This window comes from Nomascus leucogenys, chromosome 9 (assembly GCF_006542625.1).
Source record: "Nomascus leucogenys isolate Asia chromosome 9, Asia_NLE_v1, whole genome shotgun sequence".
Lineage (NCBI taxonomy): Eukaryota > Metazoa > Chordata > Mammalia > Primates > Hylobatidae > Nomascus > Nomascus leucogenys.
Window position 1 is genome coordinate 12,648,235 of NC_044389.1, and position 70,545 is coordinate 12,718,779.

Genomic DNA, 70,545 nt, shown 5'->3' on the forward strand with positions numbered 1-70,545 from the left:
ACTTCATTCAAATCCCCTTTGCAGAGAATGACAACAGGAGCAAGCTTCCTGAAAGCCTCACTCACCATGGTAAAGACAGCCCTACGAGGCTTCCTCAGCTTTCAGTGGTGACTTTTGCTGTCTCTCCTGGAGTTTTAGCTGAGTTCTTGGCTTTTCCTTTCAAGTTACTGACCCAGTAGACTGGAGACAGAGTGGTTGATTTGTCAAAGAGGACAACCAGAGGGAGAATAGGGTTTTAGCAACAGAAAGATTTATGCTAAAACCATCCAAGCAGAGCTATTGTCTCTATTAGAATTCTGCGGTTTAGGGGAAAATCTTAGGAGACTTCTTTTGAGGTTTAAAAAAGGGAGTAGATTGTAATCGTATTAAATGCAGGAGGCAGGGAAATTATTTATTTGACTTTTGAGGTCCCTAGCAGCCCCAGTGCTCTATGAGTCCCCAGCTTCCTTTAAACTCAGAGCCTTGCTCACTGCTCTGGCAGTATTTAGAATGGAGACGTGCAACCCCCTCAAAGCCCTGGCACACAAAGACACTTGTCTCTCGGCCCAGGCTTTCTCTCTTTAATTTCCTGCCACTTTTTCTATCTGCAAAGTAGCAGGAGATATTTAAGATTTAAGTCCCTCCATTTCCCCAGTCTTCTTTCTCACAGCAATTCAGCAAAGCCCTCCCTCTCCAAAAGCAATCAACTACTTCAAGGTGTCTACGGTAGGTCTTTGGCTACCCTCTGCTTCCCACTGCTGCCCACAGCTGCCCTCCTGCCCCCCCCCCCCCCGCCCTGCTTAAAAAAAAAAAAATGTCCCAGAGGGAAGGACGCTTAAGAACGTTCCTGGGCCTGCAGAGTAAAGTTCAGGTTGGTGGTTAGGAGGTGAGCTGCAGACGCAGGCAGTCCTCACTCTGTCCCTAGTTCTGCCCCTAGTGGCGCCAGTAAGTATGACTGTTTTCCAATCCTGGAAAACATCGGCCCTCCATCCCCAACTTTCACCCCTTTATCTAAGCTGCTTCATAGAGGCTAATCTCACTGTGGCTTCGGGTTCGTAATCTGGGCTTCTCTCCCCGACCCGTGCTCCTCTTGTCCCCACAGAGTTCTCCATCAGCAGCTTCTGCACCGTGGTGGACGTCGTGAACTTCTCCAAGCTGCAGGTGCTGCGCCTGGACGGGAACGAGATCAAGCGCAGCGCCATGCCTGCCGACGCGCCCCTCTGCCTGCGCCTTGCCAGCCTCATCGAGATCTGAGCAGCCCTGGCACCGGGTACTGGGCGGAGAGCCCCCGTGGCATTTGGCTTGATGGTTTGGTTTGGCTTTTGCTGGAAGGTCCAGGATGGACCATGTGACAGAAGTCCACGGGCTCCCTCTGTAGTCTCCTTTCCTGTAGGTGGGGTTGGTGGGGGGGCGATCAGGGACAGGCAGCCTTCTGCTGAGGACATAGGCAGAAGTTCACTCTTTTCCAGGGACAGAAGTGGTGGTAGATGGAAGGATCCCTGGATGTTCCGACTCCATAAATCTCACAACTCTTAAGTTCTTCCCAATGATCTGAGGTCATGGAACTTCAAAAGTGGCATGGGCAATAGTATATAACCGTACTTTTCTAACAATCCCTGGCTGTCTGTGAGCAGCGCTTGACAGCTCTCCCTCTGTGCTGGGCTGGTCGTGCAGTTACTCTGGGCTCCCATTTGTTGCTTCTCAAAATATACCTCTTGCCCAGCTGCCTCTTCTGAAATCCACTTCACCCACTCCACTTTCCTCCACAGATGCCTCTTCTGTGCCTTAAACAGAGTCAGGAGACCCCAAGGCATGTGAGCATCTGCCCAGCAACCTGTGGAGACAACCCACACTGTGTCTGAGGGTGAAAGGACACCAGGAGTCACTTCTGTACCTCCCTAACCTCACCCCTGGAAAGCCACCAGATTGGAGGTCACCAGCATGATGATAATATTCATGACCTGATGTGGGAGGAGACAGCCAACCTCAGGCTTAGATCAATGTATAGGGCTATATTTTGGCAGCTGGGTAGCTCTTTGAAGGTGGATAAGACTTCAGAAGAGGAAAGGCCAGAATTTGCACATCAGCATCTGCAATGCGGTAAACACACCTCAAATTGGCTGAGTTGAAAAAGCAGCCCCAGTAGTTCCATTCTTGCCCAGCACTTTCTGCATTCCAAACAGCACCCTACCTGGGTTTTTATCCACAAAGGTTGAGGCCACATGGTTTTTAAAGTATGCGAAACATAGTTTGTCCTCTCCTTTTATCCAAGCAGGAAGATTCTATATCCTGATGGTAGAGACAGACTCCAGGCAGCCCTGGACTTGCTAGCCCAAAGAAGGAGGATGTGGTTAATCTGTATTACCTGGTTTGTCCTAAGGCCATAGTTAAGAAGTACCAGCTCTGGCTGGGGTCCATGAAGCCCAGGCCAGGCAGCCAAATCTTGCCTGTGCTGGGCATACAACCCTCTGCTTTCACATCTCTGAGCTATATCCTCATTAGTGAAGATGGCTTTTGCTTTGTAGTTCGGCTGGGGAGCACTTAATTCTTCCCATTTCAAAAGGTGATGTTGCCTGGGGCTTAACCCACCTGCCCTTTTGGGCACGGTTGGGACAAAGCCATCTGGGCAGTCAGGGGCAAGGACTGCTGGAGGAGAGTTAGCCCAAGTCTGGGCTCTGCCCAGATGCCATCACATCCCTGATACTGTGTATGCTTGGAAGCACCTTCCCTGAGAAGGGAAGAGGGGATCTTTGGACTATGTTCTTGGTTCCAGACCTGGAATCCACAAAAGCCAAACCAGCTCATTTCAACAAAGGAGCTCTGATGTGAGGGGCAAGGCTGCCCCCTGCCCCAGGGCTCTTCAGAAAGCATCTGCATGTGAACACCATCATGCCTTTATTAAGGATCCTTATTACAGGAAAAGCATGAGTGGTGGCTAACCTGACCAATAAAGTTATTTTATGATTGCATCTGCAAGAGTGGAGTCATTTAAAGCAGACTGCAGGAGGGTTACTTTAGGAGGACCTGGTGAGGTCGCAGGTCACATAGGCCTTGGACTGATGAGCCCTCTTTCCCATCTATTCTGTTCAGGCAGATGAAGCTAAGAGGAAAAAAAATGAAAAAAAAAAAAAACTCACTTGTATAAAAGCTCTAGTTAGCAAACTGTGTCCTGGAAGTTCTTCTTTAAGTCCAACTTCAATCCTCTCTACACATTCCCTTCCATATGGTCCCCAAGAGATATAGAGTAACTGGGGTTTTTTTCAACCCATTCCACCATCCTCTCTTGCCAAGCCGGTAATTCGGGATCTGGCTAGTCTTGGGTATTGTTGTCTTAACTGCTTCTGCCCTCTAGTGGCAACTGTGCAGATCTGAAGGCAGCCAAGCCTGCCAAAGCCCATTGGCCCTGGAAGAGGAAAACAAACCTTTACCCCCCATTTGTTTTCTCATTCATCCTCTGTTCATATCTTGAAAGCCTTTAAGTGCCAGATGTTGTGATAGGTGCTCAGCAAATGTCGCATAAGTTAGGAGGGCAGACTAGGCTTGTGCCTTCGGAACAATCCACTATTTTCTGATAGGGAAATAACAACTGATAGTTATTGGGCACTAAATTCTGTACCAAGCATATTGCAAATGTTACAACTCCATCTTAAGCCAAAGTAAACTAACTTGACTATAATTCTCTGACGTGAGAGTTAGGCAGGAATGCTAGTGTGTGAAACTACCAGAAAGAAATCATAGCTCTAACCACAGTCCTCTCTTCAAGGACAGCAGATGAGGCCCCTCTGCCTTGGATCTCCAGTACAGGAATATGCCATGTGGAGGAGACAGAGACGTGGCACATAGGGCAGGAATTATCTAACTATAAGGAGGAATCCTCTGCCTCTCCGTTTTTGCTTCTTTGCAGCTCCCATGAGCATCCCAACCAAGACAGAGCAGGGAGAGGAATGGGAACCAGCCCTGCTTCAAGGCTTCCCTTGTTTCTAAACCCAGTGCTTTGCAAGAAACAGAGTAGCAAGAATAGACTGTCCCTCAGGCTCAGTTGACTTTTTCTTTAAGCTGCCATTTGATCGGTCTTATCATGTGCTAAGGGCTTTACTTTTTTAGTATTCTTCACCATTCTCTACCACGGAGATTATTACTTTCACTATTTTACAGAGAAGGAAACTGGAAACAAAGATGCAGAGGTCACCCAGGAAGGATGCATCAAGGCCAGGATCTGACCCCGGCCGTCTGTCTCCCCAGCCTGTCAGTTTTGCAATATTATTTACACTGTGCTGTCCTGAGGATCCTTGTATTGTTGGATTATTAGGTGTATGCGGGAGGCTTGTGGGTCACTGGCTGTCATAAATGGAGAAAGATCATCTTACTTTTTTTGGAGATGGACCCAAATCCATTCTGCTAGCATTCACAGTTCCTTCATGAATTTCCAATTCAAAATTCACTTTTCATCAGTAAATGTTTAGTGAGTGCCACTGAGCAGGAACTGGGGATACTGCAGAGCACAAAAGCAAACAGCACCTGCCCTTGGGGGCTTGTAGTCTAGTGCAGTGACAGTCCTTGAACAACAGCAACAAAAATCACACTGCGGATCATGTAGTTACAGACTGAGGAAGAGCTGTGACGATGAGCACAGGTCTACACAAGGGTTATCAAGGAGCCTGGCCTAGATACTCTGAGATACAGAGGGAGAGCATAGTAATCCAGACGAAGAGATGGAAGGGCAGGTCCAGGCAAAGATAGCAGCATGCATACACACCCTAATGCACAAGGAAGCTTCTGAGGCTCTAGATAGCGAAAATGGCTGCAGCACAGAGAGAAAGGGAAAGAGTTTCAATTGATCACGCTGAAGCAGTAGGCAGGGGTCAAAGGCAGTAAGTAGCCTTTGTTCTCTTATTTCAGACCCAAGTACAAAGAAACTTAATTACTACCGTCCCAAACCCCATGTCCCAGGGCCTGCCCTACATGCAGGCTCACAGTTCTGCCTTCTAGCCACTAGTGGGCAGCATCTCACCTCGCACCACCAGCCTTTTCTGAAACCTTTAAATCGCAGCCCACTTTTTCCCAACTTCCTTTTGTTTTTGTTTTGAGAAGGAATCTCGCTCTGTCACCCAGGCTGGAGTGCAGTGCCACAATCTCGGCTCACTGCAACCTCCGCCTCCCGGGTTCAGGCGATTCTCCTGCCTCAGCCTCCTGAGTAGCTGGGATTACAGGCGCACGCCACCAAGCCCGGCTAATTGTTATATTTTTAGTACAGACAGTGTTTCACCACGTTGGTCAGGCTGGTCTCGAACTCCTGACCTCGTAATCCACCCTCCTGGACCTCCTAAAGTGCTGGAATTACAGGCGCGATCCACCACTCCCGGCCTTTTTTTTTTTTTTTTTTTTTTGAAACAGGGTCTCACTCTCACCCAGGCTGGAGTGCAGTGGAGTGATCTCAGGTCACTGCAACCTCCACCTCCTGGGTTCAAACAACCCTCCTGCCTCAGCCTCCCAAGTAGCTGGGACTGCAGGCATGTACCACCATACCTAACTTTTGACCTTTTTGTAGAGATGGGGTTTCATCATGTTGCCCAAGCTGGTCTCCAACTCCTGGACGTAAGCGATCTGCCCGCCTAGGCCACATGCCTATGCTTACAAAGCCTTTGTAAAGGATTACAAAGGAAACCAATTCCATTGAAGTACAGTTACCAAAATATAAAACATATACATTTTTGATATAATAATATATGTTTCTTTATTAATTCGATAAATAACAAGATTTAGCAACAGGTCTAATTAATTACAGTCATTTCAAAGTATTGATGCATGTAAATGGCATATCAAACTATTTTAACAACTGTAATGTGATATAAAACTATCTTGGCCTGACGCGGTGGCTGGCCGGGCACGGTGGCTCATGCCTGTAATCCCAGCACTTTGGGAGGGCGAAGTGGGCGGATCATGAGGTCAGGAAATCAAGAACATCCTGGCTAACACGGTGGAACCCCGTCTCTACTAAAAAATACAAAAAATTAGCTGGGCGTGGTGGTGGGTGCCTGTAGGCCCAGCTACTCGGGAGGCTGAGGCAGGAGAACAGCGTGAACCCGGGAGGCAGAGCTTGCAGTGAGCGGACTGCACTCCAGCCTGGGCAACAGAGCAAGACTCCATCTCAAAAAAATAAAAAAATCTGTGGGCCGGGTGCTCTGGCTCACACCTGTAATTCCAACACTTTGTGAGGCTCAGGCGGATGGATCACTTGGGGTCAGGAGTTCAAGACCAGCCTGGCCAACATGGTAAAACCCTGTCTCCACTAAAAATACAAAGATTAGCTGGGCATGGTGGTGCATGCTTGTAGTCCCAGCTACTCAGGAGGCTGAGGCAGGAGAATTGCTTGAACATAGGAGGCGGAGGCTGCAGTGAGCCAAGATAGAGCCACTGTACTCCAGCCTGGGCAACAGCGAGACTGCATCTCAAAAAATAAAAAATAAATAAAAATATCTGTGATTTCAGCTGGTGACAAAGCCTCAGGTACTGCTAATAATGCTATGGTTTGTTACCTTCATAATTGAAAGGAATGCTACATTTCTGTTAGATGTATGAAAAACGAAGATAGGATTTCTCATTTCTCTCTAAGTCAAGCCAAGGAAAGACAGGCAGAAACATGGATTGTAGAAGGAAGGCAAGAAAAATAGGCAAATCATCGTCTTTTCTCTCTATGAACATAGCTCAATCACTCAACAAATTTTTACTGAATGCAAACCTTGAGCTAGATAATGTGTCGGTAGTTGCTGCATATAGTATGTGAAAGTTGAATGTAAAGTTCTCAAGGTCCTTGCCATGGCATTTGATAGAAATAATAATAACTAACATTCGTTTTGCCTTAACAACTTAAAAGACACCTAGTTCATCCAAGAACCCATGAGGTAGTTTGCTATAAGTGCCAATTAAGGCATAGGGACAAAATGTTCATTTTTTTTTCTAAGGGTGGGGAATGATAAGGGGCGGGGTAGCCAGGAATGCTGCAGAACAACCCCAGGCTCCCTCTCACTGGGGGCCTGCAATGTACTTCTTTGTTAGCTTTGTTTGCTAGCTCAGCCATTTATTCTACTAAGCACTCAGATGCAGGGTCCACAGTTGACGTATATCATCAGGAGACTCAGTATCCTGTGTAGACCTCAAACTCTCCCAGAAATTCTTCTGCCTCAGACAGATGGGAGCTAGTAGACATGACTCCTGTTGCCAGCTGAGCCTCTGGGTACCTAGGCTATCAAGTTGTGCCCAGACGGAGCAAACACATTGCTCAATCTTGTGGCAGCCCAAGTTTCCACAGTAGGAAACTTTTCGGGAAACTAGGCCATGCTCATGTGTGCTGCATGAAATGGCACGATAAACTGGACCTAATCCTTTCCTGGACCGTGTGGTCCAGGGAGCAGAAGAAGGGGGAAATGAGTCCAGAAAGACTGGAATGGACAAAAGGACCAAGCAGACCATGCCCAGCCATGCTGGGCCCCAAAAGAAACTGCAAACACTAAAGATAAATGAGATGTTTCCATCTATGTGTCCAGATTGTGAGCTACACGTAGGGGAGAAAGAACAAAATTACATTTGACCCAGTTTAAGAAATAAAAACAGGAAATGGGTCAGAGTTCCAAGAGGCAATAAGAAGACCTACCTACATAAGCAAGAGCATTGGAAATCAGAGGGGTCAGCCTTGAACTTCCTTACAACCCACCAGAAATAGAGAATCAGCAGCTTTGTCCTTGTATTCTACCCCAATAATCCCCACATTTTCTCCACAAGTGTTCATCAGAGCCATGAGTCTTGGCAAAATAGGACTCCGGAGGCAGGCAGGGACAATAACAGAAGCATGCCATCAGTGCCAGGCTTAGCTGGCAGTCCCAGAGGTAGATCTGAGTCAGATACCAAGACCAACAATGGCAGTTTGCACAAGAAGGTGTGGGGAAAGCTATTCCAAGGAAGGAGCCAGAAAACTCAAGTCCCAAAGTAGAAACAGATATATACAATCAAGGTATACACACGGTCAAGGTGTCAGGGGCATAAGCTGTTCCAAGCCCTGTAGCAAGGGTAAGCCAGGAGCAGAGGGGATGCCCTTATGGCAGCAGGGGAGTGGACCCAGAACAGCCCTGAGGGCTTTGGCCCAGAGCAAATATCAGGTGGTGTTTCCTGGCCTGTCCTCCCCTAAGGGGACTCTCAGCCTATAGGCACCTTAAAATTATGAAAAGCATCTCTCATTGGCCTCACTTACCATGTTTTCTGAGCCAAAAATTATGACACATTTTAATAAATACCTATGTTTTCATAGGACCATAAAACAGACTTTTTTCCTTTTTTTTTTTGAGACGGAGTCTCGCTCTGTCGCTCCGCCCTCCCGGGGTCATGCCATTCTCCTTCCTCAGCCTCCTGAGTAGCTGGGACTACAGGCGCCCACCACTGCACCCAGCTAATTTTTCGTTTTCGTATTTTTAGTAGGGATGGGGTTTCACCGTGTTAGCCAGGATGGTCTCGATCTCCTGACCTCATGACCCGCTCACCTCAGCCTCCCAAAGTGCTGGGATTACAGGCGTGAGCCACCGCTCCCGGCCAAAACAGAATATTTTTAAACATTCATGTCCTAGAAGTCCAAGACATAATCATCAAGGACCATTTGGGGCCAGACCACCAGCTAGAGGCTGGGTTGTGTCAGTCCCAGTTCTTAGTTTGCAAACAACAGAAACTGAAGTTAGCTGATTTAAACCGAACGAGAGTTCATTCGTTTGTTCATTTAAAGGGGGATGGCATATCAGGTAGTTCTGGGAGGGCTCCAGACCAACCTTGAGGGCATGCAACCACAAATAACACCCAAGGACCCAAGTTCATGTCCGTAAAGACCCCCCACCCTGCCCCGGCACAGACTCAGGAGCTCCATTTATGAGAACCGCTGCTGTTCCTGCCTATGGCATCTGGAGACCACTGCCATCACTGCCCTACCCTCACCAGAGTGGGTTCCACAGGGCCTTTGCTTTATCATGTCATTAACTTTCAATTCTAAGTCAAACTGGCAGAACCAAGTCAGGTGCTAGTGCCCTACCAGCAAGTGAGACTGGGAGGTGAGTATCTGGCAATCTCATATTTAATAATAGGAGTCAGGCTCTGTCTCACATAGTGGGGAATTTCTCAAAATAAATAAAGGGCTCAGATGCTGAACAGCCAAAAAAATAGAAGATTTTCCTTTCAAGAAATCTGTGGAAGGGGTTTGTGAGGTGTATTCATCTTTTTTTTTCCCCCTTGATACAGGGTCTTGCTCTGTTACCCAGTCCGGAGTGCAGTGGTGCAATCGTGGCTCACTGCAGGTTTGACTTCCAGACTCAAGCAATCCTTCCACCTCAGCCTCCCAAGTAGCTAGGACCACGAGTGCCCGCCACCATACCCAGCTAATTTAGTTTTTAATTTTTGTAGAGACAGGGTCTTGCTATGTTGCCCGGGCTGGTCTTAAGCTCTTGAGCTCAAGCCATCTTCCTGCCTCAGCCCTTCAAAGTGCTGGGATTACAGACGTGAACCACCATGCCTGGCCTTGCATTCATCCATATACCAGCCGCCAAGACGGCTCTGTGGAAATGGATAAGAGAAACATCAACAGAGGTATAGAATGTCCTTATATAAATTAGGACTGTCACATACAAACACCTCCTTCTTAATCCAGAAACATTACATCCTGGTGAAAGCTAACACTGCTTCGAATCTGGTTTCAGATCCACAGAACCCATTTCCATTTGTTCCCTAGGGCTGCCGTAACTAAGTGCCCACTGAGTAGCTTAAACCAATTTTTAAGATGTATTTACTTTCTCATAGTTCCAGAGGCCAGAAGTCCCAAGTCAAGTGTTGGAAGAGTCATGCTTCTTCCAAAGGCTCTAGGAATCCTTCCTTGCCTCATTCAGCTTCCGGTGGCTCCTGGTGTGTCTTGGCTTGTGCTAGTATAACTCCAGTCTTCACCTGCCTGCGTCTTCACATGGCCATCTTCTCCCTGTCTCTGTGTCTTCTGCTTCTTATAAAGACACCAGTCATAGCCAGATGCGGTGGCTCACACCTGTAATCCCAGCACTTTGGGAGGCCCAGCCGGGCGGATCACCTGAGGTCAGGAGTTCGAGACCAGCCTGGCCAACATAGTGAAACCCTGTCTCTACTAAAAATACAAAATTAGCCAGCTGTCGTGGCAGGTGCCTGTAATCCCAGCTACTCGGGAGGCTGAAGCAGGAGAATTGCTTGAACCCAGGAGGTGGAGGTTGCAGTAAGCTGAGATTGTGCCATTGTACTCCAGCCTGGGCAACAAGAGTGAAACTCTGTCTCAAAAAAAAAAAAAAAAAAAAAGACACCAGTCATCAGATTTCAGGCCCACCCTAATTCATTAGGATCTCATCTTTTAAATTATTTTTATTTTTAATTATTATGGGCACGTAATATTTGTACATATTTATCTTACGATCTCATCTTGACCCTTAATTAATTATAACTGCAAAGACCTTGTTTCCAAATAAGTCATATTGTAAGGTTCCGGGTGGACATGGATCCTGGGGGGACACTATGCAACACACCGGACCATCTAATAGGGACTTCCGTAAGGCAGACAGAAGAGCTTCATCTAGGATGTCAGAGAGATGTTTCCAGGGCCTTGGGAGTGGAATACCAGCCAAGCACTAAGGCCCAGGCACCTGAGACCCAGGCCTTGGTGTATGATACCCTGACAACAGCAAAAACAGCCCAAGGAAGGCATCGTCTATTCACCAAACTAAACAACAGAGAAAAAGAAAAGGGGACAACCTTCTGGGTTGGTGTATACAGATGACAACTCACATTTATCCTTTCCTTTCCTTTTCTTTTCTTTTTCTTTCTTTTCTTTTCTAATAGAGATGGGGTCTTGCCATGCTGACCAGGCTGGTCTCGAACTCCTGGCCTCAAGCCATCCTCCCATCTTGACCTCCCAAGGTGCTGGGATTACAGGTGTGAGCCACCGTGCCCAGCTCACATTTATTCTTGAGTCTGTATCTTTCCTTACTTTGTTAATTATGAAACTTTTAAAAACCTACAATGGGCCGGGTGCAGTGGCTCATGCTATAATCCCAGCACTGTGGGAGGCCGAGGGGGGCGGATCATGAGGTCAGGAGTTTGAGACCAGCCTGTCCAATATGACGAAACCCCGTCTCTGCTAAAAAATACAAAAATTAGCCAGGTGTGGTGGAGCGTGCCTGTAGTCCCAGCTACTCAGGAGGCTAAGGCAGGAGAATCGCTTGAACCCCGGAGGCAGAGGTTGCAGTGAGCCAAGAACTCACCACTGCACTCCAGCCTGGGTGACAGAGTGAGACTCTGTCTCAAAAAAAAAAATTAATTAAAAACCTACAATGAAGCACAGAAAGCAATATAACAAAAACCAATGTATTTACCATCTATTTGTTTACCAGAGTTAACAAATGCTAACATTCTGTCATATTTGCTTTAGGTAAATTTTTAAGAAAAAAAAGAACATTGGAACTATATTTTAAGTCTCCTTTTACCTCTTCCCATTCATCTCCCTTCCCCTGCAGAGGTAAACGCTCTTCTGAGATTGGTGTATTTTTATACTTTTATTACATATTTATGTAGCCATAGAGAGTTGTTTGTTTCTTTAGATTCTACACGTGGCATCATACATTATGTATCACTCTGGTTTCTTCCCCGAACATTGTGTGTCTAAGATTTATCCATATTGATTCTCATAGTTCCAGTTCATTCATTCTAGCTCCTGTAAATTGACTTCTCTCTTCTCCTTTTGAAGGACATTTAGATAGTTTTCCAATATTTTATTGTTAAAAACATAATGCAGTGAACATCCTTTCACTTCTCTTTGGGCTTGCATTTGAGAGTGATTCTAGGATATATACCACGGCTTCTCAACAGTAGTAGTTTTTGGCATGTGGTGCTGAATAATTCTTTGCTGGCAGACTGGGGTGCTGCTTGTGCATTGTAGGATGTTTAGCAGCATCCCTGGACTCTATCCACTGGATGCCAGTAGCACCCACCCTCTACCTACACCCCAGTGGGAACAATCAGAAATGTCTTCAGAGTTGCCAAATGTTCTCTGGAAGGCAAAATCACCACAGTTAAGAACCACTGGCATATATGCCAAGAGGGAATTGCTGAGTCATGAAGTATGACCAATTTACCTTTACTCGATACTGTCAAACTGCTCTCCAAAGTGGTTGTACAAATGTTCACTCACACCATCGGTATACCAGGGCCCCGTGTCCCTACATCCTCCCAATGCCAAGTATTGCTTCAGACTTCAGAAATTGTGTCACACTGATAAGTGGGACTTGGTATTGCTTTTAATTTTAATTGGCATGTTGCATCTTTTGTTTTCAAAGATGGTAGCAATTACACTGATCTATTCCTTCCAGAAGTTATACTGAACCTTTGTTGGCAATCCTCAAAAAAAGGAAAGGAGCTGGCCGGGCGCGGTGGCTCATGCCTGTAATCCCAGCACTTTGGGAGGCCAAGGCAGGTGGATTACAAGGTCAGGAGATCAAGACCATCCTGGCCAACATGGTGAAACCCTGTCTCCATTAAAATACAAAAAATTAGCAGGGCGTGGTGGCACGTGCCTGTAGTCCCAGCTACTCGAGAGGCTGAGGCAGGGGAATCACTTGAACCTGGGAGGCAGAGGTTGCAGTAAGCCAAGATCACACTGCTGCACTCCAGCCTGGCGACAGAGAGACTCTATCTCAAAAAAAAAAAAAAAAAAAAAAGGAAAGGCGCAGAGTCTGCTGGCCCAGCACTGGGAATCCGGAGCTGGGAGCTGGGAGCTGGGAGCTGCCCACTGAGCATGCAGCAACAGAACTGGTCCTCTTGCCAACCCAGTCTAACACCCTCCACCAAGGAGGTGTGCTATGCTGTGGGAAAAGATGAGCTGCTTGCACTTTTTTTTTTTTTTTTGAGACAAAATCTCACTCTGTTGCCCAAGCTGGAGTGCAGTGGCACAATCACAGCTCAGTGCAGCTCAGCTAATTTTAAAATCTTTTTGTACAGACAAGTTTTCCCTATATTGCCCAAGCTTTTCTCGAACTCCTAGGTCTCAAGCAATCTTCTCACTTCAGCCTCCCAAAGTTCTGGGATTACAGGTGTGTGCCACTGCACCTGGCTACCTTGCATCTTTTCTTGGCTACCTGGCCTAAGGAGCAAATGCAGAGATTAGAGGGCTACACTAGCACTCTTCTTCCTCTTGTAGAAGGGGGAAGGGAGATGGCCCTTTTATCCCAGGGTGGGAGAGGCAGGGACAACAGCACCCCCAATGTCCCATCCAGGGTCCACTCCAGAGTGACAGCTACAGCTACAATGGCTGTATTGGCATTGTATTGTGAACAGTGGCAGTGGCAGGTGCAGGCGGGAAAGCATCAGGAACAGGTACGGTACTGTGTGACTGCAGGTGAAGGGCAGCATCGAGGGTGAAGAGGAGTGAAGGCCACAGTGAATGCACTATCATCCCAAGCCCAGGACTCAAGGCGTCAGGCCATGGCTCACGAACACTGAAGGCAGCAGCAAGGATGGTTTGTAACACTGCCAAGGACAGAAAGGGAGAGGTAAGGGGCCAGCACTTGTGCTGGTTGGGGTGAGGCACATCCGTTGATCGGCTCCACTGTCACATCACCAGATGATCCTTTCATTGCAGAACAGAACTGGATAGGTTGAGGAACCATTGTTATAAACCACAGTAGCCACACATCAATGTTTCATGTGTTAGTTGAGCAACCTAATTAGATTGTAAATTCTTTAAAGGTAGGGATCATATCATATGATTCCTGCTAATACTCCCCAACAGTTAACACAGAGCTGCATTCATAAGTTTGTAATGACACTTGTGGAATCATATTCTTTGGGGCCCAATGAAAAGAGTGGCATGAAATGGATTTAATAGCCCATTACACACCCACCCCTACCACACACACACCTTTTTTTTTTTTTTTTTTTTTTTGAGATGGAGTCTCACTCTGTCACCCAGGCTGGAGCACAAAGGCGCAATATCTGCTCACTGCAAGATCCGCCTCCTGGGTTCATGCCATTCTCCTGCCTCAGCCTCCCAAGTAGCTGGGACTACAGGTGCATGCTGCCACGCCCGGCCAACTTTTTGTATTTTTAGTAGAAATGGGGTTTCACCGTGTTAGCCAGGATGGTCTCGATCTCCTGACCTCGTGATCCGCCCGCCTCGGCCCCCAAAGTGCTGGGATTACAGGCGTGAGCCACCGTGCCCCGCGCCACATCTTTTTTTTTTTTTACCCAGAAAATATAAAGTGCTTTCACTTCTATGACATTTCTTTCTCTGACACATCTATACAGTAAGGAGACAGGTATGATACACCCTACCTTACAGACAGGGTAACTGGGACCTAGCACGTTTAATTGACTTGTCTCCCTAAAGGCACAGACTCAAGACTGAACCCCAGTCTTACTGGCTCCCCATTTAACTGTATCCCATCTTTGTGTGTTCCTTACCCTCCTCCCTGACCCCGCCGTCAGGCATCACTGAAATGCCCCAGAAGCATCACTGCTTTTGTTCTTAACAATGTGAAACATCAACCAAGCCCAGCAGGTGATAGAACTGGACAGCCGCCAGGGGTCTGTGAGCACTGAACAGCCAGTCTCCATGTTCACTGAAGATAATGTATATATCAGCATGTGGTATGTTTGGGGCAGGCGAGAGAATGCAGAAGGGGTGAATCTCCAGGTGACAAGAAAAGACTTCAGGAAAGGGATTTGGGGAAAACATACAAGCCCATCTAAGTGTTAATGTGCATATATGGAGAGAACATTTATGGAATGCTCTACCTAACAAAAGGAGAAAGTTAAATCCTATTAAAAAGGGAGTTGTAAGTCCTCGCGTGCTGCTGTTCTAAAAATTTTTGAGAGGTGGAAATTTGAAGAAAAGACCTTGAAGAAAAGAGAAAGCTAGTCTTGCCAAGAGATTTCTCCCTTAGTAAAAATCTAGGAGCTAAAAGCAGGACCCATCCCAGGGCCTTGAAACCATACCAAGTTTTATTCTGAGTCTTAAATTACTTTACTCATAGGACTTTAAATGTCCTTAGGATCTAGTGCTATCCCCAGCACCTAAACCAAGAATTGCGAGCTGAGGTAAAATTTGAGAAGGAAATGCTCATTCCTTTGTTGTTAATACCTAAAATAATATCATCATTTATTAGGCAATTATGTGCCAGGCATTTTGTCACAATAATGCTAGGAGATAGTGCCATTATTATCATTAGTATTTTTCGTAGGAGAAAATCGAGGCTCAGAGAGGTTAAGTAACTGCTCAAAGTAACACAGCCAGAAAGTGGCAGAGGCTAGAGTCGAATCGTGGTCACCTGTCTCTTGAGTCTAAATCTCGATGCTACTGTGCCGAATTCTTTGAGTTTGTAGGTGTGTGTGTGCTTCGCTGTCCTGGGACGGGGGAACAACGTCACTCGAGATAGGTTAAACGAAGTTTACAATGTACGTGCTGGGGAACTGAATGCTGTCTTTGAGGCTGAGGCTGGCGCCCGTGGCCACAGTACAATGGAGGGGGTGGTTAATCTGGTTTTAGAGGATGGGCGACTGGCGACGGCAGACAGAGCTCAAGTAACTGCGCGGGCGCAAGCACGCAGAGGCACGAGAAGAAAAGGAAGAGGGTCTGAGCCCGAACTTGGGGAAATCAATGCCCAAAGCCCGAGGGACTCTGGAGGGAGAACGAGAAAGGGCCAGAGGTTCACCCCGGAACCTCCAGTTGCTCAAGAAGCGCCGGGCGGGGCCCTGCAGTCTCTCAAGCTGCGAGGAGGACCTGAGAAGCGGCGAGGCCTTCGAGGTTTTAGGTACCTGAGCTCCGGCGGCAGGTGGCGAGAAGGCCCAAGCTCAGCGGCTGCCCCGCCTCCCCCTTCTCTGAAAGGCCCCATTCTCCACATCCGCCGGGGGAGCAACCGCGTTGGGAAGCCACCTAGCGCCCGGCCCCACCTTTTTTCTTTTTTTCTTAAGAGTTCTCGGCCAAACGCCGCGGCGTCAAGGAGGGCTTGGATTGGCCCGCTCCGCCCCCGAGCCAGCCAATCAGCGGCTTGTTGCCAAGGTGGGGCTTCCCCAGAGCGGGCGGGGGCTGCGGCGCGGCTGCTGTTTCCCAGCAAAGAAAGCCGACTTGTGAGGGCGTCTGGTGGCGCTTTCAGGTCCCAGTCAGCTGCTCGTGGGGATTGAGGGACGTGGGTGGGTGGCTGGGGGGTGAGCGGCCGAGGGCCCATATCCGGGAGGGAGGGAGCCAGTCACCTGCCTGCCTACGCACGCCCAGCCGGCGCTGTCTCCCTCCTCCCCGAAGCTTCCTTGCTGGACAGGTCTGACTCCAGGCAGCCCGTGTGGGATCGCCTTGGCCGCAACGGTCCCAGGTGGAAAGGCATCGCCGTTGTCCCCTTACCGTCACCACCAAGCATATTGAGGAAGAGGGACTTGCAAACGTGAGAAGGTGCAAAAATCACCCACCTAACTTCTGAGGCAGACCAGACCATAAACTGAAGACAGTGCTGTCTTGCAGTGTGTGCCGCAAAAGGGACCAGCTGACGTTGCAGGCCCGGAGGGGCTAATGAGAGAATGAAAAGGGCCCCGGGAAGCAGGAGACGTAAATTGCACACCTTCTCCCCATGTAACAGTAATGCCCAAATCGCCACAAAGCAAGGGTCTGGACGATAGGGTCTCACTTTTCCAACCATAGCCCAGTTACACAAGGGAGAAAGGGCGGAGGCAAATCTACCCCTCACACATTTTCCTTTGGCCTCATGCTCAATTCCCCAGTCCTGTTTCTCTCAGTTTCTATTGTGTAACCTAGATAAATGCCTCCTGTTCTAGTAATGGCCATAATAATATTTAATCACATTTGTTGTGTACTTTCTAAGAGCTGGGTACCCTTCTGAGCACCCCCACAAAAATCGAGCACCCCCACAAAAATCAATCCTCCCAACAATACCGACTAGGAACTACTTTTATCCTATTTAAGGATGAAAAAACAGGCAGTGAGAAGTTTGGTAACTTGCCTGTTGTCACAGAGCTAGCTGTACCTAGGCAGTCTGTTTCCACCTGGGAAACCCATCTGACTTTGCTCTAGAAGATGTGGACTTTCCTGCTATATTGCCAAAGGAAAAGGCTAGAATTGTTGCCTTTTGAAACACCACATGCCCCCCAAGAGCAGGAGTTTCAGTTAAGGTCCTTAGGACTCCCAAGACTTCTCCAGACTCCCAAGAGATTCCCCGTGTGGCTTCACCATATAAAATGAAAACAGATAAAATGCTGAATTTTATAGGTGAATTTCACCACTATGCAAAAAAAAAAAAAAAAATAAGCCAGAGAAAATCCTCCCATCTGTACAGTCCTGATCCAGCCTGGAGCACGCCTCAGAGCCGGAGAAAAGTGAAGTATTCATCCCCCAAACTTCACAGCTTTGTTGTATATTTTCAAAATGGATCTCGCTTAGGGCAGACACCAACTTTGAAGTTGGGGAATGGTGGGAAAGGGTACAGGAAGAAGAGGCTGAGAACCTGCCCCCAGCTGGTGTTGGGAAAGGCTATTTTCAGGGCGCTGCTTGGGTCGGGAGGGCAGTCCGCTGTTTCATTTCCCATTCCCCCATGTTCTTACTCCGTGAGCCCTGCCTCTGGTGCAGTCTCCCCTACCTCCCCCACCGCCATCCTCCACCACCCCCACTGCACCCTGCACCCGTTTCCCAGCTCCTGGGGCACACCATCTGCCTGTCCTCCCCCTTCCCAAGGGACTTAGCTCATCGAATTGAGACCTTTAAATAATTAAATGCCCCGAAGCCTCCCCACACTGATCCCCAGCCCCTGGCTGGGGTGTTTATTCAAAGACCAGGAGCTGGACTGGAGGGCTGCCAACCCTACCGCCTCTATTCAGTTCCTTTCTTTTCCTGCTCAGCTGCCGGGCGGTGGCTAATGGGTCTTTTCTCCGGCTTTGGCCCCTCCGCCTGCCAGGCCCAGTGCACAGAAAAAAAAAAAAAAAAAGGACAGAGCTGTAAGGAGGAAGCAGGACTTTGGATGTCAGCTCTTCCAGGCTAGGGGTTGGGAGGGAGGAGGACACCAGATAACACCTCACACTGGGAAAGGGGCAGGGAGGAGGGTGGAGAGAGAGAACGCAGAGGCTTGGCCTGCTCCTTATCCCAGTGCAGGAGCCAGAGCATCTCCCTCCGACTCTGGGGAGCTGTGTGACCAAAGGAGGAGGGGGAGAGGTTGTCAAGTGGGGAAGGGGTGTCAATCACATGAGTGGTTTGGGGCTTGGGCAGCATCCTCATGCAAATTAACCTGGTGAGTCACTGAAAGTTTGGTCCAGACACAAAGAAGCTGCTTCTCTCACCCGCAGCCTCCCTCCACTACAGCAGCCCCCCTCCGCAGCCAACCAAACAAAAGGCCCAAGCCCAGCGGTGCGTGAAGGAGTGAATGGGCGAGACCTTCCCTGGTGACGTCCCACCAGACAGATGGCAACAGTTGCCCCACACCAGTTGCAAGTCTCCTTTTCATCCTTCTCCCAAGTCATAAAGGAGAAAGACCCCAGTCCCTCTAGAGCCCATCGGCACCTCAGAGCCAATCCGAAGGCAGGATGGGGGCTAGAGGGTGGGCTGCCAGGGAGCGGGAGGTGAGAGGGGAACTGACGCTGCATGTTTGGCTGGAAAACAAAAGTTTGTTGAAAGCACGGGCACTACGGCCAGCCTGCCCATCTGTCCTCCTTTGGGGAAGCTCTGCCCCCACGCTCCTCCTGGGCTTCTGACCAGCTCTGCGCAGAGCCGGGGCCCCTGGGAAGGAAGACTTCAGTTTGGGGCAGCAGCACTAAGCCACAGTACTTTGGGACTTTGTACTTTGAGGCTTTCATCAGGCAAACATCCCTTGACCCGCATTGTTTTGCCTCTTCAGAAATGGGTTTAAATGGAAAATCCAAGGCCTCTGGGACAGGTGGGGAATAGTGGGATCTGGGTGCTCTGCAGTTAAATGATAAAGTTTGAGTTGTTCCAGAATGGGATTCTATTAAAATCATCCACACATTCCCGCAAATATTAAGAAGCTAGGAGTGGGCCAGGAGTCAGAAAACTCAGCTTCCAGTCTCAGCTCACCGTCTGCATGTTGTGTAATTTCTGGGCAAGTCATCTGGGTTGTTCGAGTTCTAGTTTCCTCTCTGTAAATTGGGGAGTTAAAAACCCCCACCGCCCTACCTCCTAGTGTGGTAGAGAGCAAGCTGATGCTCAGTCCAACACCAGCAGAAGCTGCACAAGGCTCTCCTCTCAAATTCCCCACACCCACATCTCCCAGGAAGTGGAGTGGGCACGGCACTTTAAACATAGTTCAAAGTACTTCACATCTATTATTTCATGAGGCAACTGAGAGTAGAAAGGTCTAAGGCTGTGCAGAGATCTTTTTTTAGAGAATAGGGGTGGAGGCTGAGCTAAGGCTAGTGCCCTCCCCGCAACCTCCTGAATCTCAGATTTTTGTCTCCCTTCTCCCTCTGCCTTCCATCAATTTAGCCTGACTTGGGAGGATTTAAGGGGAACTCTGGGTTAAGGTGCTAAGAGTTTATTTATTGAGGTCAATACACTCAGAATAGAAGGGAATCATCCCTCTGTCTTAATCAAAGGTTTAGTAAAGTTATGATTCTGAGGCCATAGGCATGTGTTCTTCTAGGCTAAATGCCACTGCTGTTCTTTCTGCAGAGGGCTAAGCTGGTGATGCTGGTGTCAGGGGAGATGGGAAGCACGGGGGAGCAAAGTGGCTACCCAGAGAACACAGGGAACAGTACTTGACGCTCTCGTAACTGGCCTCATGCCCTGCTCTTCTGCCCACCCACCTGACCTCCTGTTGTTTGTGTTGGCCAAAGTGCCAGTGCTCAGAAGTGATTGGAATGTCTTCTCCTGGGGATAAATAAGGTAGTAAAGACATGTTAGCTACAAAGGCATTTCTGAAAACATCTGTCTTTCCCAATCCTTGCTCAAGCTAACCTCACCCATCTCTGATCATTTCCATTTGTGTACCAAACATCCGAGCACTGATGTAGATCATTCTGTGTAATTCCATTAGTTTGCATTCAATCCCATGTAGTCAGTGTTTTAGGTACTTTGATATACAATTTTCTTGTCACCTCCTTTGGACTGGCAACACACTGTGGACCAATCCCTGTTTTTTCTCCTCTGCTCTCCTCTCTCCCTGTGCTTCTCAAAAGGACCTGTCTCTGCCAATAAGAGGGCACTTATTGCAGGACACTCATTACTTGCCTGCCAGACTGATGGCTGAAAACTCAAAACCATAAAAAATGGGTTTCAAGCTGCCAGTTGCAGCTGGCCCCATGCTAGACCCAGATAACAACCTCTGGACTCCAAGGCCAGCATGGATCCACATCAATCCCTCACATTCAAATAGCACCATAATCTCAACAAGTGCTTTTACATCCTGGCCCACCCCCTTGGATATCTTTGAATCTCATCCTAGGAAACAATCAGTGCTCCATTTTCTTTCCCCCAGGGAGGTGTCACAGGAGAAGCCTATTGGTCATGCAGTAATTATGACAGAGATTATTTTCCTTTTGTGAAAACAAGAGAAGCCACTGAGACCTAAGCCTCCACCCTGAGCAGGCTCCAGTAAGGAAGTGGGTCACAATGAACACAAGGCGTTCCTGTGTTTTGTACCAGGGCTGGGAAGTCAGCAGCTGAAATTCCTGATTAGGATGAAGCAACCCATCTGGCTGGCCAGTCTGTATTGAACTGGGATTTCTCCAATTGGAGCGAGACAAAGGGTAAAAGAGAGGCTTCCCGAAAGCATCTAGACTACCTAGTCTCCTCAGTCCCTCTTGCTTCAGCTTCATGCCCAGGTACTGTGTTAGATGCAGATGCTGTGTGAATGTTGGGCAACATCAGAGGTGATCTCTAGGACCTTATATTTAAATTGAAATATGACAAATGCACAAAAAAGAAACCCATGGAGGACACACAGTGGGAGGGAGCAGTGGTTTCTTGCTATAAGAACTCAGCAGGTTTTTAAAACATCGCTTAACATTAGGATGAATGGCAATGATTTCACAGAGGAGAGGTGATCTGAGCTTGGGCATAAGAGATGTGTAAGATTGGGATGCCAGACTGCTTATCTTATGTAGGCTATCTGCAAAGCGCACTGTGGCTTTGTGTAAAAGTTCCTGGAATCCAGAAGACAAGAGCACTAAGCGTGACAAGAAGAAACATAAGAAACCCTGGGTTGTTTGCTGTAATTTTTCTTGTTTATTCAGTCAGTCTTGGATTCAAGCCTGACTGCCAGTTACTAGCACTGTGCCCATAGGTAATTTTGCTTAACCTTCTAAGCCTGTTTCTTCATCTGTAGTCTAAGGGTAATAATGTCAATGCTATAGAACTGCTCTGAGGAGGCCAGGCATGGTGGTTCAAGCCTGTAATTCCAGAACTTTGGGAGGCCGAGGCAGGTGGATAGCGTGAACTCAGGAGTTTAAGACCAGCCTGGGCAACATGGTAAAATCCTGTCTCTATAAAGAATACAAAGATTAGCTGGGTGTGGTGGTGCACGCCTGTAGTCCCAGCTACTCCGGGGGCTGAGGCAAGAGGATTGCTTGAACCCGGGAATTTGAGGGTGCAGTGAGCCAAGATTGTGCCACGGTACTCCAGCCTAGGTGATAGAGTGAGACCCTGTCAAGGAAAGAGAAAAGAGAGGAGAGGAGAGGAGGGGAGAGGAGGGGAGAGGAGGGGAGAAGTGGGAGAAGAGGGGGGAAGTGGGAGAAGAGGGGAGAAGAAGAGAGAGGAGGGGAGGGCACGAGGGAGGGAAGAGGAGAGGGAGGGAAGGAAAGAAGGGAAGGATCACACATACATAGATGAGTGTATCATTTCAACTGGATTGGAAAAACTGGAACGGAAAAACTGGAACCAAAAATACTGCCCTGCCTTCTTGGAAAGAGTGGCCAGGGGGAAACCCATGACAGTGTCTCTGCACCAAGCTGGCTGGATTTGGGGACCTTGGTGAAGATGGGGAATGTGTAGCTGTTTCAGGTCTCAGGTAAGGAAATGGAGGCTTTGCCAAGATCTCGCTCTCCACTCCTGGCCTTTGCCTGGGGAGGCAGTGCCATCCATTTCATGGCAGGTAGACAGTGGAGGTAGACCCAGTACTACCTGGGCTTCTCATGTAGGGATTAGAGTCCAGGGTGGCCTGAGGTCATTGGGGTGACCCACACTTTAAGCCCTGACCCCACCCTTTTCCCCATGGAAAGAATGGAGGTTGGGAGCTTATGAAATGACCTCCTCCAGCCTGACCCAACAGAAGTGTCTGCCCTGCTCAGGACGCCTTCTTCCTCCCTGGTCCCCTAACTGTTTACATGCTCTCAGAAAGGCAGGTGTCAGGAGGCAGCTGCTGCTTGTGGTTAGCTCCCCCTAGATACAGGAGCGCCAGCCTTCCCCACACCCACTGCCATTGGCTAACAGGAAGCCAAAACAGACTCCCTCTCTCTGCCCTCAGCCACCCCAGCCAGTAAATAGAGAGTACAGGAAACACCTGGAGGAGCAGGCAGCTGGCAAGGGAACATTCTGCCCACGAAGAAAGGGTTTGCAAGGGAGTAGCTAGGCTGGGGAGGAGCTGGGGGAGGGGGGTCAGGGGCTTAATTGCACTTCTCATGGCACCCACCAGCTGCTGGGAACTAACAGCTGAGTTGCTGAAATGCACCATCCCCCTCTCAGTCCCCTGAGACACATACACAGTAAAGGGATCATCCCTGTCTAGGACCAGCTTGCCTTGAGTGAGGACAAGAGCAATCATATAGGAAAGACTCCTCAGAAGGCTTTGCCTCCTCAGCCTCAGCCAGAGCTTCTGAACCTCTGTGGACCATGTAAAAGTAAACCTGTGGTCCAGGCATGAAGACTGAATCATCAGTCTTCATCAGCCCATGTGATGTGAAAGCCTGCCCATGTAATGTGAAAGGTCATTCCAAAGATAAGTCTTCAGTTATTTCCAAACTTACCTAGATCTCCATCTGTGTCTGCCTATTTACTGCTTATGATTTCAAGTTGTTGAGGTTCAGGGTAGAACCGACTTCACCAACATCAAATGAAGCCCTGCCATCAGCATCCAGCATCCACCCAAGTACGTGTTCACTGGTGTGGAGACCTTGTGCCGGGAACCATGTATGCAGGCTGGCTTAGCTTACAGAGCTCCTTCACTCCCTCTAAGGAGACTCCCAAATAGAGCACTTTTCCTTTCAGGTTTAGAGTGGGAGGATGGAGGGGTGGTGAGGAGGGGACACTTGCCCCACAGCTACCTGTTGGGACTGTCATCCAGCGGTCAGTGTACTTAGGCCTGCTCCGTGCAGAGTGGTAGACAAGCACATGGAGGTGAAAAAGGAAATAGAAAACAATGGTTCCTGCCATGGAGGTGTGAGTGACGACAGTTGGAGAGGGGAGAAGGGCTTGCAGAGCCACCAGACGTCAACTCAAAGCAATGTGTCGCCGAGCCCTGTAATCCCCCAATGTGTCGCTCACGCCTGTAATCCCAGCACTTTGGGAGGCCGAGGCCAGCAGATCACTTGAGGTCAGGAGTTTGAGACCAACCTGGCCACCGTGTTGAAGCTCTGTCTCTAATAAAAATACAAAAGTTAGCCCGGTGTGGTGGCACACGCCTGTAATCCCAGCTACTTGGGAGGCTGAGGCAGGAGAATGGCTTGAACTGGGGAGGTAGAGTTTGCAGTGAACCAAGATCACACCACTGCACTCCAGCCTAGGTGAAGGAGCGAGACTCCATCACACACACACACACACACACACACACACACACACAGCAATGTGCTGACTGTGTTTGCTGTAAAAGTGTGAACAGTAATAAACTATGTGTATACATCCTTAAGGGGTTCTGAAGTAAGAAATATGTTATAAAGATGTGAGCAGTTCTAAACCATATGCATGAATGCTGGAAACCCCTGAGGTAAGAACGTATATAGAGGACAAGTGGAATTATTCAGGGAAGGCATCCTGAAGAGGCAGTGGTAAAGGAAAACAGCATTGATGCTGGAGACAGGCGTACGTAGGTTTTAAACCCATTTCCACCACTGCCCTCTTCTAGTTACTGGTGCCTTGCTTTCTTCATCTGTGAATCTGAGGTCGTAAGATCTCAGAGACTGCATTAAAAAAACAGTAGAGATACTGCGTGTAAGACACCAGGCAGAGTCCCTGGCAATAGTGAGTGTTCAGCACATAGTAGGCGCTCACATCCTAGAAGAAAGTGATTTGTGCCGCGTCAATTGGCAGAGTACAGAAACTTGCAGATGTCATCAGAGCTGCAAGGAAGGGTGAGCAGGAGAGAATTTGGTGAGGGGTTCTGGCCTGGTTGGGCTACTGCACAAGGAGTTTGGGGTTGCAAAGACTGAGAGAGCCTGGGATTCCCATCTTAGGAATACAGAATGGCAAAGAAAGTCAGCAGGAAGGGAATGGCATGATGAAAATAGAGTTTGCATGCTTGCTTCGGCAGCACATATACTAAAATCGGAAAGATACATGGCTCCTGCGCAAGGATGACACACAAATTTGTGAAGCATTCCGTATTTTTATAAATAAAAAAATTGGGAAAAAAAGAAAATAGAGTTTGCATTGTCCTAGGATGATGGTCAGTCCGGTGGTAGGGCAGGGAGGGCAGGAGGCTGTTGTATGAATGTTATGAGGACAAGACCTGGATTATGTGCCGGCAGGAAATAGAACAGAAGAAATAGGGTTTTTTTTTTCCTGTTCCATGTGGAAACAAAAACAGAATGATAAGAGATAATTTAGCACAAGTGACTCATTTTACAGATGCTAAAACTGAGGCTCATGAAGGAGAAAAGGTGGTGCAATGATGTTACCTGCAGCCATTGTGGATTTTTCAAGAGATGATTTATAAAGTAAACACTTTCCAGAAAGAAAGAAAGAAAAAGAAAGGAAGGAAGGAAGGAAGGAAGGAAGCAAGGGAGGAGAAAAGTGAGGCTCAGAGTGGAGAAGGGACTTGTTCAAGATGTGGAAGACTTCTATTACAGTTACTGTCAGCCCTGAAGCTAGGCCCCCTATTTCCTAACAACTCCTACCCCAGTGCCATTTCCATCAGCCCCCAGCCAGCCGCCAAAGTAGACACCAGGAAGGATTTCTCTGGATAGAAATCAGCATTTAGTAGTTGTGGAATCTATTCTCCCTTTCCTGCTGCTAAGGCCAGAGTCCTTTCCTGGCATCAGCCCAGCTTTCTTCTCTCCAGGTGGTTACCTTTTGGGTAAATCCACTTAGGGAGTTAATTGATAACGAACGCTCTCTCACATTATGATTTAAAGTGTGAACACCCCCATCTAAGTGACATTTACATTTCAATGAGAGGTGCTTAAAGACCTAAGAGCCTGCAAGATTCAAAGGACCAAATTTTCTTAAGGTGCAATCACAGGTTCCTAGTGAGTCCCAGCTCAAAATTGTTGAATGGGCTTAATTTTTTTTCTTCCACCCCGATCTAAATTCCTTTCATCCTCTAGCCTCCACTCTTGGCAACTTTGACATTCATTTGTTCAACCAGTATTCACTAATACCTACTAAGTACGAGACACTGTTCAGGCAAGGTCTCTGGTCTACATTCTAGCTATAAATTCAGGGTTATAAAACCGAACATCATGGGAGCTCAGGGGAAGGCCATGTAGCCCAGTCTGTGAAGGGGAGATGTCACTGAAAAACTGTGAACTTGAAAGTGTGAACACTGAACAGTGAACACTGGAAAAGTGTGAACTTGAAAATGTAAGTGAACCTGGCTAAAGTAGGTGGATAGGACATTCCTTGAGCAAAGGCCTGGAGGCTGCCATCCCAAGCACAAGTTTAACAGGTACCACCAGTTGAAGGTAGGGAGAGCTGCTTTTTATCTAATTTTAGGTGTGAAGAGGCCCCTTGTGTGCCCTCTTTTCTATCAGGAACATGCCAGAATGCTCCTTCTTAGAGATTGCAGCCATAGGGACAGCCTTCCACTGAGGTCCTCAATGCAGAGACTCACTCCTAGCTTGGGGGGTAGGGTTGAAAACCACTACATCCCATTCCCAGGTGGCCCCAGGTACATCATAGGCCACAAGTTGAGAGGACATGCAGATATGTACTTTAAAAAAACAGCATTTAACACTTTCAAAAAATTAGTTGCCATCATTAGAGTTTAGGGAGATGTCAAATAAACATCTATATTTCAGGCTGCTCTTGAAAATTACCATATCTGAAATCACTGGCCTCATGATTGCAGTGGACTGCAGCTAAGGAACAGGGGCTCTTTTCAGACAAGGTTTGAGCTCACTCCTCAAGTTTACCATGGCTTTTGTCCAGCCAGCCTCACTTATCTACTGCCTGGTCCCACCCTCGCTCCCGTGCCCATCGAATTTTAAATGGCCCTTCCCTGATGGCGAGGTTAAGTGAAGCAGCTCTTGCTCCAAACTCACCCAGCTATTACCTCTTCTTATCTGATATGCTCTAGGCAGCCTGTGCAGTTTACTGGACAAGAGTTGAATCAAGGTTCATTCTTGTTTACAGGAATGAGGGTGGAGAATGGCAGAGCCACTGGGAACAAAATGGCTTGGAGCTCCTGGGGCCCAGAGAACCAGGCTCACATCAGGGGAAAGGACTGGCTGCATATCCAGGGCATACTCGTTTGTATAAGATCCTTATCCAGGGCCCTGGTAGCCTCTTAGACCGAGCTCAAACGTTTTTCTTGCCAGCTCTGCAAAGAAGTGGTGTGGAGAGAAAGCCAGAGAGCTCGGGCTTGCCCTTCTCAGCTTCCCCATTTATTTCTCTTCTGGGAAGGGAGAACCTGTGTACTCCACAGATGGGCCAAGTGGAGGTAAGTAAAGCTGCTATTAGGAAACTTTCCCCACTCACTTTGCGTGTAAACGAGCACGTAGCCCAGTTTGGTATTAATCCACAAGCAGACCAGTGGAGCCAATGGGTCAAAGTTGCCCTGTGGCCCGCCAGTGAGGTCAGATGCCTAGCAAGGATACCGTACATTTCTGCAAGAATGACAGAGGTCAGACATGAGTTCACTCAGTTATCAATCATTAATTCAGCAGGTACTTTTAGAGTCCCTACTGTAGGCTACGTATGACCCTAGGAAGGGCTTTTGGATCGTGCATATTTTCTTTGCCACAGCCTGGGCTGTGCATGTTTTTTATTTTTATTATTTTTATTTTTCATAGAGATGTGGTCTCACTATGTTGCCCAGGCTGGTCTCAAACTCCTGGGCTCAAGTAATCCACCTGCCATGGCCTCCCAAAATGCTGGGATTATAGGCGTGAGCCACCACGCCTGGCCTTGCATGTTTTTTTTAATTTTTAATTTTTCTTTTTTTTTTTTTTTTTTTGAGACGGAGTCTTGCTCTGTTACCCAGGCTGGAGTGCAGTGGTATGATCTCAGCTCGCTGCAACCTCCACCTCCCGAGTAGCGGGGATGATAGGCATGCGCCACCACGCCCGGCTAATTTTTGTATTTTTAGTAGAGACGGGGTTTCACCATTTTGGCCAGGCTAGTCTCAAACTCCTGACCTTGTGATCCGCTCGCATCAGCATCCCAAAGTGCTGAGATTACAGGCATGAGTTACCACGCCTGGCCCTGTGCATGTTTTTAAACAAAGGATTGAAAATCATCTTTGTAGGGGAGAGGCCACAGGCTGCTCGGATGGTGTTATCTGTAGCAATTCTTTTTTTTTTTTTTTTTTTTTTTTGAGATGGAGTCTCTCTCTGTTGTCCAGGCTGGAGTGCACTGGTGCGGTCTCAGCTCACTGCAACCTCCGCCTCCCACGTTCAAGCGATTCTCCTGCTTCAGCCTCCTGAGTAGCTGGGATTACAGGTGCGTGCCACCACCCAGCTAATTTTTGTATTTTTAGTAGAGACGGGGTTTCACCATGTTGATCAGGCTGGTCTCGACCTCCTGACCTCGTGATCCGTCAGCCTCGGCCTCCCGAAGTGCTAAGATTACAGATGTGAGCCACCACACCCAGCCAGCTGTAGCCATTCTTGAAGGTACTAGTAGGTGCTATGATTTTAATAATGATTTCCTTCCAGTTAGAAGTATGCCACAGTGTTCTTCTTCATTTTAGGATCTTTCACTTTAGGACCCTCTTCAGAGTCCTTAAGGAGATGAGGTTAATTTCTATTTAGAGCAACTATTCTCAGGCCGGGTATGGTGGCTAATGCCTGTAATCCTAGCACTTTGGGAGGCTGAGGCGGGTGGATCACCTGAGGTCAGGAGTTCAATTCCAGCCTGGTCAACATGGTGAAACCCCGTCTCTACTTAAAATATAAAAATTAGCTGGGCATAGTTGCAGCACCTGTAATCCCAGCTATTCAGGAGGGTGAGGCAGGAAAATCTCTCTTTTTTTTTTTAAGGTTTTTTTTATTATTATACTTTAAGTTCTAGGGTACACGTGCACAACGTGCAGGTTTGTTACATAGGTATACATGTGCTATGTTGGTTTGCTGCACCCATCAACTCATCTTTTACATTAGGTATTTCTCCTAATGCTATCCCTCTCCCAGCCCCCCACCCCCTGACAGGCCCCGGAGTGTAATGTTCCCCACCCTGTGTCCAAGTGATCTCATTGTTCAATTCCCACCTATGAGTGAGAACATGCGGTGTTTGGTTTTCTGTCCTTGTGATAGTTTGCTGAGAATGTGATAGTTTGCTGAGAATGATAGTTCCCAGCTTCATCCATGTCTCTCCATGAATTCATCCTTTTTTATGGCTGCATAGTATTCCATGGTGTATATGTGCCACATTTTCTTAATCCAGTCTATCATTGATGGACATTTGGGTGGGTTCCAAGTCTTTGCTATTGTGAACAGTGCCACAATAAACATACATGTGCATGTGTCTTTATAGTAGCATGATTTATAATCCTTTGGGTATATACCCAGTAGTGGGATTGCTGGGTCAAATGGTAATTCTAGTTCTAGATCCTTCAGGAATCGCCACACTGACTTCCACAATGGTTGAACTAATTTACACTCCCACCGACAGGGCAAAAGCATTCCTATTTCTCCACATCCTTTCCAGCATCTGTTGTTCCCTGACTTTATGATTGCCATTTTAACTGGCATGAGATGGTATCTCATTGTGGTCTTGATTTGCATTTCTCTGATGACCAGTGATAATCAGCATTTTTTTATGTGTCTGTTGGCTGCATAAATGTCTTCTTTTGAGAAGTGTCTGTTCATATCTTTTGCCCACTTTTTGATGGGGTTTTTTCTTGTAAATTTGTTTGAGTTCTTTGTAGATTCTGGATATTAGCCCTTTGTCAGATGAGTAGATTGCAAAAATTTTCTCCCATTCTGTAGGTTGCCTGTTCACTCCGATGGTAGTTTCTTTCGCTGTGCAGAAGCTCTTTAGTTTAATTAGATCCCATTTGTCTATTTTGGCTTTTGTTGCCATTGCTTTTGGTGTTTTAGTCATGAAGTCCTTGCCCATGTGAGGCAGGAGAATCTCTTGAACCAAGGTGGCGGAAGTTGCAGTGACCGGAGATCACGCCATTGCACTCCAGCCTGAGCAACAAGAATGAAACTCTGTTTCAAAAAAAAAAAAAAAAAGAAAAAGAAAAAAGAAAGAAAGAACAAGTATTCTCTTTTTATCGAGTACTTAAATGTGCCAGGACAATTATAAGTAGATTATGGATCTCATTTAATCTTTGTAACAACATTTTGAAGTGGGTTATATTCTTCATTCCATTTTACAAAGGGAGAAATTGAGGCTTGGTTAAAGTCACTAGCCACCAGGTTGCACAGTGGATAGGTGGGTGGTAGAGCTGAGATTAAACCTCCCTAGGCAGCCTAACACCAGAGCCTGAGCTCCTAACGTCTCTGTAGTACTGCTTCATGGTGTTTGCAAACTGAAACCTTAACAGGCAGGAGTCTGACCCAAGCAAAATATTATTAATTACTGTACTTCTCAGCCCAAATTACCTTACCTTTCAGTTCAACTAATTGAAAATAATGATAATAATGGTGCTAATTTGCCCCCCCCCCCCCCCGCAGTGATTGGCAGCGTAATGGGGATGGATGATTTAGAATCAAAAGCTGAAAAAAGCTGGGCGAGAACCGTAATCCCAGCAGTTTGGGAGGCTAAGGCAGGAGGATTGCTTGAGGCCAGGACTTTGAGACCGGCCCAGGCAACATAGCAAGACCCCATCTCTTAAAAAAAATAACAAAAAATTAGCCAGGAGTGGTGGCTCACACCTGTAGTCCCAGCTACTCGGGAAGCTAAGGCAGGGGGATCACCTGAGCCTAGGAGATGAAGGCTGCAGTGAGCTGTGATCCTACCACTATACTCCAGCCTGGGCAACAGAGTGAAACCTTGTCTCAATAAATAAATAAATAAATAAATAGCCAAAGAAAAGAACATAGGTCATTTAATCCAAAACTCCAATTTTTTTTTTTTTTTTTTTATACGGAGTCTCACTCTGTTGCCCGGGCTGGAGTGAGTGCAGTGGCGCAATCTTGGCTCACTGCAACCTTGGCCTCCCAAGTTCAAGCAATTCTCCTGCCTCAAGTAGCTGGGATTACAGGCACCCACCACTATGCCCAGCTAATTTTTTGTATTTTTAGTAGAGACGGGGTTTCACCATGTTGGCCAGGCTGGTCTCGAACTCCTGACCTCATGATTCTCCCACTTCGGCCTCCCAAAATGCTGAGATTACAGGCATGAGCCACATTCCCAGTTTTTTTGTTGTTGTTGTTGTTTGTTTGTTTGTTTGTTTGAGACAGAGTCTTGCTTTGTCGCCCAGGCTGGAGTGCAGTGGCTCTATCTCGGCTACTGCAACCTCTGCCTCCCGGGTTCAAGTGATTCTCTTGCCTCAGCCTCCTGAGTAGCTGGGACTACAGGCACGCGCCACTACACCTGACTAATTTTTGTATTTTTAGTAGAGACAGGGTTTTGCCGTGTTGGCCAGGCTGGTCTTGAGCTCTTGGCCTCAAGTGATCCATCCGCCTCGGCCTCCCAAAGTGCTGGGATTACAGGCATGAACCACTGCACCCAGCCAACCCCCTAATTTTTAAGACAGAAAAGCTGAGGAGCTTGTCCAAACTCACACAGCTAGTTAAGAAGTACCAGGACCACAACCCATACATTCTTCCTCCCAGTCCAGAACTCTTTCTGTTGCACCAATCTTTGTTGGGCCAGGGAGGCTGTGTTGGCCTGGAAGCCAGGACACCTGAGTCCTCACCTTCCTTACCAAAGGCTCCTTACAGGAGTCAGGCCTACAGAAGTGGGCTTCTTCCTCCTGGGACTTGTTTGTTGCAGCACCAAGGACTCCCCGACCCAGAACTTCTTATCAGGATCCAGGATGGGCTCTTAATCTGCAGCGTGCAGAGCCTTGTCTACACTCTCTGGGGAGGTGCATTATCATTCAAAAACAGCTAACTGACCACAGGTCTCCGAAGCTGGCACTGCTTACCAAGTGGAGAAGATGGAAGCAGAACAGACCAACCAATGCCTAGTCCCTGAACACATGAAAGCCACCAACTGCAACTCTTCAAGCAATTTCAGGCCAGAGCCCCTGTACTGTCAGGTAGCCAAGGGGTATGCTCCAGTTCTACTGAAATTGGTTCAGATCTAAAAAGAAAACACATTGCTTGATCACAGAACCCTCTCATGTAAATTGAGGGACTACTAGTTTACCAAGAGCCAAGAGTGGCCCCAAGGTGAATCTGCCATGCTGTGGCTTCCCTGACTTGAAGACACAGAAGTGGGTGAAGGGTCCCCACAGTCTCCAGACAACCTTCCCTGAATTTCAGGCTTTCCACTAAACAAGGAAATATCCTTCATGAGCAAGGCCTTTTAGAAATCAGGAAGATAGATGCTCACTTTGTACCAAACACTCAAAAGAGGGTGGGCAGAAATTCCTCAACCCTAACTAACCCTGTCCTTACCTCCAAAAGAGTAGGTCCTTAGATGCTGACTTTGTACCAAACGCTCAAAAAAGGGTGGGCAAAAATTCCTCAACACTAACTAACCCTGTCCTTACATCCAAAAAGTAGGTCTTTTTAAACAAGTGTCTAGGACATTTATTTCAGAAGCTACAAATAAAAATGGGACTACTCCTTTCAGTAACAACCCCTTGATACAATGAGTCTTAACCAAATTCTATTTATGATACAGATGACCTGGCCTTCCCTAACCCCATCCCTGGCTCCCCTACCCTCCTCACTCAACACAGGCATAGCACACAGCCTCCGTGGGCTACCTCCAATATAGCACACCTAGGGAAAACTGTATGTTTGTTGATAAAGGTCATGGAGGTATGAAATGAAGTTGGGGGAGTTGTCACTGTATATGAAGCAACATGTGTAAAGTTTAGTTTAAATACAGGTCACCGCCAGGTGCGGTGGCTCACACCTGTAATCCCAGCACTTTGGGAAGCCAAGGCGGGCGGATCACCTCAGGTCAGGAGTTCGAGACCATCCTGGCTAACATGGTGAAACCCTGTCTCTACCAAAAGTACAAAAATTAGCCCGGCATGATGGCAGGCACCTGTAATCCCAGCTACTGCAGAGGCTGAGGCAGGAGAATCACTTGAACCCGGAAGGTGGAGGTTACAGTGAGCCGAGATCGTACCACTGCACTCCAGCCTGGACGACAAGAACGTGTGAGACTCCGTCTCAAAAAAGAAAGGAAAATAAATAAATTAATAAATAAACACATAAATACAGCTCACCTACAGCCAAGAAAAAACTAGACCAGGTTGGGAATGTACTTGCCCTCAGTAGGAAACTCTGGGCTTGTGTCAAAAATCTCATGGAAAGAACTCGAAAGTCAGGGAGGATAAAAACTGTTATTTCCTTGCATGTAACCAAAGGGAGTTATAAATTGGTAACAAACTTTTGGCTCTCACTCCAGTGTTTGCTGTCAGAAGTAGCTGCTCTCTAGCTAACCTGTAGCATTGCCATTCAGCTCCAGTGCATAGATCCTGAGGCCTAGCTGCTCTTGTCTAACAAGACAAGTATGGTGGGTAGCAAATGGCAGCCCCAGAGATGACAAAAGCACCTTTACTGGGAATTGCCAACAATCCTGCCTTAGCCTGGGAAGGAGTTCATTACCCACTGCTTACCAAACCCTGGTCTGTGAGACAGGCTGTGTCTCAATCATTTTTAATAAGTTCAGTGCCTAGCACTTACTGACAATACATGCTTGCTAAATGAATGAATGAATGAATGAATGAATGAATGAATGAATGAATGAAATGAAGGACTATCAAAAACAAGATGCATAAGATGGAGATCTGGCTAGACTAGGGAATGTTCAGACTAGAACCCTGTTACTTCTAGCATCTTCACAGGAAAAGTAGAATCCTCATTAGAGGTGAAAGTAGGCTGGGCACCGTGGCCCACGCCTGTAATTCCAGCACTTTGGGAGGCAGAGGCAGGGGGATCACTTGAGCTCAGGAGTTTGAGACCAGCCTGGGCAACATGGCAAAACCCCATCCCTACAAAAAATACAAAAATCAGCTGGGCATGGTGGCACATGCCTGCAGTCTCAGCTACTCAAGAGGCAGAAGTGGGAGAATTATTTGAGCCCAGGAGGCAGAGGTTGCAATGGCTGAGATTGCACCACTGCACTCCAGCCTGAGTGACAGAACTGTCTCAAAACAAACAAACAAAACGGAGGGAAGTAAGGAGCTACTTTCCAGGGAAGAGGGGTTGCTTGGAAATGGCCCAGCCATACAACTAGATTTTTCTTTTATACCACCCACATGCTGTAGATTGTCTGAGTGCAAGTGAGGAGAAATACTATTAAACACAAAGAAAGGATTTGGATCTGAAAGGGAAACACAAATGTACAACGTGAGAATTTTATCTTCTCTACACCACACAAGTTTATCCTGCTACATTTTTATTAAAGTAACAAAAAGGTGTACATTTGTCCATAAGCTGTACATTCTTCCATATAAAAACACTATCATACAATTAGTAACCTTTGTCTTTTCTGTCAGAATAGCTTACAAACATACTACTATTATTTATTTTTACTTAATAGGAGAGACAGCCCTGCTCAACAGTCCAGCTCGGGAGTTTTGTTTTTAAAGTGAACATCATAGAGAAGAGAGACAAGATTAAGCATGAGACCATGAGGCTGCTTCTAAAAAGGCAGGGACCTGTTTGCAGACAAGATGCAAGAACACAGCCTGCAGTGATTCACAGCTTTGTTTCAACCCACAAGCCAGAAAATTAGCTCTTGGATCTGTGGGCCCAAAGTGAATTTTAAAGCAATAAAGACTGGAAGCAGGTCTGGGAAGGCAATACAAAATGTGGAGAGTTGAAAAGGAGGCAGAGCTGGCAGGAATGGGTAGGGAGAGTGTTTGGTAAATAGCACCTTTGAGTCAAAATTGAGCAGTTAAGAAATCCAGGAAAGGGGACTGGCTGTGGGGAGGAGAACCTGGGGGTAGAGGAAGTGGGGGAAAGATTCCTCACTAAGGGGCAACAGCAGGAGAGTGGCCATCCTGGCCAAATGCCCTAGCCCTGTCCTTCTTAAGGTGATTCGGTTTGGGAAACTCGAGGTCTTTTGAGGACCCCTCATCAATGTCACTGAGAAATTGAAGGAAGGGAGTTTCTTCCCAGTGTAGCTTTCCACTTTTCTCCAACCCACAACAGTAAATATTGCACAAGTCTACGACAAATTTGGATTGTACTGAGACAGACAGCAACTTTTCCACAGGTGCTCTGAGCACCAGGGAGAAAAAACAGTGCCCAAGGTTTGGCTTTTATTTAGTGTCGGCCCTACAAGAATACCAAGTAGTCTTGCAGAACATGGGGCACTCTCCCATTCAGCCAAGGAATATATGCAAGGCTGATTAGCCAGCCATCATCCCAAGGAGAGCAGGAGAGATGGTTCCCTAAGCCCACCAGGGCATCAGGAGGTTCTGAGAGCCAGTTTTCCTCCAGACCCTCCTGGGACCCAGGGGGCATATTGCACAGTGACTGAGAACTCTTGTCCTAGCAAATAGGGTAGCTCCATGACCCAACCAGAAGGGAAGGGGAAGGAGAGTGTTAGAGAAGAGTTGTGCTTTTGAAAAGAAGGCAGTAATAAACGACCTGGAGTTCCCTGTAGCTTTTGAGCCACCTCTCAAAGGGATCATGGCAGCAGCATCAAGACTTTCATGTGGTTCCAAAAAGAAGAGTTTTGGCCAAAAAACATCCCCAGTGGATACTCTTTGGGTCCCAAAATTCCATTGCAAATCACCCCCAAATTATTTGCCACACATACACACAAAGCAGCACTAGCAAAGCAAAGGTTTTGTGCAGAGTTCCCTTCCATCCTAACCCCAATAACCTCCAGTTCCCTCCTCCCCCCTCAGAAAACTCAAAGCTTTAGATTCCTGGCTGGAAAGCAACATCTACGGGCCCCTGGGGGTAGAATCAGAAACAAGTCATGATTTCAAGAAAAGCTGCTTAGGACAGTAGGAATCAGGAGAGGCCTTTTCACTCTCCGCCCAGGACCTCATTAGAAAAATAGAAGAAAAGATAACATAGTATTATTTAAGTCCAGACATGAATGCCCCTGAGTAATAGAGGAGCCGGGGATGCAGGTGTCTGGCTGGGGGAGACAGAGAGCTCTGAACTTGGCCTCTCTTCCTCCCCCAGGGCAAATCCCGACCTCTCTGTTCACAGTTGCTAACCTTGCTTGCTCCCTCTCACATCTTCCTGGGGCGCTAGCCAAACGTCTCCCACTTCACCTTGGCTAGGTCTACCCCCTAACAGCTCCCCCTCCTATAGGCAGACACTGGCTCACAGACTCAAGCACACAACAATTCTCTCCAAAGGCACCTGGGGAGACCACTTCCAAGCAGCTCCCTTGAAGGATTTTTTTCTTAAAAAAAATCTTTTGGTTTTTTTTCCTCCTCTTTTCTTAAAAAAAAAAAAAAATATATATATATATATATATAAATAGCTCTTCATTTAAAAATACAGTTCCCCAGGTTGAGGTATGTGGTGGCCTGTTGTCACGGCAGCATGAGCACTGCGGCGCCCAGGGCGGGGGCGGAGGGGCCTAGCTGGAGACCGCCATCACGTAGTTCTTGGAGGGGCTGCTCCGGCCCAGCAGCACTTGGTTCTTGCAGGTGAGGAGCCCACAGGAGGCGGCCACTGGGGCCTCCTCATACAAGACGCAGATGGAGCCGTCCTCCCCAATGCGGTAGGACACCTCATAGGGGTCCACCCACAGGGTCAGCTCGCTGGGCAGCAGCTGGTGCAGCTGGGGCTGGCTGAGTCCGATCTGGCTGGCCACCCTGCTGATGATGGGGTCCATCTTGTGGTTGATGCGAATGCAGCGGTAGCCGGAGCCCTTGGACGGCTTTTCGGGAAACCAGTGGTGTTTGTAGTGCTCTGTGGAGACAGGACCAGGGGGAGATGCCCCAGTTAGAGCAGCTAGGCCATGGATACTACCGTAGGGCGGGGTGGAGGGTCAAGGGACAGGAGGAGAGGAAGGGGCTCTTTAAGTAAGGGAGGTGGATTCCTCTAAGTTCCAGGACCCTCTTGCCACTTAGCAGAGAAAATTTTATGGAAGCTGGAGAGATCCACGTTCTTGCTTCCAGGACAAGTGTATGTGACAGTGTGTGTGTGAGTGTGTGTGTGAGTGTGTGTGAGTGTGTGTGGAGTGTGGTGTGTGTGTGTGAGTGTGAGTGTGTGTGTGAGAGTGTGTGAGTGTGTGTGTGCTGGGAGGGGATTCTAGAGATCTAGGGTACTCTCTAGTGGCTAGTGTATTGCTTTTGGCACACCCCCAAAGCAAGGGAAGGGTGTGACTGGGGCTGGCATGTCCAGGCAGGGCCTCTGGAGACCTGTGAGCTGAAGTTTCAGGGCCAGGAAGGCTGCCAACATTGTTGGGTCCACAGCAAGTCACTGGACCTCCCACCATGTGTTCCCTCTGCTTCCTTCAGAAGAGTCAGAGAACCTTCCTTAGCAGTGCCTAAGGGAGTGAAAACTGGGTTGTTTTGATGAAACATCTGTTTTCCTCAGAAGGCAGGGTCTGTGCGGGTGCCTTCCGAGATGGCTATCGCTTCCTAAAACTGACAGCAACCAGCTAGAAACAGCTGGGAGAGAGGTCTCTCCCCAGCTAGCGAGCGGGCTGCTTATCTCTTCACCTCCCAACTCAAAGGCCCGCACGGCAGGGTCACCAGCTACCAGGCTTTCCTTCCTACCACAATAGGTGGCAGATGGCTAAGGGGGACCAAAGAGAACACAAAGGGGGCCCAAATTCCAACTTGAAGCGAGTCAGCAACCAGTGGACTGCCCCAGGCACAGCGCACCCCGACCGGCAGGAAGAACCGCACTGGGACTCCAAGTTGTTGAAAAGGCTCGACTGCACCTTCTTCCCTCATCGGGACCCCTCGGCCGACCGGGCGGCCCGCAACAACATCCATCGAGGGTCTTAAGATCTCGAGGGTCCAGCGAGGGAGACGAGCCCGTAATGAGACAGGGGCATAAGCTGGGGACTCGGGCTGGCACTCCAGGACCAGGGTCTGCGCCTCCGAGGGCGTAGAGGGGCGCGCCCCATCAGAACCGCCACGGCCGAGACCCAAGCACAGGGCTGGGGAGGAGGACCCAGGAAACTGGGGACTGCGGGCCGCCCCGGGGGTTGGAGGAGGGCCGCCGAGTCCCAAAGCTGCTCCTGTGGGTCACCCTGCCGCAGAAGTAGAGGAAAGACGGCCCTGGCAGGGAGGGGGCCGACCCCCGGTGGCGCCAGGACCCTCGGCATGCGCTCACCTGTGAGTGCCTCCTGGAGCGCCCCGCTGAAGACCTTAAGCCTTTGCTCGCTCACGCAGCCCCGGGTCCTCAGGAGGCTGGAGAGGAAGCCCACGGCGGCGGCGATCTCCGGGAGCATATCGGTTCCCTTCCCGTGGCTCATGTCGCGCGCGGCTCGGGCTCAGTGAGAGGTCTCGGGTGGGAAGTGCAGGTCCACAAGACAGCGTTACCCTGGCCGCTGCTCGGGCTCTGCCCGGGCTTTCCCCGGGCAGCGTTTTTCAGGAGGTCCAGGGAGGTGGGGGCAGCCGGCGGCGGCGCTCATTGGCCGCGGCCAGCGGATGGGGGCGGGGCCCGGAGCCGCCCCGCCCCGTCCCGCCCCGCCCCGCGCTCCGGCGCACTTCCCCGCCCCCGCCACCGCAGCCCCCGCCCTCGCAGGCTTGGCGGCGCTGAGGTCATCGCCCGCTGACGTCAGTGCTAGGAACCTGCGCCCGGCTGAGCTGAGCTAGGCGAGAGGAGAAAGCGAGGCTCGGGGACGGCGCTGAGAGCTCTGAAAGGAGGGAGGCGGCTCCCGAGTACTCCGCGCCCTGCAGGCCCCGGCCTCGCCTCTCTGCCCATTTTTAAGGCTCGGGTTAGAGGCCACCTCCTCCGAGAAGCCTTCGGTGACACCACCCCTCCCAGACGGTTCCCCTTTCTGATTCCCGCAGCATTTTCCAACCATACACGGTCAGAACCACTCACCAGGACGTGTTGTCACCATTTTACCGCTTTGCCTCGTCTCTTAACTAGACGAAATGGGTTCCTTTTGGCTCTTTGGAAAGGGAGGCTGTCTTCTATTTATTTCCGTAGTAATCCCACCTCCCACAACAAGTTCCACTCTACAGCAATGCCTTTTCTCTTGCTGAGAAACATTCAAGTCTAAGTTTTCTGGTGGGTAGGGGTAGGGGGTGTGTTGCAAGACTTTTGTCTTCTCAACTTATTTTTCTAGTTCTCACTTTCCTTAAGTGCAAATTGTTTTGAATTAGTGGTCTACTCTCAACTGTACATATTTTTCCGTCGGCTCCCTCCTTCCCCCAGCCGTCTTCCTTCCTCATTGTGGATTGGACCTTCTCGAGAAAGAATCCGGCCTCAGTCTCCCTCTTCCACACTCAGGGACCGCCACCATCACGGGCACTCGGTAGATGTCTGCTGAATGAGGATAACTTCTACCCAACACCCCGAAGCCTGGCCCAGGGTCTGGCGTACAGATGCCGTGTTTGTAAGGTGACTAAAACCCAGTGGCCTCTGTAAATTCCTATTTTCCTTGGACTCTGAGCCCTCTGACCACCTTCTGGAAGCAGTGTCCCTGTCTTTTTTACTTGTACCCCAGGCTTATCCACCCCCCTGCCTGGCTGTGCTGCCCCTGGATCCTTTCCTGCCATGTCCCCACACTGTCTCCTCAGTCCTCCTCCCTTTTCTCTAGGCTGCCTTTCCTTGGAGAGGTGCTGTGCATGTAGTCTGTCTTGATGTTTACTGTTTTACAGTGGCTTTTCTCATCTGCACAGTCTGTCCTCCTGTCTTTCCGTCCTGCTCCTGTTCCCACCGGCTCTGTCCTCTCCCTCTGATGTCCAGCCACCACCTCAATGTCAGCCGAAGCCCACTGTCTCTCCAAAGCTCTTGATCTCCGTTTCTGTCAGCGATACCATCATTTCCCAGTCACTCCGTCCAGAAAGGTCAGCCTCTCCTTGTACTTGGCTCCCCAGATCCAGTCCCCAAATCGGTTGCTTCTTTCTATCCAGATGATTGCAGTGGATTCCATCCAGTCCCATCCCCAGGCCACCCTTCCCCTGTTAGTGGAGTTCCCTTCCTAAAATACTTCATTCCCTAGCTCTTCTCTTGCTCAGGTCATTCTGAAACATCCCCTCCCCCATTCCTCTACTAAATCAAGTCCAGACTCCTTTGCCTAATGTTTAAGACCCTTCATAATTTAGCCCCATCTGCCTTTTTAGGTTGCTGCTACTTTGTGCTCCAGGGTCACTCTTCTCACTGCCTTCTAAGTATCACAGCAAATCTACAGCCTGGATCCCTCAACAGCTTGCCCAAGATCCCCATCTCTGCCCTGTAACGTGGTCCCCATTCCATGCATGCCTGAACATGCATGACCCTGCTGCTCCGTGGCTCATGTCCTTATCTCCTGCATACATCATTGTCTCTACCATGCCCCACCCCCGCCTCAATCGCTCACACTACTGAAGGTACAGTGTAATCTTGGCCTTCCACCTTGAAAACCTATGCTGACCATTCTCTTGAGGCTGAATTAGTCATCCATACCATTCTTTGGGCATTCATAATCTACCGTTTGGTATTGTTAGTGATCTTCTTAGAGATTCAACCAGAGTTTGCAAGTTACTTGAAAACAAGTTACTATGCTCACGTGTCCCACATTTCTGGAACAATTCAAAATTCAAATATTCTGCTCTACTGCTTCATATAACAAATCAAAATGACCCAAAATTCTAATATTTTGGCATTAAACATATCTCTTAGATGGCCTCTTTCACCGGCTTCTCCCCAAATGCTGGATCAGGCCAGATGAGGCCATTACTTCTGCTCACTGAGGGGAAAGAATTATTTGTTACAGGAAACAGGGCTGACCCTGGAAACAAGATAACTTAGAGATATACCAAACCATGGAGACCAGGTGTCAGCAAGGCCGAAACTGACCAATGTCAACCACCAAGGAAGTCAGGGAAATAGGTCAAGATATAGACAGCTATATAGGATCGTTCAGCACCTAAATGTGAAAACGCCGAACATCTTCCTGGGTATGTCTTTGACAGGTGTGAGTTGTAGGAGATGCCTAACATCTCTTGCAACTGAACTGCTGAAAAAAATCTTATGGTAGCCCCTTGACTGTTTTTTGCTTCAGAAAATAGAATTCGGTCCTTATGTAGATTTTTCTGTCCCTCACCAGGCCACACAGTGAATTCTCAAGAGAGCCAGGACTGGGACCAAATTTTCTGACTTCAAGTATGGGGCCTTTTCATTAGACTGTTGTGTCCCTCTGCTGCTGTTGCATGGGCCGTGGTCCGACAGAGCTGTCATTGCAGACGATGATGCAGTGAATGGGACAGGAGCCGGGAGGCTGTAACCCCTTGTCTCCACCATTACCCGGAGTGTGCCTTGGCCTCCTCACTGGTGATTAGTTTGTGAACTTGGTGTAGGCAGAGGTGATCCATAAATACCAGAAGGTAGTCCCACTGCTTTCTCTTCTTTTCTTTTTCTTTCTTTTTTTATTTAGACAGAGTCTCGCTCTGTCATCAGGCTGGAGTGCAGTGGAGCGATCCCGGCTCACTGCAACCTCCGCCTCCTGGGCTCAAGCGATTCTCCTGCCTCAGCCTCCCGAGTAGCTGGGACTACAGGCGTGCACCACTATGCCCAGCCATTTTTGTATTTTTAGTAGAGGTGGGGTTTCATCATGTTGGCCAGGATGGTCTCGATCTCTTGACCTCGTGATCCACCCACCTTGGCTTCCCAAAGTGCTGGGATTACAGGCGTGAGCCATTGTGCCCAGCCTCTCCTCTTTTCTTTCTATGCACAAGCCTAGGGAGAGGAAGCTTAATGTATCTCACATTCAAAGTTCCCAAGTCAATATACAGTGTAGCTGGGTGTGGTGGCTCAAGCCTGTAATCCTAGGACTTTCAGAGGCTGAGGCAGACTGATCACTTGAGGACAGGAATTTGAGACCAGCCTGGCCAACATGGTGAAACCCAGTCTCTACTAAAAATACAAAAAAAAAAAAAAAAAATTAGCTGGGTGTGGTGGCGGGCACCAGTAATCCCAGCTACCCCAGAGGCTCAGGCAGGAGAATCGCTTGAACCTGGGAGGCGGAGATTGCAGTGAGCTGAGATCACAACACTGCACTCCATCCTGGGCAACAGAGTGAGACTCCATCTCAAAAAACAAAAAATAAAAAATAATTAAAAAAATATATACACACACAGTGTAATTGTACCCAACTCTGGATTTAGGTTCTCAATCAATTTTTGAATACATTATAGTAGTCCCAATTGTTTTTGAAATTTCCTGAAACTCCTCTTACATTGCTAGGACCAGAATCCTTAGAAGCTCTAAAAGTCAAGATGTCACCCCTGCTTTTTTTGTTTGCATGTTGCCTGTTGCTTCCCATTCCTTGGTATAATCAAGGTGCTGTTTGAGCAGCAAGATAAGGAGAGTGGGTTGCCTCTCCCTCCCCACCTGTCCTTCCTGCTTCTCTTTCTCCCTTCCTGCCCTTCCTCCTCCTCTTCTTCCTAGTTCTTCTCTCCCTCCCTCTACTCCCACCCAAGGGTCTTGGGTTGAATTTTGAACTTTAAATGTTGACATGTGCTGACCAGTGACTTCACCCACTGAAGAGGGGGAAAGGGGTGATGGAAGTGAGGGTGGACTTCATTTATGCCTCATCTGGACCAGAATTTCCGTCCCATGTGACCTCAGACCTATTGGTTCCTCTACTCCTGGTTGCTCATCTCGCCCACTTGCACAGCCCACCTGTGTGGCCAACTCAGGAGTGACCCACCTGCTCTCTTCAGACCATATTCCCACTCAGAAGTGGGTCCCACTCCTCAGGCCTCTGTGCTGGCCCTGTCTGTGAGGTTAGCATGCAGCCCTGCTCCCATTTCCAGCTCAGAAGCAACTGGATCGTTGTAAGTGATTTCTATCTTTCCCAGCGCCCTGTTGGGCCTATGGGGACTTGGCTTGGTTGCCTCGATTTTCCGAGTACAAGTAGAAACCTGAGGTTGAGTGAGGCAGGCAGAGGCTGGGCTGAGATACTCTAGGAGGGTAGCATCAGGTCATTTCTCCACCATGCAGAGTGTAGTTTTTGTTGGTCTGTGTGTCAGTGTGGTTAGGGAGGTATTAGTATGTATATTTGAGTGAGCATACATACTTAGATTGCACGTGGGCTCTGATGTTTGTGGGTAGGAGGGGATATGGATATGTGTTCGCTATGTTAGTAAGCACATATAATGGTATCTGTTGAAGAAAGTCGTCTTGTGAAATGTGGGCGTTATGGTAGAGTGTACATTTTGGTGAAGTATGTCTGAGTGTAGCTGGTGCAAATACTAATTTGATCTTTCCTCTTTACAGACCTCATTGGTGACAACTTGGCTGTGCTGCCCAGAGCTAATAAGAAACATCACCCGGGGAAGACCAGCTGCCTCTTCCTCACTTCCTAATCAGGGTGGAAATACTGCTAAATATATCACAACTCTTTGCAAGCATTGTTGGGTAATGATCAGGACATCTTTGTGGGTTCCCTATCATTTTCTCACAAAGTTGAACCTTTCAAGGTCAGTTCTAGGCCAGCCAGTCTGGGAGTCATTGTTTAGAATCAGAAGAGAATTTAAGAAGAGGAGAAAATGACATTGTCTCTAAAACCTGCTAATGAGAACTACAGGAAGGTGGGGATGCTAGCTATTTTTAATATTTCTGGTTTGAACCCCTTCCTCCACCCCAGAATGAACTGAGAGTAGGGACAGAAATAGATAATGCAAAGATGGTTAGGGTTGAGGGTAAGCAGAAAACTACCCATCTAGACCGAAGGAAGGCTTGCTAACATTTCAGTAAGCAAACAGCTTTCTAATCTACAGGTAACAAGTTTTACATCCCTGAGGACACTTTTTGAGATGGAACTTTGTTTGTTTGTTGATTTTTGTTTTTTTGAGACAGAGTCTCGCTCTGTCTCCCAGGCTGGAGTGCAGTGGCATGGTCTCGGCTCACTGCAACCTCCACCTCCCGGGATCAAACGATTCTCCTGCCTCAGCCTCCTGAGTAGCTGGGATTACAGGTGCACGCCACCACGCCTGGCTATATATTTTTGTGTGTGTATTTTTAGTAGAGATGGGGTTTCATCATGTTGGTCAGGCTGGTCTCGAACTCCTGACCTCGTGATCTGTCCTCCTCAGCCTCCCAAAGTGCTGGGATTACAGGCGTGAGCAACCGCGCCCAGCCTGGGGCTTTTTGAGACCCTATTGAAGGCTGAGGAAGAGTCTGGAAGCTAAAGAGTAACCCATTCCACCACCTGCTCTGAAGATAGAAGAGGCAAAAAAAAGATTAAATTGTACAAAAAGCCCTTAAATTAGACAACAGAAGAATTTCCCGATACAAAGTGAGTGTCTAAGATGTGTTAAACAAGATGCCCGCTCCAGCCAGGACTCAGACACTCCTGGGTAGAGAGCATCTTCACAGTTTGGGATGAAAATGACTATACAGAGTGGTGGAGTGAAGGCTGCAGGCCCCTCCCCAAGGTGGCATCTAACCCTGGAGGCATTAGGACCTCAGAGGCTATCCACATGATTTCCAGCTGATGAGCAGAAACAGCCGTGGCAGGTGCAGGCTTCACTTGCTGCCACCAACATGGGAGCTCACCAAACACCCAGTGGCCAAAAGAACCAGGGTCTCTCTAAGCCCTGGGCTCACCGCCAGGCAAGCTTGGGTGCTTGGGAGGGCCATGGTTCTTCACAGTGCAGCCCCTGGATTTCTTCTCAATTTACTCAACTCTCTCTCTTGAATCCCATCTGTGCAGCTCAGAAGTCACAAATTAGAACCCCCCAAGGCAAAGCTGACCATAGATACAAATGGTTTTGTCTATATAGTGTTTAAGCACTTAAAAAATTCATTGTGAACATTTAATAATTAGGAAGTGTCAAAATGAAAATATGTAGAGTTTCTCTGTAAAAACCAGATCTGTTAACACTGATCCCACACTTCTATTTGGCAATGACTGGCCCCTAAGACAGGGCGTATGTCCTCTAGCTCACCACAGTCTTCACCATTGCCTACTGCATCCCTGCTGAGACAAAGTGGTACTTGCCGTTTATTAAAGATGAATGCTGTTTTTTTTTAATTATACTTAATCCTCATTTGCATTACCTGCCTTGATTCTGGAGGTATTTGAATTTGCATCTCTTGATGAAGAATAAATCTCAAAATCGTCATCTCTAACTTCACCTTTATTACAGAGCTTCCAATTCATTTTTTTCCAGCTGAGAACTGGACATCTTTGGAGCATTTTTCTGGTGTTTCAGTCTCAACATGTAACAGATCAAAAATACTTCTCTCCCTTCTTCGTTGTTTCTTAGTTCTTTCTCTCTTTCCTTAGTATTACCCTTCTTTTTCTGCTTTAAAAACCTTCAATAGCTTCCCATTGCCTGTAGTACTAATTAAAAATCTCTCATCTGACATTCAAATGGCTGCATAACAAGGGACCTTAGGATACCCATTCAAATCACCTAGGAAGTTTGATAAAAATTCAGATCACGCAGCCTCTTCCTGAGACTCTGGACCCCACCCACCTCAAACTGCTGAATCAGTTATTAAGTATATATATACATATCATATATATATGTGTGCATATATATATATTTTTTTTGAGACAAAGTGTCACTCTGTCACCCAGGCTGGAGTGCAATGGCGAGATCTCAGCTCACTGCAGCCTCTGCTTCCCCAGGTTCAAGTGATTCTCCTGCCTCAGGCTCCCGAGTAACTGGGATTACAGGCGCCTGCCACCCTGCCTGGCTAATTTTTGTATTTTAAGTATAGACGGGTTTTCGCCATCTTGGCCAGGCTGGTCTTGAACTCCTGACCTCGTGATCTGCCCACCTCAGCCTCCCAAAGTGCTGAGATTACAAGCGTGAGCCACCTCACTTGGCCTTTAGTTATTAGGTATATGAGAGGTAATTTATAGGAAGCACCTGGCATACTACCTAAGTATCATAGATGCTCAGCAAACCATGTCTCATAATTGCCAACTGTCAGAAGCAGGGTTTTCAGAAATAATCTACACAAAAATTTTAATTCTTCAGCTGGAGAAAAGAAAGCCATGAGATGAAAAAAAGATGTCCAAAGTCACACCGCTACTTAGTGGTGGGGCTAGGACCAGAACCTAGATCTCCCACCCAGTCTAGGGCCCTTTCCATTAGGCCAGACTCCCATCATGTGACCCTGGCTTTATTCTTGTATTTACTTACTCAAGGAATATTTACTGGGTTCCCCTGGGAGCCAGCGGTGGACCGCCGTGGGTTTGGGAGTTGGTATCAGCATTCCAAGTGTCTATCTGGGGGTGAGGGCTGGAGGCTGAGTGCATGAGATGGTCACTTGGAGACACAGAGAAGCCCAGGAGCAGAATGAGTTCAGCTACTCACATAGAAGTTGATGTTTCCTCAGGTGGTAGCAGGAATTTAGAGTACAGAGAAAGGCCCTAACCCTCGCAAGGCAAGATCTTTAGTCAATGAGAAAGAGCGGCCAGGAAGGCCCATGATGATGAGACAGTGGGATAAATGAACTTCGGAGAAAGGCATGAGGAATGATGGCAGGGAAAGGCTAACACAGAGCAAAGATGCATTGGTACCTGCTGCCTCATCCTGAGGGGTATTGGGTGAGGCAGAAAAACAGGTTTCTCCTGACACAGCCCGTTTGAGGGAATGCCAGGAGATGGAGAAAATGCTTGGAGGGGGTGAGGATATAGGGGACTTTTCTGGGCCCAAAGGGGGCTCAATGAAAGGGTTTGGAAAGGAGGGTGGTGAGAGTTAAACTAGCACAGAGCACACCCATGGTGGAATGGGGATGAGAACATGTGCCCTTCAGACAGTGACCAGCATCCACAGAGGGGGTGAGGATTTTAGTCTTGGCTGGGCCTTGGAGGTGGCAACCAAACACAGGGTTCCAGGAGAAAGGCCTGGCAACTGAGACATGAGACCCAGAGTGCTGGACAGGGCAGAGAAAGACAATCTCCAGGGAACTGCCATTTCTCTTCTCAGGGGCCAGCCACTGCCTTGACAACTGCACAGAGGTCTTCGTGTCTTGGAGGGACAGGGCCTCCAGGGTCCTGGATGCAGGCTGTGTGCTCCGCTAACTCACCTCTTCATCCTTTCCACGCTACTCTATGTCGCATTGGCCCACACAGGCCCACTCTCCTGCTGCTGGGAGGGAGGGGCTGGAAAGGGTTAGGAATTCATCAAGCTTGTAACTAAAGCTGACTCTATGCCAGGCCCCATCTGAGGAAGGAATCTGCTCCCCTAAAGGCATGTATTCCCCTGAGGGTTGCTTCTCAGCTGCTGTGCTCTACTAACCCACTAGTGTCTGTGGGAAGAGGAATGATCTGGGCTTCTCACCCTCCTTTGCCACCCTGGCTGTGTGGTCAGGGAAGGGTGAAGGCAAAAAGGATGGGGGGGTACAGGAGAGAGAGTGAAGAGGGGATGAGGTGGGAGGTGGGGAAGGGGGAGAGACGTGGACAGATGGCCAGACCAATATGGCTGGAAAGGTCCCTAGTGATGTGTTTTTGTTTCTGCGACTCCCTCGGCATATCAGGAGCAAAAGGATGGGAATGATCTGCTAAAAGTCTGTTATCCTGGAGGCCCCCCAAGAATGTGACCTCCCACACCTTCTCCCTCTAGGCCTTCTCCTATGGTACGAGAAGGTGTGACTGAGAGTGCCGGAAACTCACAGGGGAACACATGGACTTGGGACAGAAGCAGATCTGAAGCTGAATTTATTGCCTCTTTCCCAAATTTAGAAGACAGACATGTTGTAAACCCTCCTCATCCTCACTCCCAGGGGCCCAGGATAAACCCCCTTTATCTCCAGACGAAAAACAAGAGAAGAGGCCCTGAACCTATTGGAGCTTCCCCAGATGTTGTTTTGGCAGAGCCGTAATGGGGCTGGGCCTCCTGGGGCTGAGTGTCTGGGGCAAGCAGGAAGCTGGCATCACAGCTGTGACAGCCAGAGACCACCTGGGGGACGGGGGCTGAAGGGAAGAGGAAGACAGATTCAGAAAGGAGGACACGAGAAAGAGTCTAAAGAAGAGGTACTGCAGCTTCTCACCTGCGGCCTCCTGGCTCTGGGCCTGAGGTGCTTCTCTACTGCACCATGGGCTCAGGTCCAGGGATCCATGTGGTTTGGGGGAAGGAGCCAGAAGAAAGGGAGAGACGGTTGGAGTTCCCTGAGCCTTAGTTTGCTTATCTGTAACAAAAGAGTATTGGGCTAGGAGACCCACCCTGCCTCTTAATCTGTCATCTATGGTTCACATTGACGACTCCTTGGGTCCTAGTGGAATACGTGATCACCTGCCAGCAAGAGAGGATTTTCCTGATTAGGTGACAGATACCCTGGAGCCCTACTTCCTGAGCGGATCCCATATCCAATTACTGACCCAGTCCTGTCAGTTATCCTCTTGAAATACCTTCTATTCAGCATCACTGAAGCCACCAACCGTTAGATCGTTCTTGGATAGTTTCAACAGTTCCCTAAGTGGTCTCTTTGCCTGAAGTACTTCCCTTCCTGCCCTTTCCTCAGTCCATACTCTGCTGTCAGAGCTCCTAAACTACAGGTCTGTCTTGTCTCTTTCATGCTTAAAAGCTTTGAAGGCTCCCTACAGTTGAAAGTTGAATTCTTGGTTTGGCCTTCAAGGCCTTTACAATCTGGCCTAACCTCTAAGCTCAATTAACCCATTCTCAGTGTTTCTCAAATACATACTTTGCACTTTCATACCATTGTGCCTTTGTAGTTTCAACAGTGAGGTCTTGCCATGTTGCCCAGGCTCTGGAGTGCTGGGCTTATTCACAGGCATGATCACAGCTCCCTACAGCATCAAACTCCTCACCTCGAGTGATCATCCTGCCTCAGCCTCCTGAGTAGCTGAGTGCTCAGCTCATTGTACCTTTACTCATATTATTTGCTCTGCCTGAAATTCTCTCTGTTCAGCTCTTTGTCCATCAAAAAGCTGACTAATTATCTCCATGCAAGTGATACAGAAGGAATGAAAACATTATTCTTCCTATATTATTGAAGAAAAAAGTAAGGCACATATAGGGCAATGGACATGTCAGGAAAGTCTCTAGAAAGGGGGTTGGGGTGGTGGGGTGAGAGTGGGCTGGGGAAGGGTGGGAAAGGATTCTCAATCCTACTTCCTCCATCCCTTCCATTAAGAATAAGGTTGGGGAGGAGTGGAGAGGAATCTTTATTTAGGTTAAGAATGGGTGGTCTGAGCTGCTTGTTATGATATATTAGTCTTTTTTTTTTTTTTTTTTTTGAGACAGGATCTCACTCTGTTGCTTAGGCTGGAGTACAGTGGCACAGTCTTGGCTCACTGCAACCTCCATCTCCCGTGTTCAAGCTATTCTCCTGCCTCAGCTTCCCTAGTAGCTGGGATTACAGTTGTGCGCCACCACACCTGGCTAATTTTTGTTATTTTTAGTAGAGATGGGGTTTCACCATGTTGGCCAGGCTGGTCTCGAACTCCTGACCTCGAAGGATCTGCCCACCTTGGCGTCCCAAAGTGCTGGGATTATAGGCACCTGGCCTTATATCAGTTTTGTTTTGATGATGACTGGCCCCGATGGCATATAATTATGCTTTTTTACTTTGGTGTCCCCGGATGGGCTAATTAAGTTTTTGAACTGACGTATTTGTTCTACTGCGGTGGGCAGAGCACATCCCTTAGAGCCACACTGCCTAGGTTCAAATCCTAGCTGTGCTATCTTAGGCAAGTTATTGAAGCTTTCTGTGCCTTAATTTCTTTATCTATAAAATGAGATTAATGGTAATTCTCACCTCTTAGAGTTGTTGGGAGAATCATATGAGTTTATAATACTTAGAATAGTGTCTGGCACGTAATAGTGGTCAGTCCATGTTAACTATTATTACTTATAATTTATACTTTGCTTACTTCCAAGAAGAATTTGAGATAGCTTAAAATATTAAACCACATAGAGGATAATTATATGTGTGTATTTATGTTCTATTAAAGATCAGAAATGAATTGGTAGTAGGAGGGAGAAAGAGAAAGATAGATATTTACAAACTTGTTTGACTCAGATACTTCTTTGACACCTAAATTTATCTTTGAACCTCCAGGAAGCCAAGGTAAAAAGGGAAATACCTGCATTATATAGTTTTCATTGTGAAATATAAAAAAGCATTCAAGTTAGCCTGTTAAAACCCACCCCCACCAGCCCACTACATCCACACATTCCTCAAGAAGAAATTTATGATATGAATTCCTATGTTGGAATATTGGAGCCAAGGAATCTGAAGTTGTTCTCAGTTGGCATTTAGTATCTTCCTCAATTGGGTTTACCTTTCATAAGAGCCCATAACGACAACAGAAGTAATCAGGATAACAGCTGGGATAGTAACAATCAATATCATCTCTACATTTCTTTTTATCTTATTTCAGGGTTTCCTTCCTTTCCTCTTGGCTCAGGAACTCTCTGAGGTCAGGGGTTGAGCCTCGCTTGGTCAAATAGTCAGGTGGCCCCAGGTGGTTTCAGCTGCCTCCCTGCAGCATTAGAGTTGTGTAGAAGCAAGGTAGAACCCATGGCAAAAACTCATAAGGTGACAGGAAGGTTATGAGGTGTGTCTAAGAGGGCTTTGAGACGATTGAGCTCCCAAACATGTAACAGAATGATTATCTTAGTGGGAATGGGTAAGCTCCTAGAAAGAGAACAATTCTCTATCCCCTGCTTTTTGAATTCAGTAGAATCTATTGTAAGTCAATATCCTTATGTAAACACATTGCATAAGTCGAGGAAGACCACCACCACAATCCTCCAGCCTGACCTGCCAGGCTTAAAAAAAGCAGCTCGGCCGGGCGCAGTGGCTCACACCTGTAATCCCAGCACTTTGGGAGGCTGAGGCAGGCAGATCACCTGAGGTCGGGAGTTCAAGACCAGCCTGCACCAACACGGAGAAACCCTGTCTCTACTAAAAATACAAAATTAGCAGGATGTGGTGGCGCTTGCCTGTAATCCTAGCTACTCCGGAGGCTGAGGCAGAAGAATCACTTCAACCTGGAAGGTAGAGATTCCGGTGAGCCGAGATCGTGCCATTGCAATCCAGCCTGGGCAACAAGAGCGAAACTCCATCTCAAAAAAAAAAAAAAAATGTGGCTCTTTGCCTGCGAACTTACACACTCAGAAGCTTTGGACCTATCTCGTTGAATTCTTAGACAGGTTCAGAGGTGTGGCTGGGGGTTAGAGCTGAATTACTCCACAGAAGAAAACAAGAGGAATCTATATTTTTGTTCCTGAGAGAGAGGAGCAAAAAAAAAGGGGCTTGAGTAACTTTAAAATGGTGTTGGGAGGGCCTAGAGCCAGTGTGAGAGAGGAAGCCGAGGGAAGTTTAAGAACAGAAATGCCCAACACTCCCTTTTTAAGCTCTTTACATTTTTGCGAAATTAACCCCCTCAAGAGACCCCAACCTTCACTAAAGCCCATGATGCACATACAGACCTTGTAAGGAGTTCATATGAAGAAACAGGAGACAGAGCTGACACGGCTCACAACAGTGAGAGCGCTCAGGGTCAGCAGGATGATTCCCAAAAGGAACTGACTTGAGATCCCAAAGCCAGAGGCACTGATGAGAAGGAATGTCTTCCCCACCCTCCATCCCCACTTCCAGGGGAATCTGGACTATTTTGAGGAAGACTATTGGATCACTCATCGACCTTCAAATAAAACATCGAACCAATCTTGCCCAGCACCTAAAGAGCAGTTGGGCACAGCCGACGAACAGTTTACCCACTGGGAGCATGGTATTAGGTGTCACCTTCAAATGCCTGACATTTAATGAGGACAACTGTCTCCAAAGGGAGGGTACCTGCCTGCCCACTGTGCAGTCTACTTCTTGGCAACCTAGCACAGTCCTCCCTGAGAGGGGGTTCCGTGGGGGCTCGTTGAAGCCAGTGAGTGGGGAGGAGAAATGCTGCAGAAATTTACCATGTCTGGCTGGCCCTATGGCTCACTGCCATTTATGTATGGGTCACATGGGTCACAAATCAATCACTTGACCTCGTGATCTGGATACCTTTTGTCATCTTTGTCCTAGAGTGATGAAAGGAAGGAGATTTAGTCCCCACCCTCAGAGGTAGAGAGTGTGGGTTCTTCATTCTGACTCGGGAGAAACGGTTCCTGCCCTCAGGACACTGCAAGTTCCCAAGGAGGGAGAAGCGTCGACATCGAGGACACAGACGCAAATCTGCCAGGAGACAGGCAAATGTGGGCAGAGCCACACTGCACAAACATGATTCACAATTAACCAAGGAGTTGGAGTGAAGGTGCCAGCTGGAAATAGCTTGTTGGGCCTGGGAGTTTTGAGCTGAGCTGGATTTGGAAGGAGAAAGTTCTTACTAGCAGCAACGGAAGATACTCAAGTGCTGCGCGGTGTCCAGTACTGTGCGAGGCGTTCGCACGATGACCGCTTACCCGCGATTCCCCTCCCTGCTGGAAGGGTCATCTCAAGCGTGCTCACCACTTGCTCACTAACAGAGGCCCCGGACAAACAGCTCGCCACAGTACACACAAGAGGCAAACTCCGGATGACTTTATTTACACAGCTTAAGCTTTTCAACAGGGTCAAAGGGCATTCTCACAGCACATGGGTGTGGCCCGGGAAAGGCAGGTTCTGGAGGGGGCTCCTGAACAGGTTCCTCCTCCCTGGCACCAAGTGACCATCTGTAAGTCTGAATAGCACTTTACAGCTTGCAAAGCTGTTTTACACCAAGCAGAACACTCATCTAGTCCTTACGAGGCTCGTGGCCAGTATCCTCTATATTTTATGGAGAAGGAAGCTGGGGCCTGAAGAATTATAAGACAAGTTTAAGGCCCCAAGGCAGAGGCGAGGATGTCCTTTCTACCACCCGACACTGGCCTAGCATCACAGCCTTCCGGCCGTGGACTTTGGGATGCAGAGCATTCAGGGACTATCAGAGTGCATCTATGAAAGGCCACCTGGTCATCTGCATTTCAATCTAGCTCTGCACATTTCATGAGAAACCCAAAGAGGGAGGATGCAGAGCGACAGCGTCTGGGAAGGCGGCCTGCCTGGGCTCTGGCTCTCGGGAGGAGACGGGGAAGCCAGCCTCCCTTTTCCAAACGCGGGTCACCTTTGCCCCGGCCTGGGCATTGTTTGGGAGAGGAGAGCCTGGCCCTTCATGGCTGGCAGCTGTTGCCCTTCCCACGAGCGCCCCTGCCCTGCCGGCCCCTCCGGAGTCTGTGCCCATATAAGGGAAGCACTTCCCGGCAGCCGAAGTAGAGGCTGTGACGCCCCCGGTCCACGTCAGCGGCCGGCGGGAGGCGGGAAAGCCCAGCAGAAAAACAAGTGACGCGGCGCGGGAGGGAGGCGGCGGGTGGCGGGAGGGAGCGGCCGCGCCTGCCTGGTTAACCCCTGCCCAGGCGGCCGGAGCCAAGGACTGAGCGCGGCCAGCCAAGGTCGTGGGCTGTCTTTGCGCTTCTGTGTGAATGGGGGCGTGGAGCGGGGGAAGTCAGAGGCCAGGGGCTGCGCTGGTGACACCTGCCTGAGCACTTCTGTCCTGGGGTGGGTACAGGTGTTTGTGCTCTGGAGGATCTGCTCTTTGGACGTCCAAATGTGTTTCATAGCCTGTGCATTTTGCCTGGTGGTGTCAAGGACGCATATGACATGGACAGCCATGGTGTGTATTTTTACTGCAGAGCCTAGGGATTTTCCCATGGGTGTTTAAAGACAATCACGTCTCCTATTGAAACTCAATCTCTTCTGTCCTGAAACAAGCAAACAAAAAGAACAACTGGCATCTGTGTTTCCAGAGACCCCCAGAAAGTCTCAGAAGAGGCGCTGCTGTACGGGAACTGGCTTCTCATTAGCCAAGCGGCCTCCCCATGTCTTCCCCAGACCAGTCAAATAAAAAGGTCTGGCCTAGGGGCTGACGGAGAAGCAGCCTGAAAAACGAGGGTTTCCAGAGGCCTCCTGCCAGGCAGAGGCCAAGAAAAAAAAAACAGAAAAGAAGAGAAACTGCGATGAGAACTCAGGGCTCATTATGGAGCCTTCGTGGTCCGGGGGCAGGTTGGGGGGCACTCTGATTTCTGAGTCCAGCTGTGCACTCAGATAAAGCCTGTTGGAGTGCTGTTCTCAGAGGCCTGCCTCATCTCGCCTGAAGTTATGGGTGTGCGTGCCTGCCTGTGGTGGGTTGGGGAGTAAATTGGCTAGCTCAGCCTCCGGGGAAAGTCCCCAGGGCCTCCCAACCATCCCTTCACACCCACAGTGCTTAGCCACCGACATTCACTCCTCTATCTAAGACCTACTTCCTCTCTCTACTTCCCCTGGCCCAGTCTCTCCATGGTAGAGAGCTGTCTGGGTGGAAAACTCACCCCATCCCCAAGCTCTGGGTGCTGTGATAGAGTGGGAGTTTGAGGCATGAAAAATAGCTAGTGGCCCTCCTTGGCAGGGCATTGGCCGAGGATGTGGCAGGTTTGCTTTGGCTGTGGGCACAGTCCCTGTCTCTGAGGCTTACCCTCAGGGTGGCTGGTGAACATGGTTTTATGCCTGGAAATTTTAAAGGCTGCGGGAGGGGCCTTCCTTCCTCAGGAGCCAGTGTCCTGGGACTGGATGATACCAAAGGTGTTGAAGAATAAAAACAATGGGGTAGTGTTTGTGTTTCTGCCTGGACAGTACTGCATAGTGGTTATGGGTGGGCTTTGGGGTCAGATGGGACCTTAGCTCTGCCACTTGCTAGTAGGTCTTCTGGCAAGTTCCTAACCTCTCTGAGCCTCAATTTCCTTGTCTGAAAAATAGAAGTAAAAGTATCAATCATATTGATTCTTTTTTCTTTTTTCTTTTTTTTTAGGCAGGGTCTCACTCTGTCACCCCAGGCTGGAGTGCAGTGGCAGGATCACAGCTCACTGCAGTCTTGACCTCCTGGGCTCAAGTGATTCTCCCACCTCAACCTCTGGAGTAGCTGGGACCACAGGCATGCAATACCACACCTGGCTAATTTTTTGGGTATTTTTTGTAGAGACGGGGTTTTGCCATGTTGCCCAGGCTGGTCTCAAACTTGTTGAGCTCAAGCAATCCATCTGCCTCGGCCTCCCAAAGTGCTGGAATTACAGGCATGAGCCACTGCACCTGGCCTGTATTGTTCTTTTGAAGATAAAAAGAGATCACGTTTATTAAGCATTCTGCACGTATGTTCACTCTTTCCACAATATTTGCGCACCCAGCACATAGTAAACACATTAAATAGTAACATTTATTACTATTAGCAGTGGTAGCAGTATCTTAAAAGTCCTCTCGGACACCACATGGAGAGTTAGCCGGAGTCACCAGGTGTTCCAAATTTGCCTTTGGCGGTCTCCTGCCTCTCACCTTTCTTCGAGGTTGCTCTGGTCCCTCATCACCTCCACCACCTCCTCCACCATCCTGACCTCAGCCTGGCCTGGATGAAAGTGCAATGAGTGTGGAAGCACAAGACCGATGCTTCCACCCCAGCTTTGCCCTGCCCTGGGCCACTCCACCCTTCTGAGCCTGCGTTTCCTTATCGCTGAAATGGGGAGAATACTTTCTGGCTGGCTTCGTTTATTGTGAGAGTCAAGAGAATAAACGTTTTTGAAAATACTTTGAAAACAGCCCCCACCTATCAGTTCTCCACCAGGTGAATTCTCCCTTCTCATCCTCAGCGCCAGCTCCTACCCCATTCCTCCCCTTCAAGTCTCTCTCTATAGATTTTCATGGCTTTGGGCATTTTGTTCACAGCTCTGTTGACATTCCCTTGACCTCAGAATTCTGGAGGTGCCTTAATTCCGACTTCCCCTATAGACGCCTCCTCAGGGCAGGAAATATGCCTTATTCATTCATTCTGTGATCCCAGTGCCAGGCCCAGGAAGGGCACATAGTAGGAGCTCAGTCAGTGCTGATTCCCTTTCTTCTACCAGCAAATCCCAGGGATGGAGGCCTGAAAAAGGCCCCAGTAGAATTTAGGGGAGCAGACTCTGTCCTCTGAGATAGAGGGGTTGGGGAAGAAGGGAGGACAAGAGGAAAGGAGGGGAGCGGCCCTGTGCTATGCAGGCCAAAGGATGCCCGCTGTCACCACACACAGACGCAAGGTAATACCAGTCTCCATAGGGTGACATTGTGCTGCCTGGTTTTACTCAGTGATCCCAAGGCTGGGAGAACCTCTGAGAGCCTCAGCAGAGAGCCAAGCCACTCTTCCTGGTAGGAAAGCAAACATTCTGCCTAAAAGGGAAGTCCTTGGGTAACAAGTTCCACTTCCTCACAGCCAGGGCACTAACCTAAAACCCTACCCTCTCCTCCTCCCCCACCCTCACAGGCAAACCATTTCCTCTTCTGCTGAGCTCATGGAAACAAAGAACAGCTGTCCTCTCATTGATTGGTTTAAAAATAAGAGACTCTTGCTTTACCTCCCCAACCCCCCACCCCGACCTCTGATGACCAAAGATCTCAGCACAGGCCCCCTCGGGCCTCCACCCACTCCCCTGGGGACAGAGGGGCAGCCCCTGGGTCACCCACAGGCTCCCTCCTCCTCCCTGTGGGGACCAGCCTCTGCCTGCCACTGAGCCACACCCTTCCACCTTCGGTGGGGTGACTGCAGCTGCCCAGCCACTGGCTCTTACCAGTGTGGCCTTGGCATTCACACTTTTGCCACCATAATTTTGTCTCTGCAGTGGGCCTTGCACAAGGCTGGGAGGAAACAGCCTCTGTAGAAATCAAGGTTTCCTGCTCTGTGAGGGCTGATGGGTGCCATGGAGATACTTCCTGTGACTTCACCAGGCAAACTGGAGGCCAGGGGAAAGATCAGGAGTGTGAAGTCCTGACTTCACAGCTACTCAGAAACCCCTCTAAGCCTCAATGTTTTCATCTGAAAAATGACAGTGGCAAACTGGAGGCCAGGGGAAAGATCAGGAGCGTGAAGTCCTGACTTCACAGCTACTCAGAAACCCCTCTAAGCCTCAGTGTTTTCATCTGAAAAATGACAGTGGCAAACTGCTTATAGAGGGACTGTCAGGATCAAATGAGATATGGTTATGAAGGCGCACTGAAAACGGTGCCACCATGGACACACGAGTTGCTATCTCTGCCTGCCACCTCCACAGACCCCAGGTCACCACCAGCTGCCATCTCTACAAGTGGCCCTGCCTTCCTGAAAACCCCAAACCAAGACTTGCCTCCCTGGGCATCTGAGTCCACCCCATCCTGTCTCCTCGGGCTTACGTACTCAACCTACACCACAGGGAAATGCACCCGTTGCTTAAGAGGTGTGGAAAGTTTTCTCCAGTTTTTTCCATCGTTTGTGTGCTTGTCTTACCTGTCCCGCCTCCTTCCTAGCACCGTGGGAGTATAAGCTGGCTCCTCTGCAATAGATCCATGGCCAGTACCTCTGTTCCCTCACAGCACAGGATAACAATAAGTGTGCCAAATGGAAGTGTGTGTGGGAGAGGGCACACAGCCAGATGGCTCCTTGGGGCAAAGCGTTATTTCTACCACATAGGACTTTGCAGACAATCACTCTCTGGCTATAGAGGGGTTTTGTGCTCATTTTCTCTTGTGAACCAAGCTAATTTTGGATTCACTGGGATACAATAGTGAACTGAAAGGCAGCTGCCTGCAGGAGGAGCTCAGAGAACCAAGCAGAGCCAAGCCCTGGGAAGCCTTTTAGAGGACAATTTGCAGAGAAGGAGTGGGACAGTCATAAATGTCCCACGCTCTCAGTCCTCAGCAGGCTGTCCCTCCCAGTCCCAGGTTCACCTTGCAGAGGTGTGGTGGAGGACAAGCGCGCCCAGCAGCTTCCCGTCTGAAAGCCAACTGGCACAGCCCATCTCCAGTGGGCCACCCATGTTTCTGGGGCCAATGAGCCTCCGAGCTGGGACGTCCTGGCCAAACAAATGCCCTCCTGCCTCAGAGAGCAGAAAGTTCCAGAAGATCCAGGGTAGCTTTATTCCTGACTTAGCAAGCAGACCTAGAAGTGGGATGGAGAAGGGCTTTTGAATCTCCCTCCAAAGGTCCAGAGAAATCTCCTTGGAAATTTGATTGATTATTGATTGTTGTAACAAGAGTTCCTCCTCCCCCAGGAAGCTCCCCAGAGTGGTCTTCTTCTAATAGAGGCAGAACTGTGTGATGGGTAGTCAGAGGTTCCGGCTGCTGTGCCAGACCACTTGGGTTCAAATCTTATCTTTAACAAGTTACCTAATATTCGCTGTGTTTCAGTTTCCTCATCCATAAAGTGGAAATTACAATGATATCTATCACATAGAATTGTTTTTAATTAATGAGTTACTATGTGCAAAACACTTAGGGCTCAGTATTGTTATTATAAGAAAGGACTTAAGAGGCCTCCTAGTTTAATTTCTCTACCATTATGAAAAGAAATTCTCTCCCTGATTCTGACATCTTTGTTTCTTTCTTTTTCTTTTCTTTTCTTTTTTTCTTTTTTTTGAAGAGAAGGGGTCTCACCGTGTTGCCTATGCTAGTCTCAAACTCCTTGGCTCAAGCCACCCACTCACCTCAGCCTCCCAAAGTGCTGGGGTAATAGGCATGATCAATATATAATATATATGACATTATGTATAATATGTTTCTCCTGGCCTCCGAACTCCAGGTTCAGCGAGAGGAGAATGCTCAGTTCCTTCCTGTGGACTAAAAGCCACAGGAGCCATTCATCAACAGCAATGGGGTGATGAGGGCCATTTGGGAGTATTAGGAAGTGGAAGGTCTGAGAACCTTTTCAAACTAAGAAACCCATCTGGCCAAGGTGTCCCTGACTTGACTCATTCAGTCCCTGTCCTGCCATATATTTATTAAAACTATATTATATCCCAGAACTTTCACATTTATTTTGTTATTTAATCTTCATGATGATCCCACAGAATAGGCTGTAAAGATCTTGTCAGAGAAGCCGAGGGGGACCCTGGGACGGGTCTCCCACCTCCTGTCCTACTGAGAAGGATCCCATCCATCTTTGCCCCAGGCCATTCCACTGAGGAAGCTGCAAGGTGGTTCCATGGAGGACCAGTTCAGAGTCCATAATAACAGGATGACTTAATGACAGGTTGAATCAGTTTGTTATTTGGAGTAGGCACTGCAGGGAAAGGGCTGGCCATGTGAGACGTGGCTCATCCTCTTCCCTCTTCAAAAACGCTCCCACTTAATGCTTGAGCTCCCAGAGTCAAGGAAGTACGTGGCACTATCGCTAGAGCCAAAATTTGCAGAGTCAAGTGCACATCCAGCCTGCTAACAAGAAATTCCAGGTGCCCTGAGCACAGTGGTGCTGGCCTCAAAGTCACAAGAGCTTTCTGGGTTTAGGCTCACCCTGCATTGATTCTGGGGAACTGGGAGTAAGACACAGAACCTCTCCATACACCTGGCCTGGGAGGATCATCCTACCCTGCTCACAGGGGAGAGGGACAGAGCCTGTCAGTCCCAGCCCCAGCTCTCTGGGATGATGCCAGAAGTCAGGAGCCCAGTGAACTCTCTGGCTCAGCCACCAACTCTCTGGGTCTCAGATTTCTTCATTCTAAAGTGAGGATGTTGGACTAACCGTACCTAAGACAGCCATGAGCTTAGACAGCCGGGATGACCTTCTCTGTGCCAAATTACCCTAATTCCTTCCATCTTGTGTCATTTGCCTTCCACTTATTGGTCTCATATACATCTTTTTAAAGGGTTTTATCAGTTTAGTTAAATTCAACATTCTCCAAGCAACTGGTATGCACCCGACATTGACCCAATACTGGAAAATCAATGGTGCTAAGATATCTGTTTTCAGAATGTTTCCAGTCCAGCAGAGGAAGGCAGGCAAGGGAACAGACAATGAGACCAGGGTCTCTGGAAGCTGTGGGAGGGAGAAGAACAGGGAAAAGATCCCACCAGGCCAGAAAGGGTCTTCCTGAGGAGAGTTGGGTCTGAGAAGAAACTCACCCCTTTCCAGGAGAAGTAGGGGCAAGGGAGAAGGGGACTAACATTTTTTGTTTGTTTTGTTTTAAGATGGGGTCTCACTATGTTGCCCAAGCTGGAGTGAATGACTATTCACAGACGCAATAATAATGCACTGTAGCCTCAAACTCCTGGGCTCAAGGGATCCCCTCACCTCAGCCTCCTGAGTAGCTGGGACTATAGGTGTAAGCCATTGCAACTGGCTGGGGGGACTAACTTGTAAGTTATTATTATTATTATTTATTTATTTATTTATTTATTTGTTTGTTTGTTTATTTTTGATACAAGGTCTGGCTCTATCACCCAGGCTGGAGTGCAGTAGTATGATCTCAGCTTACTGCAACCTCCGTCTCCGGGCTCAAGTGATCCTCTCACCTCAGCCTCCCAAGTAGCTGAAACTACAGGCACACACCACTACACTTGGCTAATTTTTGTATTTTTTGTAGAGATGGGGTTTCGCCGTGTTGCCCAGGCTGGTCGCAAACTCCTGAGCTCAAGCCTCAGCCTCCCGGAGTCCTGGGATTACAGGCATAAGCCACCATGCCCAGCCTTAAGTAATTATTTCTAATAGACCAAACACCATACTAGACAACTTATGTGTATTATTTCACTTCATTCTTATAGCCTTTTGAGTAAGTACTAAGCCCATTTTACAGATGAACAAACTAAGGTTCAGGGTGCCTAAACCCATGCTATAGGGTCAAGCTGAGACTCAAATTCAAATCTGCCTGATTCCAGAACCCACGCTCTTTCCGCCCAACTAACAGAGTGTGAAGGGCACAAATAGCTGAGACTTTGAATACTGGGTAGGGCCTGGGCCTCCTGGCCTTTTCTGAATCCTCCTGGCCTCTCCCCCAGCCAACAGGAGAACTGCCACTTTAAGAGGCACAGCCCCTTAGAAGGGTTGGTTTCCATTCATTTTTAATGGCCCAGCTGCTGTGGTCTCCCTGCCTCCCCATGGACTAGTCCAAGAGTTTCTCTGCAACTGAGCACTCTCACCACGCTGGGGCCTGTCAATGTTTAATGGCAGCAAGGATCTTATCTCGGTTACCCAAGTCGTTTAGATTACTCCTGCGCAGGGTACCTGGAGCATGAGGGAAGGCAGCAGATGGCAGACCCGTCAGTCACCCCTCTGCTCTGTGGAGGGAGGAGGGATTATTGGAGCAGAAAGGGCAAGAGGGTGGGAGAAACAGAGGGTGGCAGGGAGACACACTGTAACAGGACAGAACGCCTCACTGCACACTTGCATGGCCCTGGCTGTGTTCTCCACCCTCCCTATTCTCGGCAACCTCCCATAGGGGCTGCCCACTGCACACACTCTGAAGGCCCTCCTGGGAGACCCAAAACACAGGGAAGTGAGTGGTTGAATTTCTGTGGAGCTTGACTACAGAAAGTGACCTTTAAGCCCACTCTGGTGTTCCCTGGGCATCAGAATCTCTGCTTATTTTCAGGGAGAAAACACAGCACTACTTGTCTCTCTTATGAACTGTTGAAAACTCTGACCTCGGGTGCTCCAGGGACATGGGTGTGTTGCAAAGGTCACACAAACCATTCCTTCAGTACAACCTCACAGATTCGTAGATGTGTGAGCTGGGTCGTGGGGGCAGGGTCCTGGGTCCTGGCTCTAGACCACCCTGATGGGGAGAGATAGGTTCTCGCTGTTCCCCGAGGCCCAGGGAATGCCTGGAGCAGATAGTCGAGTTCTATTTGGGGAGTAGAACGTCACAGTTCAAACACAGAACCAGAGGCCACTCTGATGTTATTTACAGACCTTGTCTAAAGATCTAGCCTCCAAGCTGGGAGGGAGGGCAGTGGGCTTGCTGCCTTCTCCAATTTCTCCTGCTCTCTGAATTTCTTATATCCTGTCACCATCCCTCACCCTCCTACCTTGTCTCCATCCAGGAGCACCTTGTGCTGCCGTATCTGATGTGTCACTTACAGCTGGGAGCCTGGAGAGAGTGTTCTTAGGACAGAGGGAGGGGATTGGGAGCAGAACAGAGGACCCACCACCAGTGCCAGAGGACCCAGAGAGGTTCCTAGACATGGGACTAGAGAACTGGGAGTGGGAGAGGGGCGAGGAGGGCCCAGGGAGGCCTCATTGCGTTGGGTGAACATTTCCCTGCCCCATGTTCCGGGGCTTTCTGCCTGATGGGAGTTACAGTGAAAAACAGCAGGATGCTTTTCTAGGAAGACTTTGGCAGGTTGGGGGTGGGGGCAGAAAGGGTGATTTCATAATTATTTCACTCCTAGTTCAAATGGGAAGAAACCTGGCTGACTGGATCAATAATAGGCAGCATGTCAGACAAATATTCACAGGGCTGGAACCCTTGACTCCTAGGACGGGCTTTTGAAGTTTGAACTTCCAGGGAATGGGGAATCCTGAAAGATATTTCTGAGACCCTGTGGAGCTTGATACCAATCCTGTTAGGATTGAAGACATCAGGCTTTTCTGCTCTGAAAAGCACATACTACCTCATGTGTCACTTGCTGAGGCTTCCATGCCAGTGAAGTCCCTCTTCCTGACTCCTCCCTTTACCTTCAACATACATGTGTGGCGTCTGTGCCAGCTGCTTCATAGCCTTTACCCCCACAAACAGCACAGCCCCGATATGCACGTGATATGTGTAACAACAGTCCCTACCTCAACATGCTATGAGAATTAAGCGAGATCCTCTGGGTGGAATGCCTAGACCAACACTTAGCACACAGTTAACTGAGTAAGTCAGCTCGTGTTACAGAGGCAGCAGTGATGGTAAGCAGGCGGGCAGCTCGGCTCCAACCTCAAGGCATGTTGCTGTGTAGTCCTCCCATCCATGGCTAATCCCCGTATCATAGATCTTCACTTTAAGGAAAACTCACTGGTTAGCCCCTCTCCAGCCTCTAGCACACACCAAGCCCTGGGCATAATTGTGTTCCATGTGCTTTTCCTTAAAGCCACAAAAACTTACTGAGCAACTACCATGCTCTAAAGTACTGGCAAATGAAGGTGAATAAGACAGGGTCTGTGCTGTCAGCAAATGTTCAGTTTGTCTGGAGAGACAAGACAGATGCTTCCTGAGTAGTGAGGACTACAGGTACGCGCCACCCCATGCCCCACTAATTTTTTATTTTATTTTATTATGTGTAGAGACGGGATCTCCCTATGATTCCCTATCTAGTCTCGAACTCATGGGCTCAAGTGATTCTCTCCTGCCTTGGCCTCCCAAAGTGCTGGGATTACAGGCGTGAGCTACCATGCCCAGCGAACGGCATTGCTTTCTTGGAAAACCAAGTCCAAGGAGGATGGCATTGATTTTTTTCCCTAGGAAGGCCCTGTGGGAATCCCAAGAAAACTGGACAAAAGGCAGCTAGCAGCCGTTTAGCTGTGGGTCATCTTCACCTGCCACTCCCTCTTCCAAGGGTGGAGGCCCAATGCCCATCCTCTCCAGAGAAAAGGACAAGCTTGAAATTCCCAGCCAAGCCCTCTACTGGAGGCAGCTGGGCTGGGCTGGAAGGAGGGGAAAATCCAGTCTGAGGCAGAAGCTTGCTTTGGGGTTCTGCCTCCTGAGTCAGTTCTGGCTGCCCAGGGGCAAGGAGGAGTGGCCGATCCCCACCCAGATCTCTAGGATGCTACGTTTTCGTATTTTACATCAGTACAAGCTCTCATCTTCCCAGTCTTGGGGCACGAAATTCTTGTAAACAGAGGGAAATGTACTCTAGCAAAACTTCCCAGATCTGATCTACTTATTCAACAAAGTATTTACTGAGTACTCATTCATGCCAGATCGTTCTACATGCTAGGGATACAGCAACAAACACAACAGGCAAAAATCCCTGTTCCCTTGAAGCTTATATTCTACTAGGGAAGACAGACAGTAAATAAGGAAATACCTAAAATATTAATGATATTTACTATTGATAAATATTAATGATATTTACTAATGATAAATACTATTAATGATAAAGGCTAACATGAAATAATCCAGCAGCAAAGTGGGATAGAAGGTACCAATAGTGAGGCCAGGCACAATGGCTCACGCCTGTAAGAAGCATTTTGGAAGGCCAAGGCAGGTGGATTGCTTGAGCTCAGGTGTTCAAGACAAGACTGACCAACATGATGAAACCCCATATCTACTAAAAATACAAAAATTACCTGGGCATGGTGGCACATGCCTGTAATCCAAGCTACTCATGAGGCTGAGGCAGGAGAATCTCTTGAACCTGGGAGGCGGAGGCTGCGGCGAGCTGAGATCCCACCACTGCACTCCAGCCTGGGCAACAAGAGCGAGACTCCATCTCAAAAAAAAAAAAAAAAAAGGAATGTGCCAACAGCGAGCATATCATTGAAAGTTTAGATTGGACAGCCAGGGAGGGCCTCGTGGAGAAGGTAGCCTCTGAGGGAGGCATGAGGATTCTGAAGGAATAGAATTCCAAGCTGAGGAAATGGCACGTAGAAAGGCACTGGGGCAGAGTGGCGTGCAGCTGGAGCCAGGAGAGCAGGGGAGAAAGCGAAGAGGTGGAGTCAGAGGTGGTGGGGGACGCCATCCTAAAGGGCCTCATAGGCCATGATGAAAATGATGAGGACCTGGGCTTTTCCTCTAGTGAGAAGGAGAGGCCAAGGAGAATTTTGGCAGAGGAGTCAGATGATGTGACATATTTTTAAGAGACTGCTTCTGAAAGCTGTGCTGGAAATAAGTGAGGGCTGGGTGTCAGTGGGAAACGGTGATGGTTTGGATTGGGTTGTTGGCAGTTGGAAGGTAAGAAGAGACTGGACATTTTGAAAGAGGAATCTACAGGGTTTGCTGACAAAATGTGGGTTGTGAGAAAAACCCACGTGTGCCAGGCGCTATGTGAATATGTAATGTCGTTAAAATTTTACGTTAATCACGTAAGCAAGGTTCTATTTTTTTTTTTTTTTTTTTTTTTGAGACAGAGTCTCACTCTGTTGCCCAGGCTGGAGTACAGTGACACAATCTCAGCTTACTGCAACCTCCGCCTTCCGGGTTCACGCCATTCTTCTGCGTCAACCTCCCGAGTAGCTAGGACTACAGGTGCCTGCCACCACGATTGGCTAATTTTTTTGTACTTTTAGTAGAGACGGGGATTCGCTGTGTTAGCCAGGATGGTCTCGATCTCCTGACCTCGTGATCCATCTGCCTTGGCCTCCCGAAGTGCTGGGATTCCAGGCGTGAGCCACCGCGCCCGGCCTTTGCAAGGTTCTATTGTTATAGGCCACTTTATAGACGTGGAATCACTTAGAGAGGCCAGGTGACTGGAAAAATCACATAGCTAGCAAGAGGTAGAGCTCTGGCATTTATTTATTTATTTTTGTTTTTTGTTTTGTTTTGTTGTCTAATTCCAGGTTAAGTTCACATAGAACTGGTATTTAAACCAAATCTTTCACTGAACACAGACCTTGAACTCTTAGCAGCTACACTGTAAAAATCTCATCCATTCACTCAACAATTCTCCATTGCTCATCAGCTCTGCTTCAGGCACTGTTCTACATGTTGAGGATGCAAAGATGAGTAAGAGAAAGTCCTTGACTTTGAGGAATTTATGGTTTGGAGGTGGAGACAGAGGTAAATAGAAATAACAACAGCGATATAACCGTGCAAAGTCCTAAGCTCTCAGAGGAGAGGTGAGAAAAGACCCCTCAGAGGAGGTGACGTGTGGGCAGATGATGAGTAGGGCTTTGCCAGAAGAACAGGAATGGATGGAAAAGCATTCCTGCAAAGGCCAGGAGGCCCCGAGAAGGGCAGGCACTGGTGCAGTGTTTTGCTGTGGGAGCAGCGTGAGGAGGCCTGGGAGGTGAGATGAGACAGAGAAGTGAGCAGGGCAGTCAGGAACACCTGGAAGGGCTTCCCCAGGCCAGGGGCAGTCATTGCAGTTACCAAGGGGGGGAGTGGAGCGAATCAGATCTCTCCTTATGTGGAGGGCGGACACCAGGCAGCGGACACAGTTTTCCCTATTTCAGTATGACGCTCCCTGGGAAATCTGGTAGGACTGAGAGAACAGTCCATGTTTCCAGGAAACAAACAGTACTCTGTCCCTGCGTGCGTGTCTCTCTGTGTGTCTGTCTATAAATATCTTCAGACGCAGCACTTGGCTGCAGTCTCTCCCGAGCCCCCGCGGCATCTCGCTCACACTCCCCAGCCTCCTCCACCCCTCCTCCTCTCTCCTGGCCAAGACCGCCCCGGCCAACACCAGTTTCACTGCGCAGCAGGCAAGGCTGGGTGGGGGCCAGGACTGTGACCTCTGCCTTATCATTATTCTCCTTAGGACACCAAAGCAAGTGTCCAAACGGCAGCAGGAAAGGTGAGAATTTGGCTCAAAGAGGAAATTTGGAGACTGTTAAACCCAAGCTGAGCATGAACTGATGCCCAAGTGGGGCGGGAAGGGGAAGTTTGTTCCAAAACCTAACCCACATCCAATGGTTCACAGACCATCTTGGTCAAAGGCTGTGAATGGATGAGATGGTGACCCTTGTCCCATCCAGCTCTGTGATCCTTCACATCAGACTGGTCGGGGGAGAGACAGCAACAGGGAAAGACAGAATATATATACCTATATGTATTTGTACACACACATACACACACCTACACATACACACACCTACACACACATACACACACCTACACACACATACACACACATACACACACCTACACACATACACACACATACACACACCTACAGACACACACATACACACACCTACACACACACACATACACACACCTACACACACACATACACACACTACCACTACACACACATCACACACCTACACACACATACACACCTACACACACATGCACACACCTACACACACATACACACCTACACACATGCACACACCTACACACACCTACACACACATACAGACAAAGACAGACACAGGAAATGGGCAGAGACAGAGGGAGGCAGAGGCAGATAGACGGTCAGAGACAGAGATGGGACCACCAAGTATGGGTTCAAACCATGACAACTTTTTTTCTTTTTCTCGAGACAGAGTCTCACTGTTGCCCAGGCTGGAGTGCAGTGACACGATCTTGGCTCACTGCAACCTCCACCTCCCAGGTTCAAGTGATTCTCCTGCCTAAGCCTCCCAAGTAGCTGGGATTACAGGCACACGCCACCATGCCTGGCTAATTTTTGTATTTTTAGTAGAGACGGGGTTTCACTATGTTGGCCAGGCTGGTCTTGAACTCCTGACCTCAGGTGATCCACCTGCCTTGGCTAGCCATGACAATTTTCAAAGACACAGCAAGGGCAGGCCTATGAGAAATGTTACACGGGATTAATGTGATACACATCAGAGTCTAGCTCAGGTCCCCTTCCAGATTTCCAGCTCAGAAATTTATACCCCTGTCTCCCCTTTTCTTGTCAGCCCTGGAGAAAAACAAAAAGAAAACCAAAAGCAAAGTAACACAAAAACCCAGAGGGACAAGGAAACAGAGGGAAACCCCAGACTCCACCCCAAGCCCTTCCTAACCCTTCTGTTCCTAGCCAAGGCGGAACCCAGGTTTCCAGCAGCTCTTCCTGAGTCTGAGCCCCATCCAGCAGGTCAGGGCCTGGATGGGGGCAGCCAGAGTGCTGTTTCCAGGCACTGGCTGCCTCCCACCCTTCTAAAGTACTGGGACTTGGCACATCTCACCAGGCAGCTGGGCTGAGCACTCAAGTCAGCCAAACACTCTCCTGGGCCCTCGGCTCATCAGGGGCCGCCCTTGGAGACAGCGAGTCCGGTTCTCCACGTACTCTAGCGTGAAGGATAGGCCGTGTGACCTCAGGAGGCCCCTTCCCTCCCAGGACCCAGTTTCCTGGTCTGTAAAATGGGAATAAAAACAGTTGCTCTGCTAACCCACAGGATAGTGATGGGCAGGGACGGAAGTGCCAGCTGTGAAGGATGTCTGTGAGCTGTGTGTGCAGCACAGTTCAGGGGATCCTGATGTCCTACCTGCTCTAGGCTGGCTCGTGTTCGTGTCACCCACAGCAGGCTTCCAACCGGAGCAGGGATAGGAGTTAGCTTTCTTAGGGGTGTGCTTTCTTGGAGGGTGAGCCTGAATTGGGGTATCTTCAAGAAGACCTGTTTAGGGGCTGCCTTTCTCCTTCAGAGGTTTGTGTAGAGAGTGTGGGTGGGGTAGAGGTTGGGAGGGGGCCATCGGGGGGAAGAAAGGCTCTTCCAAAAGGCTTCCATCCTCCTGGCCCAAGCAGCACCCCACACCCTCTTCTCCACCCACCAACCCCAAATCTTCAGATTCCTCTGGGCAGCTCTGGCCTCGGTTCCTTGGTCCCTCAGGTCTCCAGGTGAGAAACCAGTCTGGGGGGAATGCGGGAAGCAGATCACCCTGGGACTGTCCTCCTCCCTCCTCCCGCTTCTCCACCGGTGGGCTCATACCAGCAGGATCACGGACACAGAGCTGAGGCCAAGGAGCAGAGGGACTCAGCCAGCCTGGTTCAGATGCCCGCGGGAAACCTCCCCCATAGCCCTGTTTGTGAAGTTGATCTTTCTCTCCCATGGGCTCGGTAAAATCTCTATATTTGAAACTTAAAAAACCAGCATCTGTGTCATGACTATAAGACAATTATCTTTTTTTTTTTTTTTTTTTTTGAGACAGAGTCTCACTCTGTCACCAGGCTGGAGTGCAGTGGCGCAATCTCGGCTCACTGCAAGTTTGCCTCCCGGGTTCACACCATTCTCCTGCTTCAGCCTCCCGGTAGCTGGGACTACAGGTGCCCACCACAGCACTCGGCTAATTTTTTGTATTTTTAGTAGAGACAGGGTTTCACTGTGTTAGCCAGGATGGTCACGATCTCCTGACCTTGTGACCCGCCCACCTCGGCCTCCCAAAGCGCTGGGATTCCAGGCATGAGCCACCTCGCCTGGCCAAGACAATGATCGCTTACCGAGTCCCTCCTCACACTGGGCCAGGCGTTAGACACTTTCCACATTTCAAGTGTAATCCTCTCCCAGCTCTGTGGCTGAGTGTGCCCCGACTGACACATAAGGAATCTGGGGTTCCATAAGAGCAAGAAACATGCCCAAGTTCACACGCTGTGGCAAGTGGCAGGATCAGGCTGTCATCCCAGGTCCCCCAGACTTGGAAACCTGTCACCTGGGAAACCTGTCACTCAGGGAAGGCATGTGGCTGAGGGAAGTGAGATATACTATCTTCAAATCCACTCTAGGAACCAGAAAACATCTGCCTCAAGTTGAGTGCTGTGCACCCTTAGGGTAAGAATGGCACTCAGTTGGCAGGGCATGGTGTTCACGCCTGCAATCTCAGCATTTTGAGAGGTCAAGGTGGGTAGATCACTTGAGCCCAGGAGTTTGAGAAACCAGCCTGGGCAACACAGTGAGATCCCGTCTCTACAAAAAATACAAAAATTAGCCAGGAATGATGGTGTGTGCCTGTTGTCCCAGGAGGCGGAGGTTGCAGTGAGTCAAGATCATGCCACTGCACTCCAGCCTGGGCAATAGAGCTAGACTCTGTCTCACAAAAAAAAAAAAGGAAAGAAAAAAGAATGTCACTAAATCAAATTGTAGCCCAATGAATTATTTGGCACTTGCCTGACTGGAGAGACACTGTGATAAGAGAAGGGCTCGAGGAATAGCAAGGGCTTGTGAGATGACCCAGGACTGACCGGGGTGAAGAAGAACAGCTTGCAGACAGTGGCCATTGTAAATACGCCTTCTGTAGACAGCGAAAACGCCCAGCTGTCCAGTAATAGCAAGAGCTACTGTTTATGTTTCATCTGCCTGGACCTAGTCATTACACAGCACGTTGACTGTATGCTCCTCCCAGCAACTCTCTGGGTTGTTCTATGATCATCTCCATGTATCAGATGAACAACAGGCCAAGGCTTAAGCGACCTGCCAAGGACATGTTGTTAAGAACTGGTAGAGCTAAGATTACAACCCAGGTCACTCCTGAGCCACACTTTCCCTGACACTTTCCGGCACGTCACGCATTTCTGTAGCCCAGTCTGACAGACTGAGAAATCCTTCGGGAAAGGCTGGCTCCATTTGCTCTGGTTCTGCATTTGCCCGGCATCACCAGGAGGGAATGGATGACTTCAGCCAATTCCTGACACCAGCCTTCTAAACGAACTGGCGCTCATTGTAAGCGGTCGCAGTGGCATTCTGTTTATCCGTCCACCCACCTCCTGTATGTTTGGCTGGGTGAGCCAGGCCTGTAGATGTTAACCAATTCTTGTGTCCTGAAAAATAAAACAAAGACAAGTTCTAGACCTGTCAAAACAAGACAGGCCCTGTCGCTCTAACCAAGGTTCTGCTTCAGGGAGTTGGGGTGGTGGGAGGGGCAGAGGCTACCTAAGGAGTCAGTTCAGGCTAGAGCTTGGGATATACAGGCCCAAGTCCTGGCTGTGTGTCCTGGGACAAGTTACCTAACCTCTCTGAGCTTCATTTTTCTACCAAGCTCACAGAATAAAGGTTTGTAAAATAACTCAGCAAACTGTAAACTGCCTTATGGTCTGCCCAAAGTTATCACAGCTGCTGTGTGTGCCTGCCTAGCCCACTGGCCCCTCCACGGCAGGCATTGCAGTGGGGCCTCACTCCTGTCACCCGACAAGACGATGCCTCTGCCTCCTTAAGACTCAGCGTGCCTTGCCTCCTTCAGGGTCTTGGAAGCTTTTGTTGGCAGCCCTCTACCCCCACCCCACCCCCGGCCATCTACCACCATCAGGAGACTTCCCCAGGGCTCCTGGCCCTGTGGTAGTTGCCCAGCACCCTCCCTGCTCTGTCTGTACCCTCAGCCTGGGAAGGATGATCACATGGTGGCCCTTCGGTAAGTGTCTATGAAAAGGGTGATTCTGGGAAGTGGGGAAGCAAAAAGGGGATGCTGGCGGGGCAGATGGGAGGGGCTTCCGTGAGCCCTGTCTGCTTCACAGTTTGAGTTCGCCTTCTCCACCCTGTGTGGCCACAGGCTGCCTCCCAGACCAGCCTGACTATCCTGGGGAGTATCGTCCTGCAAACAGTGGTCTCTTGGGGTGAGGATGCATTGCCTCCTCAGGCTGTGAGCCCCAGGCAGAGGCCATGCTAACCCCCTTCCCCTGTGCACAGGCTCCACCTGGCCCGGCAGTTATCAGAGCCCAGGCTGGCTG

General features: G+C 48.8%; 2 protein-coding genes, 1 long non-coding RNA gene and 1 pseudogene across 4 annotated transcripts in view; 2 read left to right on the forward strand and 2 right to left on the reverse strand.

The window, feature by feature from the left end:
- FMOD (fibromodulin) overlaps window positions 1–2,951 on the forward strand; it is a 10,572-nt gene extending 7,621 nt beyond the window's left edge. Inside the window, exon 3 of the mRNA XM_003264583.4 lies at window positions 1,082–2,951. Within this exon, the coding sequence (XP_003264631.1) occupies window positions 1,082–1,233 (152 nt within the window). The 3' untranslated portion in view covers window positions 1,234–2,951. The remainder of the gene's footprint in view (window positions 1–1,081) is intronic.
- A 21,515-nt stretch (window positions 2,952–24,466) lies between these two features.
- Window positions 24,467–24,560, forward strand: LOC115836784 (annotated as a pseudogene).
- Window positions 24,561–33,848: 9,288 nt separating this feature from the next.
- Window positions 33,849–37,991, reverse strand: BTG2 (BTG anti-proliferation factor 2). The gene is made up of 2 exons (XM_003264581.4): window positions 37,732–37,991; window positions 33,849–36,354 (listed from the first exon to the last, which is right to left on the reverse strand). The coding sequence occupies exons 1-2, from the start codon at window positions 37,871–37,873 to the stop codon at window positions 36,020–36,022; spliced, it is 477 nt and encodes a 158-aa protein (XP_003264629.1). The 5' UTR covers window positions 37,874–37,991; the 3' UTR covers window positions 33,849–36,019.
- A 16,643-nt stretch (window positions 37,992–54,634) lies between these two features.
- On the reverse strand, window positions 54,635–56,282 carry LOC101175889. Of its 2 annotated transcripts, none has more exons than XR_178711.3 (3): window positions 56,124–56,282; window positions 55,127–55,444; window positions 54,635–54,928 (listed from the first exon to the last, which is right to left on the reverse strand). It is a non-coding gene; the product is annotated as an uncharacterized LOC101175889 (long non-coding RNA). The 2 variants fall into 2 exon arrangements; XR_178710.2 differs by lacking the exon at window positions 56,124–56,282 and adding an exon at window positions 55,603–55,734 and having other exon boundaries at window positions 55,183–55,444.
- Between the last annotated feature and the right edge of the window lie 14,263 nt (window positions 56,283–70,545).

What these genes read in the sequence shown, in the direction of transcription:
- BTG2 (XM_003264581.4), bottom strand. Translation starts at nt 37,873, where the DNA reads ATGAGCCACGGGAAGGGAACCGATATGCTCCCGGAGATCGCCGCCGCC. An exon ending in GCTCCAGGAGGCACTCACAG is followed by an intron (nt 36,355 to 37,731) that starts GTGAGCGCATGC and finishes CTGTCTCCACAG; the next exon opens with AGCACTACAAACACCACTGG.